Source organism: Cottoperca gobio, chromosome 15, assembly GCF_900634415.1.
Source record: "Cottoperca gobio chromosome 15, fCotGob3.1, whole genome shotgun sequence".
Lineage (NCBI taxonomy): Eukaryota > Metazoa > Chordata > Actinopteri > Perciformes > Bovichtidae > Cottoperca > Cottoperca gobio.
The window spans coordinates 11,181,837-11,253,925 of NC_041369.1; the positions used below are offsets into that span (position 1 = coordinate 11,181,837).

At 39.0% G+C, this 72,089-nt stretch overlaps 2 protein-coding genes and 1 pseudogene across 5 annotated transcripts; all 3 read left to right on the forward strand.

Annotated features, from left to right (window-relative positions):
• Nucleotides 1-822: 822 nt before the first annotated feature.
• wdr27 (WD repeat domain 27) lies at nt 823-39,291 on the forward strand. Of its 4 annotated transcripts, none has more exons than XM_029449933.1 (24): nt 823-960; nt 1,413-1,554; nt 1,871-1,995; nt 2,253-2,366; nt 2,495-2,546; nt 2,892-2,962; nt 3,078-3,192; nt 3,366-3,459; nt 5,290-5,381; nt 5,581-5,645; nt 6,176-6,288; nt 6,977-7,050; nt 11,203-11,272; nt 11,497-11,565; nt 11,666-11,769; nt 12,245-12,334; nt 13,168-13,289; nt 15,098-15,231; nt 16,314-16,411; nt 17,212-17,333; nt 19,861-19,958; nt 24,551-24,653; nt 26,520-26,618; nt 36,716-39,291. In XM_029449933.1, the coding sequence occupies exons 1-24, from the start codon at nt 823-825 to the stop codon at nt 36,827-36,829; spliced, it is 2,418 nt and encodes an 805-aa protein (XP_029305793.1). In that variant the 3' UTR covers nt 36,830-39,291. The 4 variants fall into 4 exon arrangements, with proteins under 4 accessions (XP_029305793.1, XP_029305795.1, XP_029305796.1 ...); XM_029449935.1 differs by lacking the exon at nt 36,716-39,291 and adding an exon at nt 33,808-34,020 and having other exon boundaries at nt 834-960; XM_029449936.1 differs by lacking the exon at nt 36,716-39,291 and adding an exon at nt 33,023-33,190 and having other exon boundaries at nt 834-960.
• Nucleotides 39,292-53,172: 13,881 nt separating this feature from the next.
• On the forward strand, nt 53,173-69,833 carry LOC115020165 (thrombospondin-2-like). Its single transcript, XM_029450105.1, has 23 exons — nt 53,173-53,359; nt 53,711-53,782; nt 54,082-54,635; nt 55,097-55,181; nt 57,341-57,540; nt 58,933-59,073; nt 59,159-59,252; nt 59,643-59,813; nt 60,614-60,790; nt 61,142-61,315; nt 61,956-62,083; nt 62,179-62,331; nt 63,543-63,761; nt 63,856-63,963; nt 64,052-64,211; nt 64,310-64,428; nt 64,508-64,742; nt 66,140-66,367; nt 66,493-66,764; nt 66,843-66,940; nt 67,171-67,310; nt 67,837-67,867; nt 68,202-69,833. Exons 2-23 carry the CDS (start codon nt 53,716-53,718, stop codon nt 68,203-68,205), a joined length of 3,558 nt encoding a protein of 1,185 aa, XP_029305965.1. The 5' UTR covers nt 53,173-53,359; nt 53,711-53,715; the 3' UTR covers nt 68,206-69,833.
• Nucleotides 69,834-70,851: 1,018 nt separating this feature from the next.
• The window catches only part of LOC115020259 (thrombospondin-2-like), a 15,792-nt pseudogene continuing 14,554 nt past the window's right edge, over nt 70,852-72,089 (forward strand).

Here is a 72,089-nt window from a genome sequence, read left to right on the forward strand (position 1 = left end):
ACGCACACAAGCAAAAAGGTCAATACATATATAAAAATGTAAATCATTCAAACACATTTATCATAACTTAATTATAATGATAATAGTAATAATACACTTCCCAGAGTCTGTCATCACATAGTTTTTACTAAACTAAAATGTGTTTTACAGGATATATTCTTTTTAATTATTATTTTATTCATTCAGTCTTTCATTTTGGAGTATGGATTTAATCAATATGTATTATTTTTTTGAAGAAAAAAAATGTTTTAGTCATTATTGTAGACTAGTCATCTGGATGGAAACCAAAGACTTTAAAATAGGTAGCATGTCCATGATCAGGTCTTCACTGGTACTACAGGTGAGCAGTGATCGCCATCTTGTGGTTAAACGCAGTTGGTACAAGAAGCAAGAACACAGTTTACTCAAAAACAATTAAATGTACCGCTTACGCCCAGAAAAGTGTAGTGTTCAGATATTTTAATAACGAAAGCGTTGACATTGCTTACTTAGCGTATAAAGGAGACCAATTGAGAGGCAGTGCATATTTAGCTTCTCAAGGTAAGGAGACGTTTTACTTGTGTGTGAAACGTCTCTTTGTTATAGACAATATGTTGTCCTGGTAACGGAAGTTGATGTCGTCGTGTCGGTGTCCTAGCAACCTGCAACATACAAAACTCCGTTTCCTCCGTTTCCTCCGTTTCCTCCTTACCGTTAACCAAAAATAACTCAAATTTAGTGTAACTGTCTAAGAAACAAAAGTACTGAAGTACAGCATAGATTACGTTTAGCGGGAAATAATTAGCGCTGGCGGAAACGCACTACACAGGCAGGTGTTTTGAGATGGTGATTGAAAAGCTCAGTTTTACTTGTGATAGACTTCTGTCACACCGACAGTTAGCATGTTGTCACTCTTATTGTGGTATACCACTGAATGGCAAGAACATCCTGATTTACAGTAACATGGACATAGAGCAGAAGGTTTGTTAACAAAGTTGTGTTGCTTGTGTGCTCAAAACACCTTGCAATTGTTTTATTAAGAATGTCATTAGCTAGCTAGCTAACGTAACGTGTGCAAAACACAATGTAGCTAGGTTAAGTATTAGTCCTCATGTGTGTTTTGTATCTGCACATGTCATTAAAAAAACATGATATAGCCTATTTGTTTTGTATATGTCATATAAAACATTTTAATTTAAAATATTAAATAAAAGTAAATAAAACGTACCTAAGGTGTGCACATATTGGCCACAATCCGGTAAGACAAAATAACATATTACATGGTAATACCATTTATATCAATATACATATATAATATTAAAGACAAGATTGATCGGCCAATTACTTAATGAGTTAATCTATCATCAAAGAGCCACAGATGAATTGTTATACTATATTGTATATTTTACTAGAGGCTAAATGTGTGTCCACAGCCCCTGCTGCTCACTGGCCACCATGGTGAGATCAGGGCCATGACCTTTGGAAAACGAAGCGGATCTGTACTTCTCTGCTCTGCCTCTGCTGACTATATCATTGTCTGGGATATTAAACTGTGCCAGAGGAGAACACAGGAGTGTGAGGGAATAGTTCAAGTAATATATCTGTGTGTGCCGTGTATCATGTTTATTTTGTTTTGAACTCTACAACTCTATTTTCTTCATAACCCCTCATTGTTATATATATATATATATATATATATATATATATATATATATATATATATATATATATGCTGTGAGTATGATCATTGTCCTGAGTGAAAATCTTAACAAGCCTGCCATCTAGTGAAATATTCTAGTGAAATATTACCAGATAGGTAACTCATAGTCACTACTATGGTCATGAACGTAATTTGCTTTGAGTATAAACAGACTAATTAATTTGTTTGCAGGTAAAGTTGCAGCTGGAACAGTTATTGGGACTTTACTGGGGGAAGTCGTCCATCTTTCTTTCTGTTTTTCTGATGAACGAGTGGCAGCATGCTCGGGAGCAACTGTATATATTCTCAGCTCAAAGGTACAAGTTGATGCACATTTTCACAGTTTCCCTTGGCGCACATAAACACTCACTGAATACATTTGGCCTCATGAATTGGCTCAGTATATTACTTTCTATTGCTCACATGGATAACAAATATGTACCTAAATACTGTACTTTGTTGTACATCACAGCATATCTCTATTAAAATATGTGTAATATTGTCTATTTGCGATGGTTTAGTAGCCATCACAGGTCATCACTTTATCTTATCCAATTTTTGTTTTCCACATCAGAGACATGAAGTGATCTCTACCTTGACCAACCACCTCGGACCGTTAACATCAGCAGAGTTCTGTCCCTGGAATAAAGACATTCTCGTCACCACATCAGAGGACCGCACTTTTAAGGTACTGAATTAATATTCACAAAATGTAATGTAAAAAATTATCACTGTTTTTGATTTATACCAAATATTGCACAAGCACTGTTATTGAGTTTGAATAACTAGAAACTACTTTTCCGTGTCTCTTTTCAGGTGTGGGATTTAAAAACTGTAGCCGTTTTCTACCAGTCTTTTGTGCTTTCAGGTATGATATTACAATTAAAATTCTTGTTGGAGTGAATTAATTTCCCTGTCCACAACATCAGTCATTCATTTGGCATTCATGCAACTACAGGCCCAAGTCTTTCCATTAATGGTGTACAGTAGAAAGTGGTAGAATCACATGTATTAGTGGGATATATTTAAAATCAGGATCGTTAGTATACAAATGATAAAGTATCCAAACATAGGTATCAAGGCTTATCTTTTTTTTTTTTTAAATGGCCCACTTTGTATAGTGGTGGCTGAAGAGGAGTCAGGGACTTGCAAAATGATTGAAAATATCATATTCTCTGCCAACGTACCTAAAGCAAATTCTTCAATTCTTTAGCCTCTCCACTGCTCAGTGTGTTCTTCTTGGAGGAGAACAGGCACCTTATCACTGGCTCAACTGATGGACAGGTTAGTGACTGAGGCACACAGCCTATAACAGCTCATAATCACATTCAGACACAGTCTATGCTATCGGAGGATGCAATTCCACAAGCTGTGTAACACACCTGTACCTTTTGTTTAGCTGTGGTGCTTTTCTCTCCACGATGACCACAAGTGTCACCTTGTGACCAAAATGGACCTTCAGAAGATGGAAAAAAGACATCAAGTGCATCAAGGCACTGTGAACGATCAAGCAGGTGAAGTTCTATCAAACAAACAATGAAGGAGAATATCTAACACCGCCTTTGTGGATGGTTTCTATCAAAAAATGTATTTTCATAAATCCTATCCCTCTTTCCAGATACATGACTGATAGAGAAAACCAATTAAAATTACTTTTACGCTACTATTTTAATATATTTTCTCCCAGGTGTTGAAGCTGTAGATAAAGTGGAGACTTCAAAGCCTGTCCTCAGAATGGCTTCATGTAGCTTATTCATTGGAACCAGTAATGAGGATAAAAAGTAAGTAAATCATCTCAATAGCATTAATAAACAGTGTGAAATGTTTATAGGAGGTATATCATTTCTGGGCCTGGTTATCATAGGAGGCTCCTGACTCAGTGCTGAGCTGATGGCATACCAGATAGGCCATGTTTACCTGCTAGTGATAATACGTTGTTAATGTTGGTAGACCTAGATAAGCAGTTACAGGATGAATGGATGCATATCACAAAGTCCAAGTCCTTCAGTATAGAAACCAGTCTCACTCTCAAGTGCTCAACAATGATTAATAGAGTTTATAATGTGACATTACCACAAGGAAGAGCTGTTTTACTTAATGTGTGACAAGGAATCTTAATGTTGAAACAAGACGTGATACTGTCAACACTGTGGCCATTCTCAAGGGCTCAATTTTGTTCTCATTTCCACAAGGTAGAAATTGTATTTGATCCAGGAAAATATTACACAAGAAATTCAAACACAGTTGTCGTGAAAAAAGCAACAATAAATAGCTGCATATTTGTGCCATTAACACTGCATGGATGTCATACTCTCACTAAAGCCTGGAAAACATTCCTGCACTAAACACCACATCTTTACGGGCTACTTGCGGCACGTGTCCACGCAGTCACAGAAGACGTCACAGGAAACTTCACACATCACAGGAAACTTTGCAGGCTCGTAGCATAAACTGCTTCAGGCTGTTAAAACATTTGATGTTATGACAGGAAGCAGGCACTTAAAAAAGCACAGGCATAACTCTCTGTGTATTTTGTGGACCACTGGAAATTAAATGGACGTTGATTCCTTATTTTTCTAAGCAAAGCATATGATCTCAGAGCAGTATCTACATAATCTTTACTCTGGACCATTTAACAGACGCTTTAGTGTAAACTCTCTTTCATCAAATGCATGATATCTGTCTGCAACCACTGTTTTACTGGCTTCCATTTGATGGGCTTTAACAAATTTAACAATTTTACTTGCGTGTATTATGGGTTAAATATGCAGCTGGAAGAGGTGCTGGCTTCACACGCCGCAGAAGATGCCTGTTTTTACTGCTTAACTGCAGTATAAGAGAGTATCAGTGCAAGATAGTTAATAAAAATGGTTCTGATGCTTCAAATGAGTCATTTTTTTTTTTAAAACAATCATTTCTTAGTTGATTTAAAACTACACTTCACTATCTAATAACCTGATATTTTCAGTCTATTTATGTGTGGGTCTAATCCATTCATTCATAGCACATATATCCAAAATACTAACAGGTCCATTAATTTCTGATGTTAGTACCTGAAAGCCACATTGTGTAGGATTTCAAATTTAGACTTTTGCGCTCCCCAGTGGTAGAAACAAAAACAAACAAACATGGTGGCTTACAGCAGTGAACGCTACTCTACAAACACCATGAACATGAAAAAAGAACAATTTGAACGGTGCAATTATCACATAAAGGTCCACACGCAATGGCTTTTAAATTGTCTCCATCCTGCAGCGAAGCACACGCTCAGCATAAAAATAATGGTGCACTAAAATGTCAAATTTGTCCAACAATATTATAGCCTCAGCATGTAGCTCAGTGCAGGAAGTGGATGAAAAGGATCCTTCAGACTCAGCTTCCTCTCCTTTCTACTCTGTGGCAGTAGTTTCCATCTCGCTGGGTGTACATAGTTTAGACTACATGAAGTCAATGGAAACTTGAATAAAACCTATGGTGTGCATGCCTTGCCACTCCATCACATCAGTATGTTTTTCTTTAGTATGTGGTTACATTGTCTTTCCCCAAATGATCTCAAAAAAAGGGAAATCCTGTAACAGTTTTTCCATACTTCTCTGTGTGGGCCCCTGCAGGGACCACAGCTGGTTATGTATTGGAAGCTCCGATGGCCTGTATGTGGTGGATCTGGCTACCTCGGAACTCCTAACAGCACTATATTTCAGGGGTAGGCTGCTGGTGGTGAGACTTCTCCGGTTGCCACTGTTCTTCTACTGTACTGCTGTAATATGTTTTAAGCATTTATGCACAACCAGTGGACCATTACTCTACTTTGGCAGACATTCTATAAGAGTATCTTTCTTTTTAAGAAACACTGATTGATAAAAAGAAAAAACTAAAGGAAATGTACTGACTCATTCTTCTAGATTACCCCAATTTGAGCATCACAATGGCTGGGTCGTGGTCCATCTCTCCAGGCTGGGATGACTCTGTGAGTACTTCCAATAATATCTTGATAAACCACATTAAGACATTGCGCTATAACATCCTAGGGACTAATGGATGCTTGTAGTATTTATCCATAATCAGATTTCTCATTGGGTCAGACCACTTGCTGAAGATCATGCAGGCCTGGCTCTTTTGTCATTCCTGCTAAATCTTGTTAGTTTATGATGATAAAAGTCACATACAAATTACTACAAGTTTAACTACTGAATGTGTAAAAATAAATCCTTTTCATAATAATATGAACCACTGAAATCAATCTCTATTAGGTATCTGGATCCATGTGGAATTCTTCAGTTAGTTTCCAACACTCATTTTGAATGTCCCTGTAATCAGCACTTAAACTTTGTTTCCACAATCCACTCTAGGATTATGTGGTATGTACATATTTACAATATTTGACTGTGGTTTGCCTCCTCAAGGAAAGTGATATTTTCAATTTCTCTTTTTTGAAACACGTATGGGGTGATGCAAATGTCTTAACATGTATTCATTCCTGAATCCCTTGTCACACAGATAGTGTTTTTAGTGAGCTCTTTGTTCACCCCATGTGTGGCCCTGTTGGAATTACGTCTGTGTGACCTACGGAGCACCTTGGCTTGTGGTGAAGGCTTTTCAGTGTTCCCGAGGTAAACCTAGAAAATATCTGGTGACTGATGCTTGTATACAAAAGTCAAAAGCAAGAGAAAACAACTGCTTTTCTTTAGCTCAGCTAATAGTTTGGTTATAGTCTGGAACTGCTCTGCTTTTTTATATGTAAGCTTTTAAATCTGCATGGGTTTTCATAAAACTGCTTCAATCCAGAAAATCATACTCATTACTCCCACAATAACATCGCTTTATAAATGCCAATAATGTCAAAATTGTCCTCCGGGGAAGGAATGAAATTCATCTAGGTATTACCTGTACCTCCATAAATGATTATTTAGCCAGCAGCACCAATAAATGCTAATAATTTCCTTATTGTTATGTTTTTTCATGCTTTAACACATTTGCAATTTATGAGCCGAAGCACAATTTGCGAAAACTGTGCAGTTGTAGACTTTTGTTGCTTTCTCTCAGTCACTGGTCGCAGCAAGAGGACATATAAGTGTGGTCTGTTTTTCAGTTGGTCTCCTGCCTGTAACTCCTTCTGACTCTGACATTTCCATATTAACTTGGCAAATTATAACCATTCTTGCCATCTGGTTTTTCATGAGTCAACAATATCATGGTACTAAGAATTAGAAGGACTAATAATCCTCAACGCTGGAAAATGCTATGCTCCTTCATTTCCAGTATTTCTTTCCCCCCATTTCCCCCCTCCCTTGTTTTCAGTTGTACTCTGCTGCTTGAATCTCCTCTGAATGCCGAGTTAAAGAAGAAGGAGCCCGAGCATCCTAAAAGGAAAGGTCAGCATCTGAACACCCACTCTCCTCTCATTTATGCTCATGCACATCAAATAAAAAGGGAGCTACTGCTGTTTGATGACTGGGTTTTAAAAGTATGACCCAATTTATAGTTCACTCCATGTCTGGCTCGTTGTCTGTTTTGCTTGGACACAGACAATTCACTTAAATTGTACTTATTGTAGGTTTATCAAAAGTCTGTTTGGCTATTACAAGAGCTAATGAGAACCTCCTCATTCTCTGTAGATATAGAGGATGGAATATATGCCACGCTTTGCATTGTGGCGGGTGTTGATGTGGCATCCATAATTAAACTCCCATCACTTTTCATTTGCCACACAGGCAGGTACTTCAAATTAAGCAACAGTGAGAGTACAACACATTTAGACACATACGTTCTCATTAATTAGCTCTTGTATGTTTGCTTCTTGCAGTTGTGGATTCTGAAGTAAACTGAGCATGTTTGTGGTTCTTTGCTGTATCATTATGATCTGGCTGCTTGAAACTATTCTGCTGGAGACCTACAGTACAGTATACTGTGGTTTACATGTTGCTTTTACAGAGGGTTACTGCTGAGAAAGCCAGTATTAGCAGGGCTCCCCACAGCTGGAGTGAAGTGAGCTGACAGTGCCAGACTATGTAGGGGATCTTCAGGGGAGTCCATAGGTGCTGCGTGACTGCAGTGTCAGACCAAAAACCCACAAGCATTTACAGACCAGTGCAAGCCACCATGCTGCCCCCATGTATCTCTATATTCTTAAGGATATCTGCAGAATTGTATACAAATGACACCGTAAACCTCTCAGACTCCTGGAAAGGAAAATGTTTTTCCATTGTGAGTCTGGTGCAGCTTTTATAAAAGAACTGTGAGTTCACATTAGATATCACATCACACCACCACGTTACATAAGCATGAAGGGAACCAGGACTCTTGGCTTTTATGAGATGATGATGATAATCAGCTGCTATTGCTTTTAGCATGATGTCACCTGTCTGAAGTCTTTTTGCCTGGATTAAGTTGTTTTGAAGTTAGGGTTATCAGGGGACTACTAAAGCAGCTGTTGGCGTTTAATGGCCTCGACTGCATGATCAGAACTCACTTTGAATGTATCTTAGTTTTCAGTAGAAAGTGGTCAAATCAGTAATAAAGTAAAACATAAAAAGATGAAATTGATACACTGGCAATTCAATGTTTTCATATGTGAGGAACATCTCACTTTATAGAAAAAGGTTGCTTTCATTTGTCCTTAGACTAACATTTTAAAGGAGAGACAGGCTTAAATGTATGTAAATCATACTGGTTCTCATCTACAATATGTGAATGACATCCGCCTACTGTGACATGGCATAGAACAATAAGCATCCAGAGCTCCTTTGCTAGTAGTGGGTAGAGTGATATGGGAAAAACATTCAGTGACACACAGGGAACTGTGAGGCTTTGACTAGTCCGGTTTTCATGTAAGAGGATAGTGTTTCATGCTCCTGGCGTTTTGGGCCATTTGTCACTACTGTACAGAGCACCTCATTCTTTAGTGAATCTAGTTCACATCCAGCTCTCTATTAAAGTTTGATATTGTGGTTAGTATTTTATTCACATAGCTACATGTAGTAGTAAATGCTTTGCCCTCTTTGTACATTTCCCTTCAGTATGCTCCACACATGTTGCACATGGCCAGCATATTCTTTAGGTGCTACATGATTTCTATTGCTGTGAGACCCTTATTTTGACACTATATTCGTAATTCCTGTCAGTCTTCAGTTACCGCGCCTCTGATACCTTTTTACTTCTACTCTCGCTCCTCTCTCCTTCTGTGTGACTCACTTTTCACAGGTCAGTAAGGCAATAACTCATACCAGAGACTCTGGTTACAGTCAAAATAATATAGAGACGTATATACCGGCTATGGTTTATACATTTTTAGAAACTTTCCTTGGGCCACATTCAACAGCTAACTCAGCGGGAGGTCTGAGTTTTCCCATCTCCTGTTCTCTGCCTGAGAACAAGAGTTAGTGGTTTATTTTAGAATAAACTCTGGGGCTGGCCTGAACCTTGTCCCTTCTTATGCAGACAACCCAAACTGTAAAACAACTAGTTGTCACTTCTTAAAGTCACAGAAGCCAAAGAAGTGATGTATTTAAAGTCTTTGTAATCCTAACAACTACTTATGGTTTTTAGTCCTAGGCACAGACCTGAATACAGCAGATATAACCTTATTGTAACATTACTCATGTGTTGCTCCTTTAGCTGTTGCATCAAAAGCAAAACATCCTAAATATTTAAGCTAGAATGATGAATTTAAATATTATGAAAGTTTTTTTCTGCTGTAATGGTTAAAGACAAGCTTGGCTAAGTGTTACACAATGACTGCTGTAAAAGGAGCACACAGCCAACCCCTGTGATTTTACGCAGATACGACTCGACTTGGAAATTTGTCTGAAACTCTCACTTTGCATCATATAGCGTCGAGTGTAAAGTCAGCGTAAATTCTGAGAATTTTACTGCCCCACTAAACTTAATGGCCATTATATATCAACAGGGGGTTAATAGGGCTGTTCAGCAATGCCAAGGGATTGTGTTGCCAGGTAATTAGATTTCTGGACAAAGATTTCCTGCATGTAATCTGTTCTGGAGGAAAAGCTACTTCCAGTGCCCCACCTCAACACACAACTTTCTCAGCAATGGCAAATTTGTCATATTTCCTTATACTGTCTTTGCTGATTGATACCATATAAATCCAATTTGACCTAAGTTAAATACCAGGACCACGAAAGCTTTCACCTTTGCTTTATAAACACCTGGTACAAAGAAGGCCTCTTCATGGAAAAACACGACTTACGCTTTCACAGAAGCTTTCACAGAAGCAACACCGCATGAAAAGTATCAACACGTTACAGATAAAGGAACAACATGTACCTAGACAAACTCACATTTTCACAAAGTCTGAGATAAAGGGGGAACAGGGTGGTTGTTTAGAGGTTGTCAAGTGTACTTTACTGAAAATATCCTTTAATCCAAAACTGGAGTGAACATTGGCACTGCTGATCAAAGATGAAACCTTCCAGATGTGCTTCTTTTTGCATTTTTGACTGGTTGGTTTAACTTGTATTAAATGTATTATTGTTTTTTTGGAACGTGCCTACAATGAGCCTAAGAGGGACAACAGATAGAACCGAGCCTGCTTAGCTGTTCAGAGTTTGTCATTTTAAGGATTTACTAGAAAACTAAAACTACTGACATGTGGTATGTCTATTTCTAACTTGATATAAAGTTAGTAACCATAGGTTTGCTTCTGGATATTGACAGTTTGAAGTTCAAATGTTCAATCTATCATTTTGACATAAAGAAAATAAGCTTCTGCTGTAAACACATCTGTGTGACCAGATAGGACGACAGCACCAATCAATCTGTGTTTTTCAAGTTCATGTTTAATAACAATATGTCAATAAACTGCAGCACCTTAAAATAATTTAAAATAGCTGTCTAAAATATATACGTAAAGAAATTCAAGAACACTCAGTCTCCTTATCCAGGTTACTTGTAGTTTGTGGTCAATTAATTGTATTAGTTGATCCTTTAACGTTATATAAATTCTCGGGATATTTCTGCTTTCTGGTGATAATCTAGAGTTTGAATCGAAGTCAACGCTGTAAGACAAATCAGTATATGTTTTTTCTGATGAAACCTAAATCCTAAATTGCCGCTGAGAAATGATGTGACTTTTTCTTGCATTGCCTGTATTTGACAGGAGAAGCGTTTTTGGAAAGCCTCACACATTTTAATGGTTGTGGAAAAAGTGAGCTCATTGTAATATAGTAAAGGCACTGACAGCGAACAGGGAGCAGGAATGAACCATCCCACAGTTTGTGGCTAATGCACTTAATGCTCAGAGCACGCAGTGGTCACCCAAGGATATTGTATCTAGTCCCAGTGTAATCCATGAAAAGCCCGTACAGTATAATGAGCGGTTATATCCTAATTATGGATATAATTCCTTTTAACTCATGTGTAACATCCACTGATTTCTAAAAGGACTATTTCTTTGTAATATATTTGATCTTTATTTTAGGAATCTGGAGACGGAGGTCATTTATATCCTGAATGTTGTTTTTTTTTCAGTCTGTGTCTAAATGACTGTCCTTATCTTTTTTACAAAGGAGGAATAAAGGAGCAGCCTTTGATTTTCCACTCGAAAGTGAAGTCATCTGGATACAGCAGTGCCCCAAGGTAGGTTCACACAGTAACTTTTTGTCTAATAGAAAATCAAATTACAGTTTATCACAGTCCGATAATTGGATCAGGGTCAAGAGCAACTTTAGGAAGGATTGGAAAGGAAAAATAAAGTTCAATGCAGCAAAATGCAAATAAATCGGTATGCAATGATGTTTGATTAATCAAATAAATTGATACATGAAAAGGAAAATGTTTTTTTTGTTTTGTTTGCTCTTCAGAAGTATTATGTTTTCACCTAAAACAAATATCCAGAAGAATCCTTCCTCTAAAAAGGCTAACAAAAACACGTAAGCAGTCCCATCATTTAAAATGCAATGTTGACAACATTTTCAAAGGTTATTGTTGATATAAATACTAACCTTCTTTTCTTTTTTTTTTATCATTCAGAGGTTTACTCCTCAGAGATTATCCCGCAGACAGTTCAGCACCTGCTATTCCATACATTCATCTAAACCTTGTCAACAAGCCAGTCCACTGCCTTCAGTATTCAGGTGAGACGATGTTCCTACTGCGATACTGACCATTGTATGCAAAACATTATATAATAATATATTGAAATGAGTCCAAGATCCTGATGTCTGTCTGAAGGCTGAACTACTTTAAATTCAAAGGTCATGTGTCAGTACCGTAGGATGAAGAATGAAGGCCTTCTACATGTATTGGATTACAAAGGAGCCTGAATTTGTCATATTTGAACAGCAGTAATAGAGTTTAAAGCATTGCTTAGCAAACAGAAAATAGTTATATACTGAATCCAGTTTTGTCCATCCATCCTTTTGGAGGGTAAACAATCATTTTAGAAGTATGACTGACAGATTAGAATAGATTAAGACCAATTCATTGTTGTTAGATTATTACATTATATTTTGGGATACATTTTCCTGTTTCAGACAAAACGCATGACTTTTATTACCCCTATTTTGACTGAGAAATCCTAATGATTCTGTGTTTCCTTGTCTCTCCCAGGTGATGGCAAACACATCCTGTGTGGTCTTGGCGACAGCTCAGTGTTATTGTACAAGTCCTCCCTTACTGGCAATCCAACTGTCTACACAGGTGCATGAAGTGGTCATGAGTATACATACCTTTAAAACTTTTGCCCTCACTCACCTCACACTCAGCAGTTTGTGTTTCTTTCATGAAAAGAATAATTCATGTGATGCATTATTCATGAAATCGTTTAGAATAGGGCTTTCTTAATTGACCCCTTACAAATGATGTTCACATTTTAGAGCAATCCTTTCCCAGGTTAAGATCTTACCCCCTGAAGACAAGAAGAATGACGGTACTAAAAGGTTCATCCTCAGTTTGGATTTAGGTCAGCCTTATTTGGGATATTGTGCATGGATCCTTGGCTTAAGATGAAAGACTACAGGAATATCCAAATATTCACTTACTCAGCTCATCACTGTCAAAGTTGTGGATAAAGAAGGGTTTTTTTTACCAGAAAAGGCATGGTTTGGTTGTATTCCAACGCAAGAATTTGGTACATACCGTCTTAAAACCTCGGTGTTGATAGATGAAAAGGTCACATTGAGAGACCAAATTCCTCACTATATTTTACACAGTATTGAAAATGTAATAACTGAGAGCAGTCAATTCTGTCTGCCACCCAGCGATCCTAGGCAGTAAAGTAGACACTGACAGGCGAAGCAAGGACATCTACCCATGTCAAGCATCTGTTTTGCACTTGATGGCTCAAGTGCAGCGGGAACAACGTCTCCACAAGGGGGCAGCAGAGATAAGATGACAGTAGTTGGGGTGACCAGTCAGTCACCGTGTGCCTCTTCTATTCACTCTGCCTGACTCTCAGATCAGCACCATACAAGTATATGTCGCTGCCACACGCTGTTTCCAGGTTCATTTCAAACCTCTGTGTTTATAAGCAGGGCATGACAAGCCAGTGGGCAGTGTGAGCTGGAGCCTCAACAGACAGTGGTGGTTGAGTGCGTCAGAGGACCAGTCACTACGAATCTGGACCCACGGGAACCCAGAGCCTGCCATCATCATGGTAAATGTCCTATGCATTCACTAACAAACACTTGTACCTATGCATTTGTTTTCCTCTTTTATGGATTTCATTTAGTCCCTATCAAACCTTATCTTCACTACAAATCCTAACCCTTATCAAACCTCCTCTCAGCCTAACCATAAAAAACACCCAGTGAAATTAGGACCAGTCAGAGTGATCTCATATCGCAAAAATGTCCTCACTCTGAAAGTCTTAAACTCAAATTGGTTTAGAAGTATAACACAATAACTACAGACTCGTGCCGTGCACATTTTTGTCTTCTAAGACGGCTATGATGGCTGGGAGGGTTTTGCCGCTAATTGCAGTGTTGTAAATGAGGCAACAATGCCACACTTGAATGACAGTAAAAAAAAGGTAGTTGCTACTGTATCCACAATGTTTTCATTTGTTGTTCTCAGGACATGCAATTAAAGTATAACGTCTCAGGTTTGGATTTTGTGATTACATTTAATTATGGTAATATGAGATGCGTAGTGTATTAAGGGGGATGAAAGGGTGCACTATATTATATAGTGGTTAATGCGGGCAAGAGATGCTAGGATGAACATTCTCTAATTTGTTTTGTCTGTTACGCATTAGAAGCTGGCGCACCTTTGTAACAAAGCTTCTGCAGGGGGATTTCTGTGTAATGTTCAAAGTCTATCTTTGACATATTGATATAAAACTTGCGTAATTCACTTTTTCCTTTTCTAATAACAATATCCTCCTGGAATTAAAAAAGAGAAAACAAAATTAATTGGGATGATGACATGGTGGTTTTCTTGGCTCAAAGATAGTGACTTTGTCATGCAAAGCATCTGCTGGACTCAGAGTGTCCAAAACTCTGATCATACGCAGACCCTCCTTACTTCATTGGGTATCACATTTAACGGGACAGTCAGAAGTGTGTCTACTTCCCTATGCCAAGTGCAAACTAAATCTGGGGTCTCCCCAAAGCTGATGATAACCATCCCTGCTTTGCTCTACTCCATGACATTGTTTTGAGCTTGGCTGGTTCTGAAGCCTTTGACTGCTTGTTGTTCTTGTGAAGGAACTTGGCAACAAATGCAGGGACAAGAGTTCTGTCGGGGTGAGCCAGAATAACAAATAGCTTTGTACAGTTATACTTGAGTTATACTTGAACTCTGGAAAGAAATAACTGCAAATGACCACATAGTATTTAAAAAATGTATCTATAAACCTCAATAGGTAAAATAATCTGACAGGACAGCCCCTCTGTTAGCGCCTTTTACCTTGATAGACTCTAACCTTGCAGTTTGGGGTTTAAGCCCCTATTGGATGTTTTATCTGAGATCGCCCGCTCCAATTGTGGAACAGATTTTCCCTTTTTTCCACAGGGTGTGAAAAACTTCTGACTTTGAGAGTTTCGTGTGTTCTGGGGAAAGGCCTGGAGATAACAGACACTATGTGAAGATTATCTCCCAGTATGTCGCATGTATCATTTTGAGCAATTAAAAAGCTATAGTGGTGCACAGCACTTACTTTTACAGCTTTTTATTGCTTTAAGAATTCAGCCGTGTCTGTCTTTTAAATCAGCCTCAGGCAACATGGAGTACGAAGTTAGACGAAAGTGTTTAGACTTTTCTTTCAAGGTCTCTGTCTTTTTTTTTGTTTTTGCATCAATGACGTTCCCAATAAGAAAAAAGAAAAAAGACAATTACGAGAGACATTGATCAAATGTATTATTTTTATTTATAATTTTAGTTTAGTAATATATTTTCTGGCATCGTAAATGTAATTCCAAAAGATTAGATTGATTTTTTTGTCTCCTTTCTTTCCTCCTTCAGGGCAACAGTATGTTCTCCAAACCCATTAGAAGTGCTCAGTTTTATTACCTCGACAAATTTCTGCTTCTGGCATCTGGGCCCTCTGTATACCTGTACCTGTATAATGTGGACATCACACGTGACAACATCAAAAGGTAATTACAAGGCTTATTATACAAATCAGCAGCGTGTGTACTTGATAGTGATGCCTAAACTAGCTATGGGTTTTGAATTGGTTTATCCTATGCATGTCATTTATCTTAATGTCTAATATAAAAATGCATTGTACTGTTCAATGTAAAGTATAGGCAAAGATTTCTCTTTCTCTTTTGGTGTCAAGGCTGGATCTCAGTTTTTCACTAGAACAAGAAATATTCAATTTATATATATATATATATATATATATATATGGCTTGTATTCTAGTATTTAATAATCCATCTTCCCTGGAAACCATTGATAAAATACAGCTGAAAGAAAGGTTACTGGGGCATGGTACTGGTCTGTTCAAGAAGCATCATTAATAGTGTTGCACAATCAGAGTGGCTTACATTCAAACCTCAAAGCTGCACATTAAGATCACACTCTTATTGGCCTCTAAATAGTAACACTGACACATTGGGGGTTAAGTGCCTTTCTCAAGAGAACATTAACAACACTTACAGGCTAGAGAGAGCATTTATCACAGATTTAAACCAATCATTTGCTACTTTTCACCTCCAGCTATTATAATAATGACGACTACATACATTGTTACAACATTGCAATGCAGGTGAAAAGAGAAATATCCTGTAGATCAAAGGATTGATCTTTTGTGAGACTTATGTCATCTACTTTGTTGCTTGAGCCAGCCTTTTACTGATTTGATGAGTGTCTGGCTATGTTTAGCTGCTACCACACACTGACACTCATTACCACCCAAACTGCTTGACTGTGTACTGTTAACTGTCAGCTTATTTTGGAGGCTAGGGAACTTACAATTAAGGGTCTCCGTACCCTCTTTGAGCAGCGCATGTTGCTTGTTCATCTTTTTCCACTTTAGGTAGTTATTTGTGTGATGCGTCTTGTGAATGGAAACACTTAAACTGAAAGTCGTAAAGGGTAGTGACTTTTCTCCTTCAGCCGTATAACTCACACAGAGATGTAGAATTATAGGAGTGCAGAGTGATTATGTTACAATTGTGATCATACAGTATAGTCACCTTTATTGGTTTAGAAAGTTCTTCTTTTTCTTATTAGGTATCAGCAAAGGAGTGTCGTCAAATTGGCAAGCTGCATTACGACGACATCAGCAACAGACATCACTGCCTTGTCTGCCATCAATGATTTCTTCTCTTGTATCCTTTTTTTCTTGGTAGAATTGTTTTCGCAGCAGAACGTGCTATAGTTCAGACTGCGCTGATGCTGTGGAGGGCAAAGGGGACATGTGTTGCCTCAGGGCAACCGCTGCCGACTGTACCCGTAAATCATTTAGGTGTCTTTCATTTTTCAGGAATGTCTGCATTCCAGCCCCTTGTTAGGTTTTTACTATGCATTTACAATAAATCCCCCGAGGTGAGCTGCGTCGGGATGAGTGAGATCCTTTCAGGAGATATTTCGCACCATTGTGCTTGGAAGTAGAAAATGGGTAGACAGTGATTACAGTAAAGATAAATTATATTACTCATTTGTGTATCATTAAAACCCCATTGAGATTTCTTTAGAGGAATAAACGGAGAGAAAAAGCAAAAGGAGACTCTCACTTAAATCCACATGCATTTAACATGGCATTAAACTGAATAAATATTACTTTATGAAAATAAAAAGTGTTATTTAAAAAGAAAATCAAGATTTTATTGTATCCTTGCTTTTAAAATATCTGTTTATCATATGGAGTCAGATGTTGTGTAAAACCTGAGCATAAAAGAGCATAAAAATGGCGAAACTCAACAAAATCACTAAACTACGCTCATTTGAAAGCAAATGTACTTTTGCTTTACAGCATGGAATGATATGAACTGATGTATTCATCTATTTACTATTTACGGAAATGGTTTTCTTTGTCTTAAACACTTCGATATCACGCATCTTGTCTACAGCAGGCCTAAAGTTTGTAAATAATAATTGTTTTTTTGACTTTTCTTAAAAGCTGTCTCAGACATGGTTCTGGTGTGTGGCTCAGATCGGTCCATTCAAGTATTTGACATGAACAAGGGTGTTGTTGTTTCAGCGCTGCCTGATGCCCACAGCAGAGCCGTCCACTGCATTACACAGAACAAGGTGAGTCCATTAAATGTTCCTGTCAAAAAACTGAAAAGGTTCCATCTTCTTTATATTATGTTATCTTCATTGTATATTGTTGTAATGTCAATAATAATAAAAAAAAACATGTGTAAAAATGTCATACCACACTTCTATGCACTTCTATTTCATGAGGCAGGTGCGTAGACGAGAGAGAGACAAGTGGATCAAAGGTTGTGGGAGTTTCTTTGCAGCATATATGAAGTGACACACAGCACAATTAATGTGTTCCATATGTGCTCTCTATGCATAGATTCTTCAGAGATAAGAAATTGTTAAGTATAGTGTAAAGTAAACTGGAAACCATTGAGCAAGCTTTACCCCTATTACGACTGATGTGAACAATAACCAGTTAAAATTCAAAATGTGTGCATTCTAACTAAAATAGTGACTATTAACTTTAAATTAGTTTTTTTTTAACACAATCTGCAGCTTCAACTCTTCCCTTTTTAAATCTATAAGCCATTTTAGTCAGTGTGGTCCTTAAAATGCCAAAAATGTTACACTACTGTTTCCTCATTTTTATCTTAGAAAGTTTGCCTTAAACCATGGACATTAGTATACTGTCAGAAATATAAGATTATTATGCTTCTTATCAAGTCTACTTCACAGACTTTGTTTCTTATTTGTAGTTTGCACTAAAACTTATGATACCCTCTGACCTTTGTGAAAGGATAGAGTCAAAGACATCACTTCCCTCCACACACAGGCTGATTGACGTTCAGACCCTCACAGCTAAGATTTAGCTCGGCTTGACCTCAAATGATAGTATGATCCTCGTCTTCCATCTTACTGTTGAAGGGTCTACAATTTGGCAGATGTTGTAGTCTTACATAAAACTTCTAAGAGTGTTGCGAGAGTTACATAAGGCACAAATCATCTTTGAGTAATTAATAGTGTTTGTGGTGTGAAGGAAGAAGGTCATGGTTAAAAAAAAAAGAGTTTCCATGACAGACAGACAGGACATGCCATCATCAGTATCATTCATCTTGCTGAATGTTTGAATGTAAATCCCTGGTGTATCAGGATTAAGAGAGATTCATGGTGGATGGTGGCCTTGGAGTAATGCTGTTCCATGATGCAGTTTGGGTTTTTGTGGCCTTACTCCCACATCACTGTCTTGGACCAATGTGGGCCCAATTTGCTGGTCTCTAACAAGTAGACAGCTTAGGCCTGTATCCACATCCATTATAGTGCTATGAAGAATGTAAAACTGCATCATCACTCAAAATGAAACTATAAATATCCGTAATAAATTCATGCATCCGGGTCTAGGTTTTTCTGCATGTTATTTACATTTCTGCCCAGCTATCATATTACATTTTTCAGTGAAATTAATGTAGTGATTTCTCTCCATATATGGTCATATTAATGTTTGCCAGCTTTTGTAATAGCAACAAAGCCATTCATTGTGATCATAGTAAATATGGAAATCATTTAATTGCTTATATAACTTATTGGAATACGGAAAAGTGTGTATTTGTGCGTTAGAGAGAGGCCTGTACCCATTGACCCTTTTGTATAGACTTTCTGCATGTTGACCTGTGCATACTTGACACTCAAGGCCAGCCTGGATTAGCTGGACACACTGCAGCTAGTGGCATGGATTAAATGCATTAACCCATTCAACTGCACACACAGCTGACTATACTCCTTCAACCCAGAGGTGCCTGTTCTTTGTCACGCCAGCTATTGTGTGCCATACACTGTGGAAAGCCTGCAGTGTGTTGTTTCAGCTTGGCTATTGCGTCAACGTAGGGTCTTCCACCCGGGTGCCCGAGGGCCTGTAGGGTTAAGACCTGAGGATCAGAGGGATTGCCCATGCCTGGAGACTGCACACATAACATCACTCTTCCCTCCTCTCTCGCTTTGACGACCCGAGGTGGACCAAACATCAGGAACTATGGCATGTGAAGCAGCTTTTCCCACTTCAAATTTCCATCGCCTCTTCTGCAAAACTCACCTGGAACTCATCAGAGCAGAGGACTTCTCGGAAAATGGAAATGGAAATGCCCTCTCAGACTCCCGTTCTCACACTCTTAATGGAAATCTAAACAAAAAACACCCTCACCACTGCTCTCTCTCTCGCTCTCTCTCTCTCGCTCTCTCTCTCTCTCTCTCTCTCTCTCTCTCTCTCTCTCTCTCTCACACACACACACTCCACTGTATCATCTGATAACTTAGTGTGAAAGTCATATATGGAATTTATGTGTAGATGTGCAATGGAAAGTCTATATATTTATAGCTGAAGCGCATCTCAGTGTGGTGCTGAAAGATGGAAAATGACACACTAAAGCAACTTAACATCAATTTTGCTTAAAGTCACCTACTTTTGGGTAGTAATAATGTTACCTCGAATAATCATGTGAAAACCTGTTTGCCAATACAGGATATACAGCAAAAAAACGTTTCTAGGACTGGACAATAAGAGAAGCTGATTTACAACATATTTCAGTCAAGCATGTGCTGACTAGTCATTTTGGTTTTATTTGTGTATATTTCACAGGGCTCCATGTTCAGCACACAAGCAGCTGATTCATACAACCTCTTCCTCACAAGTGCAGTCACTGATGGTGTGAAGATTTGGGACCTCCGTACACTGAGGTTGGTTTTAATATATGTAATCAACGGACCTTTATTGTGAAAATCAAGAAAAGTGCAATTAAACAGCGATGTCTGTATATTTATGTTTAGTAAATACTCCTGTAGGCTTTTCAGAAGGAAAGTTATGTTGGAAACCCATAGTGCTATCCAGGACGTCTGGCGTAAAAGTGTGAAATTACTCCCTCACCTATAACAGGTTAGCATCATGGTATTTATGTACTGTATGTATTTCTGTTTCTGACAGAAAGACCAACCTATTACATTTACTGTGATGAGTGACTTTATTGATAGTGCTCACGCCGGTTTAAGGTCATGAGATCTGAGGAGATGAATAATATAATAATAAATGTTCAGGCACATTAAGGAAGAAACCAATGGTTTTCACTTTGCTATTCCTGGAAGAGCAGACTTACCTTATATTCCAATTACATCAAAAACAATTCTTACACAAACATTCCTCAGTTGATGATTGAATCTGCAATTGTCCAATTTCCAAAGTACGTAGCTGAGAATATTTGTCTTTGGCCCTTAGTAGCAGATCCATATAAGGCGGATAATTCAAGAAGGCTCTCTTGGATTTCAAAATGTTCCTTTTGGCCCGGTAGAAGGCATTTTTGAATATTTCATTATTTCATGACAGAGACTGCTTTCAAGTTTAACTCCTCATCCCGAACTCAAATCCAAACCTTATTTGAACTGATAAATATTTGTGCCTGGTTTCCAGGTCAACTTCTGGTTCTTAGAGCTGTCATCAAGCATCCCTCAGCAGATGTAGTTCCTCTGAGTTGAAACATATGGATGTATGAAAACAATTTGTAAAAGCATTTTCTTTTCATTTTGTAAGCCCTGTTAATTTTATTTCCCTCTTTGCTAAACGTTATGTGTCTGTTTTTGTATCTAGTACTAACCACAAAAAGATGTACAGCTCACCTAAATTAGTTTATATTTATGTGAGGCCTGCTGCTCATGGGAATAATTAAATCAGTTCTTGGTTTTATGTTCATCAGGATCTTCTTGAAATATAATAAGGCAATATAAAAAGTCTTGGAAATAATGAGTTGTATGAGTAAAGCTTACATAAGGTGCTCATGTGACTGCTCTTCAGGATAATTAGATTGTATCGAGTGTAGCTTTTTTATTTAAATGGAACAATGCTTTACCATTTCATATATTGTTTGTTCAGAACAAGTTTCAAGTTGTGAAAAACTAATGTTGATAGAGTTTTAGTCAATACATTAATACAACATTTAAGTAACTACAGTTTAATAACATCATCATTGTTGTGTAGTATGCTGAATCTAATGAGAATACTTGAAGTTGAATTTGTGATCATTTCAATGAAATCTGTTAACAGCAAAATCTCTGAATCAGCAGAAGTTACCGCTCGAAACACATGTTGCCATCATTTGTTAATGTTATTTGGATTTTTTAAGAATCACAAAGAAAGTTCAGTTTTGTTCATTGTGTTGAACTGGTGGCAGAATCTTTTGCAGAAATTATTTCTCAACCTCAGCATGAAACAAAGCTATTTAAAAGGCTAAATATCCTTAGAGGTAATAGAGGAAATATGTGTTTGGTGGTTTTGCCTTTAAGCTGTTAGTTAACCTTTGCTGGAACTTAACAGTTTTTCATCTGTCTAAATTAAACATAAGTGTATTTGTCTGGCAGGCTTTGTGAGACTCGACATTCTCTCACAACGCTGATTAAAAAAGCATTCATCTTTAGTTTGACGTCCGCAATTTTATAGGGTCGTTGCTATTTTATCAAGAAAAATGTGTAAATTGTTTTGTAATCGGAGTCATTAACAGAGTTATTTTATGACTGTATCTTGCTAGTCCATAAACATGGCTGATGAATGACTGTCTGGGTAAAAAAAATATTTTTACCCATGGCCATACTGTATATGGTCATGGCCATTTTGCAGCACAGTTAATGGAATAGTTTTCGTATTAGAGATAGAAATGTTCACAGTAGGTTGGGACAAAATTGAAGGGTTAGTCCTGTATTCCGTCTTCAATCACACTACAGAATTTCCAGGAAAACCATAATGGGAAATGTACATTTCACTCAGTGGAATGAGTGGAACTTCTGAAACCCATTTTATTTTTGCTCTGTCTCATGAGAATCTCCAGCACTTTGTGCTCCTTCCTCTTCAGACAGAAGCACAAACATGCATGATACCCATATGTATCCATCAAAGAATGAATGACATTAATGTTTTATGAAAGTTTGCAATACTTGGAAAGATTTTAATAAGCAATGTGAGCCACTGGATTGGTTACAGTTTATTTTTTATAGCCTTCACTCACCCGTTGTATTTCCTAATGATGCGTTTAAGTGTGCACTGCAGTATTTAGCATAGCTAAAAATCAGCCCTACTCGATTCTAAAGATGGAGATAACAGATGTTTGTCTTTTGTCCAGAGATGTATTCCCCTTAAATCTGGTGGGATTATCCATATTCTGATAAATGAGTGCTGTGACAAAAATATATCCATAATACATTTATATTAAACAATATGAAATAGTACAAGAAAAAGCTTTCACCTGATTTGTCTGACTGCAAATAAAGAGCTATGATTAGCCTGCTGATTACCTTGAACACTGACACTGAATGGATTCAGTAACCGTATAGGCTCCCACTCAAGAGGATCAGACCCTCCAGTGCAGTCTGTGTTAGTCATCAGGCGAATGCCGGATAGTCATCACTCACACAACACAGTGTGTGTGTGTGTGTCTGTGTATGTCTCTATGTATGTGTGTGTGTGTGTGTGTGTGTGTGTCCGGGGATCTAATGTTCAGGCTAAACATTAGATCCACATTCTGACCTAGAAAACCAGATGAGTGTTTATTCTAACTTGTTATACTGCTTCTTATCAGTGTGATAGTGACAGGTCGTGCAGACGCTGCAGACTCCAATGTCCAGATGTACTGATGGGGGATTTAGAAACACATACTTCTCATCCATCTTGCTATGCATCAAAATAATATGAGGTTTTCATTACCTGAGTAGCTCTCACACAGGAGATAATATACTATTTTATATTCATTTTACAATATTCTTTCTTTTCTTAAATTCAAGTATTTCTACATTGTTTATAACATTAAGAAATATATATTTTTTCAGTATCTATCTTATCTTCTGTCATTTCCACATTCAAGGTTGTCTAGCCTTCAACCCCCTCCAGGAATGTTTCTTTTTTCTTTTCACTCAGGTGGCCCTTTATGCAGCATTGTCAAGACACGCTAGGTCTTTGACTGAACCAACTCAGTCTCATGAGGTGTTCAGTTGCATCCATTGAGACTTTGTGACTTACTCTTTGAGAGCTGTATGTGCAGACAGCGTAGTCAGCTGAAAGTGTCAATATACTGGAAAAATAAGAGGAACATCTTACAAAATACAGTAATACCAGTGAATACAACATCACAAAAACAATCAACATTATAAGCTTCATAAAGTTTGTTTTTATTCCTTGCTTTTATTCAACTTGCTCACTGTACTGCATGTATCGAATGTCTTCATGATCACCAGTGAATATCACCTAACTTTTAGTCCAGTTTAATGACATTAGCATGTGAATATCAAGAGACATGCTCTCACCATATCCTGTCAAAGCCCTGCCAACATGCCAGCCCATACAGGGACCCTCGCTCAGCGAACCTTTAGTGGCATTGTAAAGACATTACATGCTGTTGCAAACCAAAAGACACAGCGCAGAATTTGCACGAGGGGACCATTCGTCATCTTTTCTCTTTCCTGTGTTTTACTTGAGTCATGCTCAACTTCTTGTCTTCAGTTCAGATGTTTGTAAAACGTAAAGTCTGCAGGGTGGCATTCTGCAGCCCAACTGTGAAATAAGCTCCCTGAATACCTGAGGTCTGCTGAAACTGTCTGCTCATTTAAATCAGGCATTAAATATATTGTTCACGTCGGCTTTCAAATTGATTAGATGCATAATTAATTTTTTTATCTGAAAAATATTTCTTGTTTTTTATTGTTTTTAAAAATACAATTTATTTCTAATCTTCAAGCTAAATTGCTTGTTCTTGGTTTTTTTGTTTTTTTTTATTGTATTTTGAATAATATTGTAATGTTTTCCCAACATCTTATGTTTAATATTAACATATTTCTATGTCCCTATAAAGCATTTTGAATTGCTTTGTGTCTGAATGGTGCTCTATAAACGGCTTTGCCTTGGTTATTCCTGCCAGAGTTCATTATACTATATAGACTAATCATTTTTATCACATCACAGCAAAACAGATCACACATAAAATTGCTTCCATACCAAAGATATCTCAATTCCAAGCATTGTTATTTAGATTATAATAGTGTTTTTATTTCGGATGTCCCCTTCAATCTCACTCTTTCTTGGCACACAATATGTCTAATAATCATTTTATTTTATAAACAGTATACGCATGTGCTCTTAAAATGACCTTTGCAATAAGACAAGCCAGCAATTATATGTATTGATTTAATCGCACAGGGACTCAGTAAGCTTATAATATGACCACCTTTCCTTCGCGTCAGGTCGGTTTGAGTTTGTTAACCTCATTAATATCTCACCACTGTGTGCATCTCCTCCTCAGGTGTGTCCGGCGCTATGACAACCATCTTAATCGCTGCCATCCGTGCTCTTCATCCGTCTCCCCGTGCGGCCGGTTCATTGCCTCTGGCTCTGAGGATAACTGTGTAAGTTATACTCTGCCTTTCCTTTATATACACTTCTCAGGTCAGGTTTTCTTAAAGCATCATTTGACAATTTGCTATGATGATCAGTATTTTTATTTATTTTTCTGTACAATTGAATGGGGTGATAAAGTAAATAAGGGGTCTGCCCATCAAATCACCTGAAAACTGTGTTTCCTATTATGAGTTGCAGTGATCGTCACAAAGTTGCAAAAGGTTATTGTATACCAACTTTCAATCAACAATACCATAATGCACAGGGGCAGATAGAAAGAACTTTGTTTTTTTAATCTGTTGCCATGTGTGTTAGGTTCACCAGAGGAATAAGCGGCAACGTTATCCGACGTACTACAATAGATTCTTTCAGATACACTTTCTATTGTGCATATCTTACTTGACCTTGTAAAGCAGAATGACAGCAGGAAGACAACAGCACATCTTTATCAGTTTCACCTCCATTTAAGGTGAAGACTGTTGCTTGACTCAGAGATTTTTATTTGGACTCGAGCCTTTTTTCCATAGACCTCAAATTCAACATTCATGTTGAAGCAGAACTGTTTAATTGCTTTTCCAGACTGTGCCTTATTGCTTTCAAGACGTTTTCAGAAGACTGCCTCCCTTTTCCTTATCCATCTCTCTCCGTACTTCTGGTCTACGTGCTTTTTGAAAGAAGTGGAATAATATATACATGCCGCTGGTTATTATTAATTGTGGGGACTCAGCACAGCAAGGACATTTGAGAGCATCTCTGTCGAGATCGGACATTTCCAACGCTTCTTGGAAATCGGGAGAGTGTACGGTAGTGAGCTACACCGTATTTATTTGTGGCTGTCTTGAGACTTTCGTACGCCAGACACATTTGTACTTGTCTTAATATATCAAAAAGTAATCATGGAAAAAAAGAGCCTCGATACTTTAAAAAGACTCCCTAGATCATATTACACAGTTTCCAAAAAACACAAGGCCAAAAACAATCTAAGTGGAATATGATTTCAGTGTGGTCAATATTAACCTGTTGTGTGATCAGCATTGCCCCTGCACTGAGCTTCAGTTACAGTTGATATAAACCGATACATCTGGGGATCCATGTGATATTTAAGCATTCCTGAAATAATTCCTTTCTTCCAAGTATCTGATGCCCTGTTAGGCACCACACACGTCATATGCTTTAGACAGGAGACACTCTACCCAAAGACCGTTTGACAGAGCTCATTTGAAGCGTTTTTTCAGGGAAACATAATACAAAACATCTGCAGGAATCTGATGAGTCGTCGTCTGGTAACAAACATCCCCACATCTGTTTTTATCTCAACTCATGTCACTGAAGCCAACGATGGCTCTTAAAACTCACTGATTGTATTTAGGGGGGAAAAAAACTGTGCTAACAAGCTAATAATACATTCAATAACTATTCTTAACATTTCAATTGTTCAGTGTTGATTCTAAGACGTCTACACAAGCGGTCTGCAAATGTCGTATTGTGCACTGACCCTAAGACCTAGTTTTAAAATCACATCCACAAGTAAAACGATGATAAGTGAGACTTTTACTACCTCATTTCATTAGGAGTGTTAATCTGAAACTCTTTTGTGCATCGGTGCTTAATATTGCCTTAAAGCTTTTCAAGCACTTAGATCAGGGAACTAGGAAACAATATTCTGTCAGCAAATAAAAATGAAACAACACTCAGAATCAAGCAAAGTATTTGATGCCCTAAACTCTGAATGATTGCATAACTTAAATAGAAACTTACATTTTCTTTCCATTGACTTTGTATGTAGTTGTACCACATTTACTACAGCGGTACATCACTGCAGTGTGAAAGTTCATCCCTGCTTGCGTTCATTGAGTCCATCTTATTCATTTTAGGCCTACGTGTATGACATCCGCAGCAGCAGCTACCTCCACAAACTTCAAAGACACTCCGACACGGTGCTCAGTGTGACTTTCAACCCTGCCACTCCAGAGGTAAGAACCTGTCTTTGCCTTTTCTATTTGGGGTTCTGTTAATTATTTGTACTCCTCTGCCTTTAATGCCTCATCTCTCAGAACTGAAATATAATCATTGGATATGATTTTTATTTTTTTTATCACATTGCATGGTTTGAAAGTCATATACACATAAATGTCATTAATATTTCATAGAGTCAGACGGTTACACAGGTCTGCACCATCTCTACTCGCTCTCAGAGTTCATAATGAAGGAATGATATCTTCAGGCTGAGGTCCCATAGCATGGCTTATTTAGACCATCCCAAAGTGTAGGGTTGTTGGACATCTATGTTAGTGACCTCACATCATTTCTACTTGTAGCTGGAAAAAAAATGTAATATAATGATGACGCTTGAAATAATAAGTATTGCCATATGTGTGGGATGGGTAAATTGTGTATGTGTGTTTCAGTGTGTGGGTGCATACATACCCCTTAAAGTTGTTGACAAAAAACCAGAACATTTCAATTTATATAAACCCAAACTAAAAATGCTGTTGGCATCTACAAACATTAATGAGACAACAAACGTTTTTCCTAAATGTTTGCCTCCTGGACCGATACCATTTTCATTTAAAGTGAATATCCCCCAAATCGCTCTATGGGTTTAAACCAGCGGTGGCAAGTTTATAGTCCAATCAGATAATGACTACCACTCTATTGTGCCATAACGCTGTGGGATCTAGTGACTGGCTTTGTGCACTGTGCTGATCCACATCTATGACTGGCTGCCTGCAGGGTAGTTCCAGCCTGCGATGTACAGTATACAGGGCTGTGCTTCAGTTCAGGAGCTGCTTTCCAACTTTGGTGACTGTTTATACAATTTCTTACTGGATCCATTGTAGTTTAATGTCAATTTAGTTGCACCCTAAAGGGATGTGGCAGAGACTAGATTCAATATTAATGGCACTGTGTGAGTGCCAAATATAGAAATGTTTTGAATGCTTCAGTTTGTGAACTCTTTGTCTCAGGTTGTCCCCACAATTAATTTAAAGCCTACTGTCAATGTAATAGAATTTCATGGCCTGTTTTTTGGAATGGAAAGCATACAAATAAAGCTTAGTACAGGACAAAGGCATTTGCCTATCTTGAATTGCCATTACAGGAAAATAAGAAATAAAAGTTTATAGTTCTACTTTATACCCGCATCCTTTCAAAGTCTCCAGAGCATTTCTTACAAAGCAACCTCCCCTTTACAAATGTTTTATTGTCCCCTTAATGATTTTCCTTTGGAACCGTTCAGAGCAAGTGGATTTGCAAAAGAAGCCTTTTAAAATATAATATCACAACCTCTGCTGGACGTCTCATGAGACTTCTTGTTGCCTGTCTTTTGGACTTGAGGCACATGTTTCAAATCTGCATTTCCATCTGTCTAACTCCATTCAGTTAAACTTCACAGCACAGGGATACATTGAGATTCCCAGGTTTGAAAGTGGAAAGCCATATACTGGCTGAATGACAGTTATCTGCAGAGTTTGAGGACACACATCATCAGTCAGAGCATGCTCGATCAGCAGAACTTCAGCACATTGGGTTTTGTTTGATATGCACTCAAAGCAGAAACTAAACCAAGAAATGTTGGCACTATTGACTGAACCACAGGTGTCAGGTGATAGATTAAGATAATGCTTTAATCTATCAAACTGAACATTTTTAGGATCATTTAGTACACAACTGTGAACACTTACTGGTTGCTTACTAGTTGCAGTAACAAATTATTGCCACATGAAAATCTGCCCATATTTATTTCAAAATGTTCAAATGTGTGCAAATAATCAAAACCTCCTCTGTTCAGTGTATCACATTGTATCAATCAGATCTCTTATTGGCCATCACTATTTTTCTATTCTCAGATTTGTTTCACTCATAATACATGAACCTGCCAAGATTTGACCAGATTGAAGTCGTAAAAGATTCACAAATAAAACGTAGTAAGTTACAATACCTGGGCCTTGTGTGTGAGCAGGATTTTAGTGGACCTCGTGCTTTCAATATAATTTTACTTTATGTTGACTTTGGTACTGCACTTGCCTGTCTTATTCTAATTTTACATTTTAAGCACAGAAATAGTTGCTTATGAAATAAACTTCATACTAACCAATAACCAGTAATGCTGTCCTTTATTGAATTAACTGTCTGCCCCAGTGTTTGTCATGCATTTTTCTGAATTTAATTAGCACACAGCTGCACAGTCATGTGCATTCAACACTGCACAGCTACTTTTTTTGTCTGTCCACCAGAAGGGAAAGGGCTTCTCTTGATCGGTGACTGAAATCAACGTTCGCTGTGGCATATTTAATCTCTCAGGACCTCTTAAAGGGAGCAACATCTTTGCAAACTGAGATAAAACTCTATGAAATTGAAAGATTTACATTCGACCGAAGTTTGTCAAATTAATTTCAGGGTGGTTTGACAAAACAATCCCAACCTGAGGTCTGCTTTCAACCAAATCTTCATTAGTTAAGGGAGTTTGCTCAGTTGACATGGAGATGGATCTGTTGACATGGGAGCTCAGTAAATGTTAGCTTAAAGTTAAGAGTGGAAGTTCATCCTTCACTCTTCAGCTTTGTCTTTATATTGGAAATAGTAGTCTAACAAAACAATCCCAACTCAAGGTCCACTTACTAACATTTTCCTGAATAGTTGTTCTCCCTTTTCTCACTTGCAGATGGATGTTTAACTGGCACATTTCATAGATGACAGAAATATCTCCTTGTGACCCAGTATATCTATACTGAGTCCTTCTCCCTACATTTACATGGTTATATTGTATTACAATTGGTAGCTTCAATGACTCAATTGGTCAAGATGCATGATTATACTACGAATTACAAACATTTTCCACACTAGATCAGCAGAGCAGGATACATTGTGTAGCTTTCAGGAATTGCCATTTGGTTTACATGTTTTAGAAAAATGTGAATAATACAGTTAATAACTCGGAAAAAGTTACTGATGCGTAAAATGCTGGAGATTTATGTTGCTGCTAAAGATGGTACGGTCTTGTTATACAGCTTCCAGATGAAGCACACTGATTGCTCATAGATACTGTACATACATAGTTACAGAAAGCTCTCCTGATCTTCTGCTGATATATTGAGTATCTGGCTCAGCTTTGTGAGACTGCTTCTAGTTAAACTTCATCCAGTTGATCTTAAGTCTGACTGGAATGGACACACACATATCTATCTTTATTTTTCATCTGTTTGTGGCCAGAAAAAGAGTGAGAGTGTGAATAAAAAAAGAATTTGAATTCCTGGGAAATGGCTGGTTGGTCTTACAGTTAACTGAGACTAAGGCCATGTGATATCATCATGGTAACATTGCTGTATTATATAACACAATAATATAATATAATATATAAAAGTGTCCCCAACCTGTGTTCACCTTGCTTTTTAGCCACATTTGAGGGCCAGATGTTCTCCATATTTATAGATGTGAGAACCCTCCGATGCAAGACACAGATAATGCTATGCATATTTTCATGCTTTCAACCTGAATACTTAAAAGACCATCAAGCAGGCAGATCTACCTCCGGGGTTCATTCCCTCAGGTTTATTCCTGTACTTTAGTCTGTAATGAAATATCCCAACTTTTACTGTCTCTTCACTTTGTTGTCTTGTAAAATCTTGTGGGATTTCACATGGCATACCTCTGTGAAGTTTTGCAAGCTCCCCTGTGTTGGACCTACCATTAAAGTAGACTTGCAAAGTATTTTCACACTTGTAACACAAGTTCAACGACTAAGGATGCTTTCTTTATTCATTTATTTTAAGATTAGATTTTGGGAGGCAAACTAGGCTGTGTTTAATTTGGAAGTAAGGCACTGGTTATACTGTATCTGAAGCTACTTTCTCCGATGATTTAAGGAATTAAAAAGCTTCACGATCATAAAGGAAAATGCTGTAGCCAGAGAAACAGGTTACTAGGTCAGACTAGAGAAATATACTTCATGGGGCTGTGCTCTATTTGGGTTTCTGTACCATCTCATCCCAGCTGTCGATAGCTCCAATTACATTGTTTCACATCAGCAGTGGAAAGTCTTTGTAGTATTAGCCAAAGGTCAGTTTATTAGTGGAGTAGATTACATTTTTTCAATATTGGATAAGAAAAAAAAAAATGGATTTAGAAATGAGAAGAAAAGGTTTCTGAAACCTTGGATTATTATTTTACTTTTTTTGTCTTTCTTGCTTGTTCGTGCTACTTCTGTGTCCGCAAATGAGACGATGCCCGTGTTCTTTGGATGCTGAATCTCACTGAGCACTGAGATTGCTCACAAATCTAAACCCGTTCTCTGTATGTCTGTATGAAGTTTTTAGCACCTCGCATGTGTAAGAAGATATTTGTAATCTTAAGAGATGTAGACTAGGAGACCATGAGGAATGATTCTTTACAACTTTGAAACAAGTGAATATCAATGAAAAACAACAAAGGCGGAGAGGATTAAGTTACAACAGATTCAAGAGAAAAGAGAGAAAATAAATCCTTACATTGTTGTTAAACCGTCCATGTGTTGTGTTCTTTATTAGATGTGACTCATACTATACGAATTGGAACATTTGTCATAACTTTGAGCTGTGGGGGACTGGCTGGATGTGGACAGGATGGTGCAGTAAGAGAAATTTACAAGCTAGAGCATCATAGGAAAACAAGGGTTTTGCTTTGAGTAATCCTAAACCAGGTGTGCTTGTTTCAGACAGACTTTTAAACATGCTTGAGTTCCAATGTTAGCTGAGTGAGCGAGAGGTCAAGTATTTTCCATAGTTCATCTTTTTTATTGTATAATTTACGTTTACTGGCTGAAATGACAAAGAATGTTTTATTTTTTTTGTTTTGTAGATAATTGGAGAATTGATGAAGCTGTTGTGTTTCAAAGTGTTCTCAGATCACAATGGAAACTAGAGATTGGCTTGAACACTACCAAACAAAAATATATGTTAGTAATCTGACCAAGAAATGTGCATTTGTGGTTGAAAACATGTAAACTTAAATCATGGTGAGTGAGGTTTAACAAGTGTGTTTTGCTTCTGTGAAAATACCCTCGAGCAAAAACCCCCCTCTGTCCCAGAAGCACCACTGCACTCTGACATATCTGGTCCGTTTTAAATGCATTCATGTGTGTGTTTGTGTGTTTTTAGTATTTTTTGTAGTTCAACAATAGGATCAGAATGTGAGAAGTTTCTTACCAAATACTCAGACCTCATTTGCACTTCATGTGTTGATTACTGACACAAGCAGCTGTCTCTTAAAGGTCCCATGTTCTGTCATCCCAACTAGGAAGATGAACAATGAGTGAATCATCTCACTGGCTTTCTAGCTCAGTGCTACTCTTGTCTTTATATGTCAGCATGTATTATCTTTACTCTTTGCAGGCAGGCAAAAAGTGCAGCTGGCTTCCCACTAGACCCTTTTACTGTTTCTTTTCAATTGTGGCCATTTGGCATTTGAAAAGATATCCACACTCTTTAGTCCTTTTTTTTTTTATATTTAATCTCTTCGTTTCCTCTTTGCCTGACCCCAGAGAGCAAAACGCTCTCTTCTTACTGTAGTGGCCAGACAGCAAATACAGAGCTGGACTCTGCTATTTGCTCCAGAATGTCACATTAGAGTGAGATACAGACTTAGCTGAGACAGACTCTCTGAAAGTGGCCTGTGTTCAGCACAGCTGGAAGGCAATGTACAGGAAGTGAGGTTATAAAGAGTTTGGGTCCAGTTACAAACTCGGAGTCTTTTTTAAGTATCAAAACCGTTCACATGTAGAAGACAGCATTTTCTCAGTTGGCCATGGTTAGTTGGTTATTTGGTGTTAGTTTATAGTGTTGTAATTTCTTTGCCTGAATATCCTATGTATGAAGGACACTGTGTAAATTGGAATGACGTATATCATTGTGCAGCTTTAGCGCATTAAGGTATCTCAGACATGCAAACTTACAGTTGGCATGAACACAGCATTATTACATTTCTCATAGCAGTCTCTATAAACCTGGGGGTTTATAATTGAACTCTTCAAATGCACAGAGATCAAATTGACATCTATCCTCTCATCTAACTCTGTGATAGACGGCAAACAAGAATGCTGTATTTCCCAAAATGTTTAGAGTGATTCTTTAAAAACTACATAGGCTTTCGACTGAAACAAAGGAGATGTATTGTGTTAATTGATAAGCTTTTGGTACCTTTGACAGAATAGTTTCCCCCTGTGTCTAGTCTTAATGCTAAGCTAAGATAAGCTCAGCTAACCAGCTGCTGGCTCCAGTTTGTGATTGTACTTATCGTACAGACATGAGTGGTTTGAATCTACTCTTTTAACTCTTCATCATACAGACACAGATTCATGTTGAAACAAACAGATACACAAATACAGAATCTTTATTGTTGCCAGGCATGTTTTTTCCAACTTGAAGCCACCAGAAGAGGATTTTAAGGTGAACACCTGGGATCAAGAGACTAACCAGTCAGTTTTGATATACAGTGATTCACATTTACTCATTACATTACTCAAGACAATAAACTTGCTTTTAAAATGGCTGAGATATTGACAGGGCTAACGCTCCCACACTGTCACAATGAAATAATAATGTGTTCTGTGATTGTGTCAGCTTTAATAAACATTCACTGTTCTTTGTGTTTTTTTGTGTTTCCTACATTTTTCTTTGAGAAGGAAATTCCACATGCAGCTTCTGGAGCACACGGAATGTTTTGAGTCGGATTGTATCTGTGTTTCTGTTCTGTAACATTGTCCAGAGCCTTATAAATGATAAGACCTTGACTGTCAGAGACCGATGGATGAACAGACACAGTCTGACTGGACAGATATAAATGAACTGTTACTTCCATTATTTGGATCGTTTTAATTGACATCAAAACGGAGGTTAGATTAAAGGTTCAATGTGTAATTCAACCACCTACTCCAAAGAAATAGGGGGGCAGTATTTAACTATACAATCTCTAATGGTTATATTTTAGCTGCCGTTGTTTGTTGTACTTTTCACATTCTGTTGATAAAATATAAATAATAAAATGTAGCTGGAACGCAAGTTTGCATAGAACTTTATTAATACTACTTATACATTAAGACTAATTAAAGGTTAAAACAATCTCCATGGGATCATATAGCACTAACACTATCATCAGTGGCAACAGACTTTACATTTCTTTCCCTCACAGGTGACCCTGGTGACCGTCTGCTCCCTTTCCCGTCTCTCATTTGGATCTTCCTTCCCCTCTTGGCTTATACAGTACAGAACATCCTGGTATGATGGCATTTGAGAAGTCTGCACACAATTGATAAATGATATCCTTTGGGAGGGAAAACACATCACTGCTCATATCTTCAAAGGCTCAGCTATTGTTCATACCAGTATCTGCAGACGGACACTTTCTCTTGTCCAGAATGCCAGTATTTGACACACAGTGGAGATCCAACCCACATTGCATTCTTAATCATGATTTTTATTCCTGCTTTGAACTATTGATTTGTGGGGGTTTTTTCCGTGGTATCAAGCCAGCACGCCTTACAATAACTTAGATTATGTAACATGCCTGACACGCCATGCAAATGTCTGATTTACGATCCCTGAGTTCCCAAAAAGTTTTGAATGAGTCTTTAATATACTTAACAGAAAAACAAATAAACATAAAAGACGATGCAGTCTACATTGTCAACATTGTCTCTCATCCATGATCTATGTCTGTGAGTCAAATGCTTTTTTTTTTTAAAGTGAAGACATTTGCTTGTAAAAGACATGAAAATCTATATATCAATTGTGACAGGATTGCATAAGGACGTCTGTCATTGCAAATAAATCTTCAAACAGAAACCTAAAAAAACTGTGTTTCCTAGAAGTGAGATGTTGAGGAAAGACAAATAACTCGTCTCAGCATGACCCCATGCTGCATACAGTGAATCAGCTTGCAAGAAATTGTGTCTTCTGACCCCAAAGGTCGCTCAAAACCCTGACTCCTCATCAGCGTGGCTCGCTTCAGCCTCACTGAACAAAGGTTGAAGGTTGTAGAGATGGAATGTGTCGGATTGCAGAGGTTTGCTGCAAGACTACTATGTTAAAATTGCATTAACGTTGTTATCACCTTTTTAGAAAATCTGTGATTTAGCTTCCAACATTACGTTTCATGTTTACACGGAGAAGTGCAATGCCTAGGCGATTACACAGTCGTATGGTTTGGGATGGGAGTTGATGAAGAGAGTTGTAGTTTGCTGGTGGAGCTGCTCTCTGACCCTCTTAAGTTTTAAGTAGCTATTTTAGCAGCCCCTGGGCAGGGGCAGGACCCAGACCGGCTTGCTATTGTTGATTAAGGTCATTGAGCAGGAGGTCATAGAGAAAGATGACTTGTTGAAAATAGAAGAGCTGGTGAAATGAGCTGTTAAACTGTTTGTTTTGTGGGAGAGCCTCAAACATTTTTTATACGCTAAAGAAACACTAGTACAACACATGGTTACGTAGGTGCGACGGGTTTGTGATTACTTGGCTGCCTTTTTGCAGAAATCCTCTTGTCTTTTGAATCTACACACACACCTGCAAATCCTATGTGTGTCTATAGGACTGTCAAAATAAGATTAAATCCAAGCCAGTTTAGTCTTTTGTATGTTTGAGTCATCCTCAGACCTCATTATGACTCCCTTTCCCAGCACAGGCATCTGGCTTGCTGATAAAAAAAAAAAAGATTTCTCCTGCATAAAACAGCTTTAGTACATGGGAAAAAATGTTGGACTATTGTTGTATCAAATGTGTTTTTTATCACTGCTTGGCACATCGTTGTTTTCCAAGATTCCCGCTGTTAGTATACTTTAAAAATATTCTATGTCTTTACAACCACCTAAAAATCTCTGAGATCACCATGAATGACATTGATGCTCCACAGCGGACCTGGAAATTCACCCAAGCACACTCATTTAGGATTTGTGAAGTCCTTTAAGATTTTAAGTGGAATTAAGGGCAGTACAAATAACCCTGGTTTGAAGTAATATGAAATAGATTTGAAATGGTTTGTCACTCGCCCTGGTCTTACACTCCATGCTGTTACAACTAGGATGAAGAGGTGGACCCAAATGCAGAACGCCAGATGAGGTTAAACAAAAAGAGAGCTTTATTTCTAAAAACTAATCAAATACAAACAAGTACGAGTAACACAAGGCAACATGGGCGTAACAAGAATGAAGAACCGACAAAGAACACTGGGACAGACAGGGATATATACACACAAACACTAAACGAGGGAACGAGACACAGCTGGGGAAGAAAGGCAAAACCACAAGGACAGGAAGTAAAACAAGACATGACACAAGGGGAGTGAACAAAATAAAACAGGAAACACAAAGCCAGAGGCGTGACACATGCTTAAAAATAAAGGGAAAATGGAGCCACTTGTGAACAACTATCTTGAAATAGGATTCTTCTATCATATCATATTCTCTTATACTTTGAGCAGCTCCAGATATAAATATGTATCTTGAGCATCATTCCCAAGCTATTGCTGCTGATTGGCTGTCAGAGTGTTGAGGTAATGCTCCCTCATGCTCATCTGCTCTACTGGCTGATAGAAACAGATGAGACAATCCTCCCTTCTTGTTGAGAAATATAATGAAGAAGTGATTGTGTACATGTGTGCTTGTCTGTGTACCACATCCAAATGTTGGTTGGCGTGTGATGTGTGTGTGTGTGTTTAAATCGGTGTGCAGGGTGTGTGTTGATATTACTTAATTCATCTGTGGGTGCCTTATTAATGTGTAAACAGTTGACTCATAATGACTAGCACAGACACGAACCTCAAGCCCCACTTTTGAATAAAAACAAAGTTATATAACAAAGATTAGGCCACGATGCTGCATCTATTGATATTGTGATATATGGCCGATATGGAACATCACGAATTTCTACGAGACACACGGATCTTGACATCTGTGGATGCTAGTTTTATTTAAGGAAGAAGGTGTGCTGTTATGCAACTTGGTCCTCTAAATGGAGAGTCGTAAAAAAAAAAAGTATGACACAGTTCCTGGGAAATATCCACAAGAGTAAAAGCTGAATGTGATTTTTTTTCTCTCTGTTTGTCTTAGCTGCTAACTGGGACCCTGGATGGAAAGCTGAGACTGTTTCAGTCGAGCAGCGGGGCCCGTCTGTCTCATGACACCAGTGCTGCTGTGCATAGCGTCCCCAACATGACTGCGTAATTACAGCAGGCTGCTGCAAAGACCATGCAGGTTTCATTAAAGCAGTTCCAACCCCCTGGCTAGGATTTCACTGGGAATGGAGAAAGTAAGGGTTTTATTTATTGGTTAAATGAAGATCATAAATAGATACAAGTTTAAAGAGCTTTTCTTTTTCCTGTTGTATGTGCCTGTTGTGTTCTTCTACTTCTGTGCCTCCCATTTCAGCTCATCTTTTTTAAATTTCCAGTATGTTCATCATTAGACCACTTTTTTTTCTTTCTGAGATTCAAAGAGATATCAATTGTTTTATTAAATATCTTTCATCAGAATCATTTAACCACATGCTTGTGATTATAAGATGTAATATGTTCTCTATTACAGATAATTACAGCTAAACTTGCCAAAAACAATTTGATCAGCAGTTATTCCCATCTATTCGTCCACATTATGGCTGGTCAAGTATCAGATTGACTTTGTTCAGTATGTGGAACAGATGTCCTTCTATATCTCTGGCTGTGACCAGCAGATCAGCACACAGAGCTATGACATCAACTGGGTGCAGCCTCTCTGGCTGCCAGACACAGATGCTACTACTGTTCATACTGACACACCCGTCCGCATTGTTTAAGCTGTACATTTACTCTTCACACCCACAGTTGCAATAATAAAATGGCAGCTACAACTATTCAACTTTTATAGAGCAGAATAAAAAAGTAGGGCGCTGACACTGTGAAATTGAAGATTAGAAAAAAGGTTACATTATTGGTGATATGTATTGTCCAGTACAAATAAATTATTACATCATAGTTACAAGTTTGTGGAAATGATTATATATATTATTATAGTCGTCTGCTTTCTACACGGTATGCGTGCTGTGTTACTGCATGTCCATTTGTTTTAGGAATATGTAAGGCATGCCTCAATGTTCTACTTTAGGACAACTTCTGTTTTCTAGACAGGGCGTATGTCCACATAGTGTCTTTCTTTGGGTTTTGTTTCTATGACAACATATCAGCACTCTTACTGCACTCCTACTGTATGATGGACTAGCATCACCTCTTCTCTATTTATTTTCTATTGGGGCTACTATTTATTTGTTTGACACTGTTTTTTCACCATGAGTACCAATCAGAGCATTGCCTGAGAAGTAACGAGAACCTAGAACTAGAACCTCAACTCCAAATCCGAGTCTGGTTTTGGTTTATACCAACGTTACATCTCCCAGAACGTTGATAAAATGGATTTATGGATTGACTCTGGACCTACTTTTAAAGTTGGTCATGTTATAAAAAAGTTTATTTTGTTATTGTATGGCTCTGTATCGTTCCAGCCATGCTTTTGACTTTAATGTCAGAAATAAACTTGCTTCAGAACTTACATTAACAAAACTGGACTTTTCTGATGTTGACCATCAATCTTCTTCCTCTCAATGTCTTCTATAATGTATGTGGTGTTGTTTTGTGTAATACAATGAATTGACAATTGCATTGATGTTTTTTTGGGGGGTATCGCGTCTACAAAACAAAAAAAGGTTTATATGCAATACAAAAGTAACTACTGGTGACTACATCATGTATGCTTTCAGGTTTGATATAAAGCTTTTACCTTCTCCATTTCAAGTACAATCCCTCAGCTAATAACTAATTAATATATCCTGAAGACATTTCACTGGCAACCACTTTGTTTTCTTTAACGTTTAGAGATCGGCAACGACTTTTCACTTTTTCATGCCCAGAAAAAAACTCCTACTATTTCCTACTATGCTGCCATTATTGCTGCCGACATGTTCTAATCCACAGCTGTCTTAAGAGAGGCTGAAGGAAAACTACCTATCTGCAATGGAATGAAATTTCAAGCGTCACTCATCCCCCCGTCCATTAGGAAAAGATCTTGTATTTGACGCATTATCTGACGCTGAGGATAGAAAGATAAATCCACTGATAAGCCACCTTGTTTTAGGGTGAGTATTTAGAAATGCTCATCTCTGCCTTGTCCCCAGTCCAATATTCTGTGTTTGATTTACTTTTTGGACTGTTTGCTTTAATTGATACCAAGGCAGAGTGCGTGTGAAGATTATTCTCCGTGAACCATCAGCCTCAGTTAGGCAGATTGAATATAGTTTTGAAGTTGCACAGTTTGCCAGGTTTCCTATCACAAAAAACTGATGTTATACTTTAAAAAAAAAAAAACAGGGCTGAGGCTGCATTGGATTTATGGGGTGGTACCTATCTTTGGTCATACACCACATTATGCATGTGTGCATGTTTTAGTTTTTTTTATGCCACAAAGAAAGGTATGTACTGGCAAGGTTGAGTCTGCCCTGTCATGGTGAGCTTTAGTGTTCCTGAAAGCAGAATAGACTTTCTACTGGAAAAAAACACAATAAATTGAGTAAATTTATGTAGCCATGTTCTTTCTCCATTTTAATGTGCTGGAATGTTTGTCTGTCTGTGTGTGTATGCTTGCGCATGTGTGTCAGTGCGTGTCCGTGTTATGAAGTCAGTATCTTCTCTTGAATGAATTAACCTGCTACACTAAGATTCAGTGAGCACACGTTCACAAACAAAAGTGATATATCAGTGTATGTGCACATTCCTTGTCTGTGTGAGGTCGATTTGAGTGCACTCCCTGCATTGATCTCACCACTAAAGAATGACGTGTTTATACTTGCAAATAAAAAGATTTCAAGGACAGCCACGCCCGTACATCACGACACATTCTGGCCCAAAGTTTGATCTCTCACAATACTTTGTCATTCAATTTGACAGAGAGAAGAACTTAGTCTGCGTCCAACTTTGTAGAGTACTAGAACACTGTGTGACACTGTGTGACACTGTGACAGCCCTGAACATAGCAGAGTGTCACGTTGGGTGAAGATACAGGGCAGAACTCACAATCGAGTTCTCCTTTTTATGCATCTCATTATCATCTACAACTGAAATATAGTTTGTGCATGCCTGCCATATTGGCTGTAAAGTGTTTTGGTAGTTCACTGGCCCTCTGGTCTGTGGCCTGAGCTCTGAATGCTTCACTTTCCCTCTTGAGTAACTAATACTGAATAAAGAAAACCAAGATATACATGTGCATTTTAATGATCCCCAAAGATCTTTATGGATCTCGGCTGTTTTTTTTTTTCATGAACTCAGTGCAACTTGTAGCCAAGGGAGGGGAAAATTCGTTCACATGTCATAAACTGCTGTCATATAGCTGTGACTCATTCAACTGTTCTGAATATCATATTATTCTCATTCTATGTTTTTTTTTAAAGAAGCAGACTAATGGAAAGTGATCATCTGTATATGTTTGTTTAGCTGCTTGGCTTTATTGATCACTGGTAGAACATAACAGTCATTCAGATTATAGGCAGCCTACTTGATGAACGCTTTCACATGCTGCCCTAAACACCTGGTGTAAACTGATGCAAGGGACGCAGCTACATGACATCAGCAACGGGTGCAACAATTGCATTTTATCCCATGTTGTGTGTTGTAGTAGAAGTCAACAAAGACAGCATCTGGGACACCTCACAACGTCCCAACAGTCCCAAAAATGAGCGTGGGACTGTTTTTTGCTTTCTCTTTTGACAACTTTGACGTATTTTGTGTTGCTGACCCATCGGAACACAAATCACTACTGCACGCAAAACTGTCAACATCAGACCTCGGCATTGTACGGTCCGCGGGCCACATCCGGCCCTTTGGCCGGCCCTGTCCGGCCCGCGTGAGGACAATCGTAAATTATAACATATATGAAAAAGTATATATATATGTTTAAACAGCACCCTTTTCAAAATAAAAGCAACACCATTGTATTGAAATAACTTTCTAACTGTGTTGCTATTATTTTGAAAAGGGTGCTGTTTTTCTTTATTTATGAACAGCTACAAGTGATGCTGGCCCTCAAAATGTCCGCTCACGCCAAAATAAGAAAGATTGATACAGAATGCCGCGTTTTCAAGAAGACATGGACTTCTAAGTATGTATTTACAGAAGTCAAAGGTAAAGCCGTGTGCTTAGTTTGTGGTGCGCAGGTCGCTGTGTTCAAGGATTACAATTTGAGTCGCCGCTCAAGAACTTGTCTGATGAAGAGCGGGAAAAGGAGTCGGGCGCTTTGCTAGCTGCAAAACCAACAAGGACTTTTTACAAAACATTGCACATCCAGAGATGCAGCTGTCAACACAAGTTATGTCTTATCCCACAAAAGCGCTAGAAAAAGTAAACCGTTTTCTGACGGAGAGTTTATCAAGGAGTGTTTGGTGGATTCTGCAGCACTCATATGTCCGGAGAAAAAGGAGGCATTTGAGAAGCCATGCAGTCAATGAGAGGGACAACAACAGGGAGTGATGTGTTCACGGAGGTAAATGCATGTGTGGACAAGTTGGGACTGAAATGGGACAAGCTGGCAGGCGAGACAACGAATGGTTGTCCAAATCTGACGGGAAAAATGTTGGACTTTTGAAGAGAATGTGACAGAAATTAACCCTGAACAGAAATTGGTATTTTTGCATTGTATTATACATCAGGAAGTGTTGTGTAAGTCAGTTCTAACAATTAACCATGTTGTTGATGTTGTAACTTCATCAGGGCAAGAGCTTGTTTGATGTCAAGCACTGTGACAGACAGTTTGTTGCACTTTTGGAGGAAAATGAGACTGAACATCGTGACAAAGGCTACCACGCCGCTGTCAGGTGGCTCAGCCTGGACAAAGAGTGTCTGAGAGAAGAGAGTCAAGACTTCTGTGTGAAGAAAGGAAAAGTCGTCCCACAGCTTTCAGATGCAGACTGGATGGCAGACCTTGGTTTTGCTGTAGATGTGACTGCACTAATGAATGAACTAAATGTCAAACTGCAATGCAAGGGCCTTTTTGTGCATGAAATGTACAGCGCAGTGAAGGCTTTCATGAGAAGGTTGCAGCTTCTCTCAAGCCAAATGGAGGACAACATTCTCACCCACTTGCCAACACTGAAGGAAGCCACACCATCAGCTGATCACCTCCACAGGTACTCATCCATGTTAGAAGCACTGCATGGTGAGTTTTGGAGGCGATTTCAAGACTTTAAAACAGTTGAGAATGAAATGCACATGATGTTTCCCCATTTACATGCAATGTGGATGATGCACCCAGTGATGTTCAGCTCATTGACCTGCAGTCTGACACACTTCTGTCAGAGCACTTTAGGTCAGTCTCACTGCCTGAGTTTTACTCTTCCCTGAAAGAGGAGAACTTTCCACAGATGAGGAGACATGCTCAGAAGATTCTGGTCCTCTTTGGATCTACCTACATATGTGAACAGACATTCTCAGTGATTAAGTTCAACAAATCCAGATACAGATCCTCCATCACTGATGATCACCTGTCAGCTGTCCTGCACATATCCACCTCAGACATTCAACCAGATGTCAGTGCACTTGTTCAAGCCCAAGACAGACTGGATGTTTCTCACTGAACAAGTAAAGTGAACTGAAAAACATCAAAAGCACTTATTGCTTTTTGTATGAAGTTGATTACTTGCTTATCTTTACATACTGTAAAACACATTTTCAGTATTGGTTTGTGAAGAATACTGATGTAATGATTGTTTTTACTGTTTATTACTTCTCTAGGAGTATTTTCCTATTTGACCCACTCCAAAATTTCATATATTTATTGGAAGAGAATATCCTTATTCTTTTGATTACCTAGTCGCAGCTAATCAAAATATATAATGTACTGCTTTTTACAATGGGAGAAAATGAATATTGAGCAGAATTAAGTTCAATTTATTGTTGATTCGGCCCTCCAACACAGCTCGGGTTTCTCATGTGGCCCCTTGTAAAAATTAATTGCCCACCCCTGTTGAGTCAACATGATGAAGCAAAAGAGGAATGTAGTCTGTCGGGATGAACAGTAATGTTGGTGGCTGGCTCTTCCTTTCTGATCATCTACATTACAAATTGTGGAATACGAAAAGCTACGATTGGTCAGGGTCTAACTTGTAGTCTAATGTATGACTCTTAGATCAACTAATCTGACATGACTGTCTTGAGAAGGAAAATAAAATCATGTGGTCTGATCCCTGCATACATGTTATGCAGTGGTGGAATGTAGTAACATTTACTGCGGGCCTACCTACAGTACATACAGCACAATGTTTAGGTACTTATACTTTATTTGAGTAATTAAAGAGGACATATTATGAAAAAAATTACTTTTTCAGTGCTTGTGCACATACATTTGGGTATCTGTAGAGCCTACCAACCCACACACTGTGAAATAAGACAACCCAGTCAGTTTTGAGAGGGCTGTGTAGGTCAGGAAACAAGGGATTCAACAAGCCTCTCAGATTTGGGTCCCCTTCCTATGTCACATGCAGAGACAATAATATAATTTACAATGAACACTAAAGTTTGTAAATATGTTCTAGTAGAAGTATGACCCCTGTATTTTCTCTACTACTGCCAGTACTGTATGCACTTTTATTTAAGATCTTAAGAGACCAGTAGTTGTATTGGAAACCAGTAGTTTGGGGTGTTAGCATGAGCAGCAATAGCCACTAAAGCTAAACAAAGAAAGTAATGTCACCTGCAGAAAATCAAACTACAAATAAAAAGCTATAGGCTACTGTGTTGTCACTGTAGCACCCAAAAGATAGTTTTGAATAGAAATAGCTTTGCTAAAACACCATGGCAGTGAGCAATGCATAGCAGTGATGTCACCAACATTTGGTTTTAGCATATAGTTGCACCCACAAGTGTATTCTGTAGGCCTACGTCAATTTACATTACATTACATTTACCACTGAATATGAAAACAGCCTCCTTACATGTCTGCATGTGGAACATTTCCCCTCTTACCATATACATGTTCGTGTTACTATTCACATACATTTCTTTGTGAATATGTTTTCATGTCTTGAAGAAACGGCTCAAGTATTAGCCGGCCTGTGTTTCTCCTTATGTGGTCAACGAATTACACAGAGTCATATTTTTGACTTAAATGATACAGCACATGTCCCAGTGTTCAGTAACTCTTACAGTAAGTCCTTCTGACTACAGTATACAAGGTAGCTGTATGAACATAGATGGTAGAGTGACTAGTAAATACTGGTGAAATATCCAGATGAAGCCACACAGGAAGAGCCAGACAGGGGATTCAGTGTCTTTCTACTTGACTCTGTTCTGAGCTGCTGTGTGCAGACAACAACGGAAATATAGATTAGTAGCAGATGGTGTCATCCAGGGTACAAGGCATAAACATTTGAATGCTTAACACTTAGATAAATCAACACAAGACCCTCCTGGAGTTAGCAGGGATAAATGGGGAAACCAGGAGCGCGTAGTACACGGTGCCAGAACGTGACTGGGGGCCAGTAACCCCGTTGAGTTTTTGAAATCCACTCAAATAGTAACTGAATAAAAATCTTGATCTTTGAATGTTGAATACTGATCAGTTTGCTGCATTAATTCCTGACTCTCTTTTAGTCCTCTTCAGCAAATACCCGTTCAAGTCATATTTCAAACATGATGAGATTTGTACTGCAGAAAAGGATATTCCAAGTTTTCATTTGAGTCAAAGAACTACTTTGCTAAGTGTCTTTCTCCAGGGTCTTCATAAGGTTAAGACAGTTCGTCGGCTCCATTAAGCCAAGGTGCAAGTGTGAGATGAGATGATAGTTTGGCATCTGAGTATAAACCATCAAGTCGCTGCACATTTCTCAGGTTCATTAACTCGCCCCGTCAACCTAAACTCCAACCTCTCACTGACACAAAGATAGCATTTCGACATTAGCCTCTGCCATTAACAAATTCCTTTGTTTTTATGACTGAATTTATTTCCTCAAAGAGGCAATTTTGTGTTTTCCTCTCTAATCATGTTTAACCATGCTGGAGAATTAACAGCACATGTGGTTAAGCTTCACTTCACTGTATGGATGTGATTGCTACGCATGTCTTTGTGTGTTAATGTTTCTGCTATCAATTTGTGATATTAGTTGTTATGGAAAACTCTTAATTTTTTACTTCTGCAATAAAATGTACAAACAAAGCTTTGAAGAGAATGATGTGATCAGAGTTCCTCCTCAGGTTTAAAGGGCTTGCAGCATTTAAAAATGTATCAAAGTGAGCTATAAAAGCCCAAATTTATTATCTGTCACTCTGTACTTGAACTTAGTTTTCAGGTTGTGTGGTTGCCAACCAACCATGGTTATCACCCGCCTTACTTACTTAAATGTGAGGAATAGCTTCACATTGTGACATTACTCTATTTCATATTATGCCATGTTTTCATACCCTCGAATGAACTCCATTTCAGCAGCAAGGAAAATGTCTAAAACGCACTGGTTGTTGCGGGGACGTAGATAAATGTTATTTCTGCACCATGGCTGCATCACACTCATTTACCCTGAGTGCTTAAAACTCTCGGTGTACAGACTGATGCAGGATGCCAGCTACAAAACCTGGAGTTAATAATGAGCAGGAAATTCTCCTCTGGAACATTTGGTATGCTTCAACATATCATTCCTGCTAACTGCAGTTGTGTTTTCAATAATTGTCCTCTTGTCAAAAGTCAAAAGTACATTTTCTTCTCAACTTGACAATATGTACAACCCAGGTGCTTCATTTGTATAACTGCCAGTTCTGCCTCTAAAGGATAAGTCTGGTGATAGTCCATCTTTTTCTTCTTGACAACAAACTCGAATGAAAAGACAAAAACAACAATGAATTGATCGTACTAAAATGCAGCCAGATATCATTCATCTGATTCCTCTGTGCCATAGAGGCCCATTGTTGTCCAAAAAGTAAGTATTAACATATCAATGAGCCAAGCCACTTTATGAGATTCCCACGTGCACTGTCCCACTGCCACTGATAGCACACACTTGAATACCAAATGTTCATTTGTTTTAAACCTTTATTTATACAGAAATGACAAAGTAACAAATACAAAAACCAGACAATATACAATGTGCAGGCTCATTGAACGCAGTCACAAGCAGGTAGAGTAAGGTTAATGAGAATGTTGAAGGTCTTTTGTCACGGGGGTTCCTGGAGCATCGACCAATCACTGGAGCGTGTTAAGTAGGGGCCATAGTGCCAGAGCAGCAAAGATAATATATAGGATGGACATTTTCCGATGTAGATGAATAAGTACTAATGGTTATTATGTCTCTCAAACAGGAAAGTTAAAGCAACTTTATCACATAGAAGGCAGTGTTGAGTGTTAAAAGTAAAGAAATAGAAAAGTAATATACCTGAGGGCAGAATGGTGAACGTTATCTAGTGGCCTCAGAGTGCAGGCAGCAGCATGTTGATATATGGCTTCCACATAATGCAAAACTGAGAGGATGTCTGCTTCAACAATCCTCTTTATACATCTCGGGGGAAACTGTGTTACTGCACAAAAAGCCAAGCTTATGTCATAGTTTACTAACATATGTGATTTCTAAATGTGATTTTCCAATCGAGCTAGATGCCAAGATATGTGTATTCTGTGACCCTCTCAATATTTAAACCAGTGTGGACACTCCGAGTCTCAGCGAGGACTCCAGCAGCAGCTGTCTAATCGATTTTTTTGAGAGACTTGTAAAGACAGCATTAGAGTAGCCTGCTGAAAATAAATCCATGGAAAGGTTTCTCTAAATCCTTCTGAGACATACATCATCTAATTCTTGGGATATTCTGAAGGTTATAGTCGGTTGACTTTGAAATTGTTTGCGGCCATTGATCAGTCCATCACCGGTTTCTGGCTTGCTTTGTGGGTCTTGAAGCTGAGCACTGACTTTTTCTTCTTTGGCCTCAAAAAACAATTGCTTCAGTTTTATCTTTATTTAATTTAAGAAAATCGTTGGCACATTTAATCACTGATTGGTTCAATGCACATTCTCAGTGCTTGTATGGGACCTTAGTCAGTTATATCGTTATGTAAATCTGATAGCTAGTTGCTGGCTTTAAGGTGGCTCTGTTAAAGGTTTCTGTCGTGTTGTGTTATGTCTTGTCTTTGTTTTGATTCCTTTTGTCTCTTGTCCTGTGCCGTGAGACCAAATGGGTGAGGCAGGAGGTAAAATAGTGTAGAGGTGAACAACTTCACTCCAGACATGGTAAGAAAAATTCCACCAGCCTCAGAAATATGTCTGCGGTTGACATTTTGCTGAATAGAGGGCACAGTATAAAGCCAGGTGTTCAGAGCCAACAATGCTCAATCTTTCAACTCCTCTTGTGACTGGTGGTAGACGGCCACTGATAAACACAACTGTATTCAAGGAGCTGGGTGTGTTCAATAGATAAAGTCTTCAGTACTTATGATAATTGCTTTACAATGTCCACAACCAGAGGTTATGGCCCAGTTCTTAGCCTTCCCTGTAGTAGTTACCTGTACTCTCGGGCCTTACACTGCTGTGTGTGGATGAGAAGTTGTTCAGGTCATCTGATGGAGATAAAAGGGTCCTGTAGCAGTGTTTTCAAGTACACTTGGTTATTGGGGAGGTTTGCTGCTAGTTCTCCCTTTTACAGCTGTCCACGGCTATTTCCTACCAAGGAAAGACATTGAGCATGGATGGTAGCACAGGCCAGCCAGTAGCATTGCAAAACTCAGGGCACATGGCTCTGCTATCACTCGTCCTCCCATTTCCCAGGTAAATAATTGAGTACTAAGCTTCACTCCAAGAGTGTTCCAGAGAGGACTACTACTTGCAGAATTATTACCTGGCAGGCAGCCATCTTGATTCTTAGTAGTCTTGTTAGTGCTTATTAGCTGTGTGTTAGCAGTGTCTTGTTTGAGTCCATGGTAAAGGGGTATCATTCCCACACAGTCCATTCACTCCCACATTCACTTCTAACTGGTGGATTTGGTTTCAAGCATTGCGATTTTCTGTTGAAGTTTGTGGACGTGGAGAGGGGGTGCATCTCCAGCTCACTAGCAACAAGTATCATCTGTGTAACTAAAGACAGGTGCACACAGGTAAAGAAATAAAGCTGTGATGTGGAGGAAGGGTGCCTGCAGATGTCAAACAAATCAGCTGCAGAAAAGTTTATATTGAAAGTTAAGCAGATCTCATTTTGACTTATATCCGGACTACAAGACCCAACTTTCATTGCTTGATTAGTTAGCAGCTTTAGCCTACAGTGCTGTTAAGTATTTGCAGCAAAAAAGTATCAAAAGTACAAGTAGCCAACTGATTGTACAGGCAGAGTGATCCTTGTGTTATATTAGTATACACTGTATTATATTATTGGATTATTTTAACTGATACATGTGTAAGCAGCATTTTAAAGGCTAGTCGAAGTGACGTTTATTTGAATCGCAGTTTTTGTCATATGTGTTCTTTCTTTATTTACTGTATAAACATGCATTGTTACACAGTAACGTGAAACTATAACTGTCAAATAAATGTAGTGGAGTAAAAAGTATAATATGTACCTCTGAAATGTAGGGATGTACAAGTATAAATATACCTTGCTATTTTCCACGAGTGGTGCAGGGAGCTTTGGTTGGAAATGGCTGTGGTACTTTAACATAGTTATTAACTTGAGCATAAACTTGTTTAGTTCAGAGTTTGTATATGCAGTGGAGCTTCAGCTACGCTGCAGCACCTTCTGTGCCCAGGGACCCAAGGCCAGAGCTCCTCCTCCTCCTGCTCTCCGCTACACTGAAGAGATCTCCCTCTCACTTTGTTCTCCCTCTCACACAACTATGTTCATGGTGATTTCTTTCACTGTCCATATACACATCAATCTCTCTCTAGGTCCTGCATTGTTTGTAGTTCCCTCTGGATTTCTTAGTCATACTTGCACATGTTTTTTGTAAAACAAGCCCAGAATTCTCCAAGTTCTTAAACGCTTATAAATTTGCTCAATATATCTTCCTGCTCCTCCATAACTCTACGCATCTTATCAGTATTGGGAAGAAAATGCGAATCTGGAAGAAATTACTAAATGGTTGCAATTTCGAAATGAAAATTAAACTGTGAGAAAAGAGGATGGACGTGAAATGGTGATTGTTCTTATGTAATCCTCCACCTATTAACCTAAATGTAATTAAGTATGAGTCAAAGTACATTTAAGGAAACACTATTACTGCTAATTATTTTCATTTTATACAGCATCTCAGTTCAGAACTCCAACTTTGTATTTCAGACAGTTAATTTGGGAATATTTTTGCTTGTGTTCAAGATCAAATACACATCTGGGGATAAGTCTGAGCCAACTGGATTGACTGGAGAACTGATTGCATCACTATGACTAGTAACGCTGCATAAAGCTAGCCGTGTTTGAACCTCGCTAAACATGAGCAACCAGCAGGCATTTAATGGGGTTCTCACAGCTTGCCATCCTCCAACAGTCCTGCAGGCCACAAAGGTAGTAAACAATAGTCCCCCTGTTCACCCTTCCGCTTAGGATATAAGCTACGCACACAAACAAAGCTTTGGCAGGTCGATGTTTTTAGCAGAATCATCTGACTTTGTACTTGTGGTGACAATAACATCCAAGTGTTCCCCTGATGCTGTTATGATCCCAAGCATAATATCACCCAGGAAATATTCTGCTGTGTTGAATTTACAAATCATGTATCAACAAATCCCACTCACATAGGTCACACATAAACCTTTGAGATGAGAACAAGTCAAACACTGGTTATCTCACTTTGATATAATGCCTGGTCTTAGCCAAGGTATGTGAGCCATTTTTATATGAAAACTGGAATTAGATGATTTGAAAGCAAATACGTGGTTCCCTGGAAACAATGACTCTTTGCAAGTTCTACTACATACTTCTCTAGACAATACATGTTATCACGTAATACCTACGATTTAGTTCTTGTACTGTTATGTTGCACACGTTGCTGGTGTTGGTGTCACCGTAAAATCATTGACGACAGTAAAAGTTACCTTCTCATATAAATCCCAGTTTGTTGAAAGCGTAGGATGACTAGTGGATAGCATCAGGCTGTTGAAAGACAGTTAGAACTTCCTTCGAAGCCAGAAGGTCAAACTGGATGTCCTGCATAGTTGCGATTTTAAAGATTAATGGTGTGTACAGATCATCCTGAATGTTTTCCACAGTGTTCTTGCTCCCGTGTCGACTTCTCAATTGGCTCACAAAACCTATATTCACGGAGCTCTGTTCCGTAAAATGAAGCCCGTCGAGTGACTCAAATTTTGTAAATTACGACCTGTAACAATTCATCTCAGCAGGAGAGGAAACGCGCCGCAGGAAGCCTAGGAATATTATATCATCATGGTGTCATTTTATGCATAAATGCAAGAACATAGGAGGCTGAAGTGTACAAAAATTACATCACACACAATCGTATTTTGCTAGTGAACGGTTAGATCTATTTCTGCACAACAACTGTCTTAGTTTTCCATATCTTACAGCACAGAGGCTTTGATTGATGGTTGGTCTGATGTGGCTCCATACATCAGCTACTGTATAAACAAAACACTGTGTCATCAGGTCAAATGAACATTCATTGCAGGAAGATACATTTTGTCTAACGTTTGCAGAGAGAAAATAAGCTAACAAGTGTTTAAATTGAGGGGAAAGACAAAAATAAATGAAGTCAGTGACTGTGAAATTTAAGTGACCGGTGTTTGGCGAAGGAAACACTATAATATTTTGACAGTGAAAATTGCTATTGTGAGATCTCTTGAAGAAAACGTCTGAAACTCCAGTCTTTCTTTTTTTAGGCAGCCGTGCCATGCAAGCGGCTCTGTATGGCTGTACTTAAAGCACAGTGGTGCTTTTATCTAAGTACAAATGTCAGCATGTTCACAATGACAATGCTAGCATGCTGGTGTTAAGCAGTTGTAATGTTTACAATGTTCACCTTCTTAGTTTAGTGTTTTAGCGTGCTAAAATGTGCTTATTAGCACGAAACACAAAGTGCAGCTGAGGTTAATCAAAAAATACAAAAACAAACTGGAGACTACCAATGATAAATCCACTTCCAGAGTAGGCTGTAGCTAAACGGGGAAGGGACCGGTCACATTGGTTTTAGAGGAACAAAGATTCATTTGATGCCATTGCCAGCAAACTTACTTGTGGTTTGGAGCAACTATAATATAGTAAGTGATGAGCACAGTGAATGAGTAATGAGGGCAGTAACATCCAAAGAAAATGCGGCTTCCCTCCAGGTATTTAAATGCATACTGTACATTATGTTGCAATTGTGATGCAAACAGAACCGTCATTCCATTTGGGACATTATACAATGATATTTTACAATGCCAGTTATTCTGTCCAAATGTGTTTCATTGGAATTACTCAACTTCTGGCATTATCAAATGGACTATTTGAAGTAAATCTTAACTAAAAAGGCAATTTCTACATAACCTCTTAATTTTAGTAATTCCCAGAACTATTGTATTTTACAGAGGACGTGACATGTAACATGTGTCACTCTCTCCAGTTCTCAGTACTTTAAACATTTCAGGTGCCAGATTTTCTTTTTGGACTGTGCTCCTGAGTCACACTGAACCCATTTTTTAAGTTAAAAACACATAAACCTCCTTGGTGACGTCACAGCTTGGAGAAGAGAGATGGAAACTATAGTTGTTTATCAACCTAACTGACATCCATCACCTTCATTTTATGAGTCCTCCAGATCTCTGGTGTTTGTAGCATTTAAAGAGGAGTCCACGTTTATGTGTGGATCTCTGCTGCCCACTAGGTAAGCATTGGTTCATGCTGTGGTCCAAAATTACCCAGAAAGTCTTCAAAAATATATTGTTTGTACTGTGTTTTTCAGAACGATATTACAGCAGTGTGTTCTTGACTCTCTTTTGGTTTGGTGTAAACAAGTCTGACATGGATTTGTTTCCACCGTTTATTCTTTTCTTCACATTTATAAGTATTACATGACTTTGAATGGATAAAAATACATTCAAATTTCAGTTCACTGGCTACATTTGCTATGCTGTTGCGCTGTATTTATTGGTGATGCTGAAGTTGACTTTTTATCTGAACTCCTCTTGTAAAGCCTCATTACTCAGTACTTGTCATATAGGTAAAAGTAAGTGAGGTAATGCAGATTTAAAAAATGAAAGTTATCACTGTGATGATAGTAAATCATTGTATTAAAAAAAGTCTAGCTTACTTTAAAAGCTATAAAATCTAAAAGCTTATTCTAGCCTTATACTAAAACAGCCATTGACTATTTTTTCCTTCCATAACTGACATTATTACTTTGATGATTAATGTTTTAAAAGGAAAATATTTAAACTGATTAAAACCCATCTTGAGAAAGTACAACTGGCAGCTGCACACTACCACTTTTAATGAGCGGAAGACTGTGGAAGATTTCAACTTTTTCCACCCCTGACAGTTTTAATCTGATGTTCTCTGGTCACTGCAGAATGCTTTTATCATCAATAAGCATTGTCATATTCTTGTATGTCTGACTAACCCTTCACTACTGTTTCTCATTTCTGTCAGGTTATGAATCCATGTTGTTGAAAGGCAATCGCAGTGGGAAGAAACTGTCTGTTCTTCAGCCACTTCTTTCCTCTAAATGGAATGCACGTTTCCAATTGACGCAAACCATCCCTGAGACATATCCTATTGGTACACAAAGGCTTACCCACATCCAGAGCTATGATCCATCCACAGGGCTCCAGGAATGAGACATTGTATCAGCTTTTCTTTCCCTGACACCATAAAGGGAAGCCTTGGCAAAAACCTGACTATCTCCAGGCACAAGACACTGCTTGCCAGCAAAGTGGAAGTATCCAAAGTATCTATTGTATTACGCGTCATTTTCTTGTTCTTTTTTTGTCTCACATTGCAGACATAACTGGGATTCTCACTTTGAGTTATTGATGTTTTTCAAGTTGTGAATTATAACACTGTTTGTTTTAGTCAAAATGCTGACAAAATGCCACATATTCGAAATATTTACTTTATGCTTGAATTATTTCCTTTAAAAAGATAACCTATAAGATTCAGGAAAGTAGGGGTCAAAGCTTTGTTTTATACCTTACAAATCTCTGATGTATTATAATTATTTTGTTAGTAGTAAGTGCACCTAATGCTGATACAGCTATTGAAAATATCTTTGGTATCTTTCTCGCTGTAACATTGTCCCTCCAGTGTAAATCAGCCCACTTCCCGCAATATGTCTTCCCCAGTGAAAGTGAATGAGGTTTAATAGGCTGGGGATGGTGGGCATCACGGTGAGAGAGGAGGGGAGGGGTCACGAACCCCCCATACCAGCCTCTGTAAGCGAGCGCGGATAACAAAATTACGCCATCGGAAGATAATTATGTAACTCTGTCTTTTAACAACCGGCCGCAAAAGGTTCATTCCCAAAATAGTTTGATTGACAGGCTCTCTGCGAACCTCTATATAAGAGGAAGGAGGTGGATGCCTCAGTCACTGTTGTGCCTTAAGTCCTACAGACTGTGGATGTAGTGAACCAAAGAGGACTTTACGCTTTTTACGCACGAGGTTTACAGGAGCTACCACTTCGCATTCATTTAATCATCGGCTTGTTTTGTTTGTTGCCCGATTCCTCCTTTTTATTTTCTTGTTTGTCGGATATCTGACTGAATTTGAAATTAAAGAGTGCATTCGTCAGGTAAGTTGCATGAACGGCACGAAATCGTATTTATTGTTGAACTTGTCTGTGAAGGTAGATAAAGTACGAGACATTTAACAGCAAGTAATTCATTTGGCTACTTGTTGACTGAAAACATAGAATTAAGGGATTTTCCTCAACAGGCTTCAGAGTCTGCATGTGATGCTGTAAACTGTAAAGTGTAGTTGAATATTTGTCTCTTTTTATTCTTCTGTTGTAGCGTTATCTCTCTTTATCTTTCGAATTATTCATTGAGAGGCTCAAGGGCAAATTCAACATTTGAGATGGACCAAAAAAGAAAAGAGGGACATAAAAACCTTTAATAAATAACTTTTCTGTTGTTTTTTGAAGGAGATATGATACTCAGGAGAAGTCTCTTCTTGCTGTTCTTATCATTTCATTTCCTCCACGCATTACTTCAAGGTAAGTGGAACACTTGTAAACGACTGTAATGCTGAGTAATAATTATAATAATACAAGTTATTTATACGATTGTTATTAAACTATTGAAACTAACTCAATGCTAGGAGCCCCACTAACTTGAGGTGCAACAATCCATTCCAGTGAAGTTATTATTATTAATATTATTTTTATTTTTATTTCTTAACATTTTGCAATTTCTTTGCCATTTGCCATTGTTCCTTTGTCTTAAAAGGGCTTATGAACTCTTATTTCCCCCCAAAGAAACTGTCCATTTGCATTTCCTCTGGTCTGATTTGTAGATGGTGAGCAGGAGGACGAGACATCCTTCGACTTGTTTGAAATCACCCAAATCACTCGCAAGACTCTGGGGGCCAAACAGTTCAGGGGCCAAGACTTGGATGCTCCTGCTTTCCGCTTCATCCGCTTCGACCACCTGCCCCCAGTGAGCCCCCCCATACTTAAACAAATACTACGTCAGATCCAAAACAATGAGGGCTTTGTGTTTGTGGCAAGTATACGCCAGGACCGCGCCTCCAGGGGCACCCTGATTGGTTTGGAGAGCCCTGATGGCCGGCGGCAGTTTGAGATTGTGTCCAATGGACGTGCCAACACTCTGGACCTGGTTTACTGGGTGGACGGCTCCCAGAACGTGGTTTCATTCGAGGATGTGGACCTGTCTGACTCACAGTGGAAGAATATCACACTTCATGTTCATGGGGAAAATGCAAACCTGTTTGTGGGCTGCAGCCTGATCGACAGCTTCCTCCTGGATGAGCCTTTCTACGAGCACCTGCAGGCTGAGGGAAGCCGCATGTATGTTGCAAAGGGATCCACTCGGGAGAACCACTTCAGGGTAAGACAGAGACGTCGGCTTATGTGTAGCTAGACAAGGATTTCCCAGGATCTGGAAACGTTTTCTACTTCAGTCCTTTTGTGACTTTTTTAGCTGTGCTGGGCGAGTTTAATGACCCTACAATATTTTGTCACCTCTCATAAATTACTACATTTGTAATAAAAGCTCATTTTAAACAACAGTTTTTCTGAAGTAGAGACAAGCATACTCCCTCTTCAAAGTGTGGCGGAGTGGCTCAGTGTTGCCCTGGTCTTCCTGTGTGGAAAGGACTCCACATTTAGACTCTAAATTGCCCCTTGTGTGTAAAATTGAGTGTGACGAGGTCAAGAGTGAAGGTGTTTGTCTGTTAGACTGTTTCCCAATGCATTACTCCTTGAAAAGGAGTAAAAGGGTATAGAAAAAAGAAATATGCCAAAGTAGCCAAAATATGAAATAGAGACACATATTTTCTTTCCAAACAGGGCCTTCTGCAGAATGTGCGTTTCATCTTTGACACCGCAGTGGAAGACATCCTGCTGAGCAAAGACTGCGAGGTCACTAAACAAGGTGAGAGTGGATTTCTCTTTATGGTTTTCCACAAGGTTTTTAAACCAACATTCACCCAAAGGTTTCTGCCATTCTCGAGCAGTGGGAACCATTTCTATTTGTGTGATTTTCATAATCCAAATGATGAGTCATAATAATTATATTTGCTAACTGTTTGAAGCCCGATACCTTGCAGATGTGATTGGGAAACACATTCACATGCAATCCTCCAAACCACTGTATCTGTGTTTTGTTAAGTATAAATCACAGCAACTTGCCAGACAAAACAGTTTAGCCAACTCAGTTGACTCCCTTTGTATGAATTTGTCTTTTTTTTTTTTTTAGTGGGTCAAGAAACTTTCGGATTTCATATCTGATCTCCCATCATTACTTCATGTTTACGGAAACAGCAGTGTCGATGCAGTGGCTTGAGGTCGAGCAGTGTGCGTGGTGAACAAAAGGAGATACAGATGCTTACATTTATTTCCATTGGCAGTGGACTCGGGATAATGCCCTGGGAAAGAAAAGAGAAAAGAGAAAGTGAATGCTATACTGCAAAGCAGGGAGCTTCCACTTCCAGCTGCACACACACACACACACACACACACACACACGCACACACACACGCACGCACACACACACACACACACACACACACACACACACACACACACACACACACACAAACACACACAATGAAGTCATGAATTGGCTCTTTGGGTTGCTTTTCTCAGCTGAAGCTTTGCTCGCATAAGGGATAGTACCTTGTGATCTTCAGCTCACACAAAGAGAGGCTGCAACTAAACAGATAGTTAATCATCATTTACAACAAAACTGAAAGGTCACCGGATCTGGAAAAGGTCTCTTTGGTCCACTGTGACAAAGCAAATCCATATGCGGTGTGCATGTTTGTGCGTGACAGAGCAGTTGTTGCATTTCTGATGCCACAAGCAGTGTTGAATTCCAGCTGAGTGAGTTTATTTGTGTAACAAATGTCACCAAGGCCTGGAAGTTTTCTGCATGCCTGCTGGTACCAGTCAGGGTTCTGCCCTGGTAGCCAAAAGTCACTCATAAACCCGCTCAGCCCACACTCATAAAACCTGTCATGTTGGACATTAATGAGCAGTATTAAAACTACCCATGCTTTTTGGTCTTTTTTAAATTCCTTCCTCTATCTGCTTTGAGGAAAATGAGAGAATATCTATCAGGGATTGAAGTATGTGTAAATGCTTTCACAGACGACTTTGTGCGCGTTCACACGCACACACAGCATGAAGCCCTCCTGAGATCTGAATGAATCCAGCAGACTGAAAGGGAAAGAAAACATAGCACCGGCTACAGTGGGACATCATTGAGCAATTTGGACTACTTGATTTAGAGTCCCCGGTCTGCTATTAATCTTCACCAATTTACATTGCAAGATCCAAACCAGTTGCAGATATGTGCTGTGCTTTGGCTTCCACAGAGCTTTGATATGTGTCTTGTGTGTTTGTTTTTGCCATCACACAGCCATAAAGCTCCTCATGATATCACTGAAGTTCAGTAGTTTGAGATACAAGTCAGGGATATAAATTGAGGTAGTGTAAAAGACAGATTCTCATAATTTCATATGGTTTAATGCAAACTCCACCACAAGGGATTTTCACACACTTGAAAAGAGAGGATATCTCTAGTGCCTGTGCTTCGGATCAGCTGTAAGGACGAGACCATGAGCTTTCCAGGCTCCTCGTGAACCCATCTGTTAAGTTCATACTGGACTGGATACTCCACTTTTCTAAAAGGCTGTGAAGGTTTATGAAAACGGCGTGGTTTCTTATCACTCCAGGAACACCCAGATTTCTGCCATCCCCTCCCGTCCTGCCACAGCCAACCCTTTCTGTCATCTCTGGTGGACACATTTACCGTCACCATTTCAAACAGATGCATTTGTCAAATCAAACCCACGCTGACCGAACATCTGTTTTGGGGAACACAATAAACATTGTAATCACTGCATTGTTGTGATCTTTTTGCCGTCTACAGGAAGACGGGAAATTGCTCCGTTCCCTAAACAGAGTCCTTGTGTTTCAATCATCATATCTCATCATCAACTATGTTTTCCATCACCCATGTTGCTCCTTAATTTGCTGTCTGGCTGTTGTTGCTTTTTGTCTTGATGTCTCTTTTTTTGCCACCTCCAGATGTTGCCAATATTGTGAGCGAGAGCACAGAAATTGTGGATGTGAGTCCCTCCATCACGACAAACATTATCGGCCAGAAGACAGACGATGTGGTGACAGATATGTGCGAGCGCTCTTGCGAGGAACTTAGCACCATGTTCCAGGAACTCAAAGGCCTGCGTTTTGTCGTCAGCAACCTAATTGATGGCTTGCAAAAAGTGGTAAGTATTAAAAGTGACATAGTGTAAATCATTGTGTTTGTGTTAGACAAGCTACTGCCCTTTCACTGTGCTTTACATGCCAATTTCAGTGATGAATGGGAAATTGGCAAAATCTGTTTCTGTGCGAGGGAAGAAAAACTTCAGAGAAAATTGACATTTTAGGAAAACAAATTATACAATCCTCAGTGTGGTAGCCAGGAGGTAAGAGGTTTGAATTAGGTTACTAGGTAACCTACATTGGTTTGAAAGAGTCTGGACAGTAACAGTAAGTAGCTGCAGGACTGTTTATAGAGTCGCCTGTGATAGCTGAACCCGTTTGACTCCTGCTATCTGTGGCAGCGTGAGTCAGACAGATTTTATGACATGTTACATGTGGATATAGGAAGTGTTCCCCTGGCAGCGATGGGGTCCAGTCTAATGTCTGGCTGTGTTTAAACAGCCCATGTGTTTCCTCTGGGAGCCTCCCAGCAATAAGAGAGTCTGGGCATAAACCTTGGGAGAAAAAAATCCCGGCTGGGATGAGAAGGGTCCCTGAGGCTCTTCCAGACCAAGTGGTGTCTGAGATTCTAGTGCTGCACGCTGCTGCCTCCCTTTTCAATGGGAGGATGCACACGCACACACACACACACACACACACACACACACACACACACACACACACACACACACACACACACACACACAAGCACACACGCACGCACACACACACTTTTGGCAGTAGTTTATCATTTGACAGCTCCCAAGTGTTCAGGACTCCAGCCAGAGATCCCCTGGTCTCCAATTAGGTTAGAGATTACAATGTGCATAGCTAAGCAACACTTTTCAATGGGATTTCTTGAAACATTAGAGATATAAAGACATGCTGTTTGCAACTTTGAGTAATAAAAAGCACATTTTTAAATGAATATTTTCTTGTTGATACAATGGCGTAGCATTTTTGTGTAGATGTGCTTTTTTGAGTTAAGTTTTCTCTAAGTCTCTTTTCCCTCATGAGGCGAGTCTGAAAGATGTTTCATAATGATATGAAGGTGTCCACCTCAAATTATGAACTAGAGAGGGACAGATAGGGTCATTTGGCCGGTAATTATTATAATATGGGTAGTTGTGTTTCTCAGAGAGTAATGTTTGTGCTTTAACTTGACTGGTTTTCAACAAAAGTAATCTTACTTAAGTGAGAAACAGTACTTCTACTGGAACATGATGCACTATTCCTCTTTCCACCTGGTGAAAAGTAACCACACATGTGCTCTCCTAATAGAATCAGCGTGTCAGCAGGTGGAGGCGATACGTTCACATGCTTTATGGAATGTACACCTTTATCATGAGTGTGCCCTAATCGTTTCTGACTGATCTCCTTTCTGACTGCAAATCTGTCTGTCGTTGTATGTTAAGACAGAGGAGAACACGGTCATGAAGGAGGCCCTTGGGAAGATGAAGAAGGAGAAAGAGAAAAACATGTGCTGGCAGGATGGGCGCCTCTTCGAAGATAAGGAAGACTGGGTTGTAGACAGCTGCACCAAGTGTTCCTGCCAGGTAGTGCCAAGTCATATGGAAATATGGACAGATTTACTGTGAATATCAATGACCCTAATACATCTGTATAATTCATTGATGGCAGGAGTCCAAGATCGTGTGTCACCAAATTACATGCCCCCCAGTGGCTTGTGCCAGCCCATCATTTATCGACGGCGAGTGCTGCCCCGTGTGTTTGCGTAAGTAGTCGGAACCTCCTATTAGCCGTTGCGCCCAGCATATAAACACAATTATAAGCACATGAAGTTGCAATAGCAAGCAGGGTATTTTAGGTTATTGGTTCAATATGCCGTAAAAACAACATTCCACACGTATTAAAGTTTAATACCACAGGACTCTGTCTGTCTCTGTGAGCGACCCACATATTTATAGGTCAAAATATAAGACACTCAGAGTGGCTACTGTGGGTTTTTCAGATGAGCTCATGTGATAAACAGGCATACAAAATTAAAACAGTGCAGTCATGATCCTTTGCTAGTACTTTTATTATTCTGTTTTAACATTCAGGAGAGTGTTTGTGCAAAATTTAAGGAATATATACATTGACTTTATGCTTTTACTTCTTCCAGCTCAAACCAGCGATGATGGCTGGTCCCTCTGGTCAGAGTGGACAGAGTGCACAGTCACCTGCGGGACAGGAACTCAACAGAGGGGTCGGTCATGTGATGCAACAAGCAACCCCTGCACCGGAGCTTCTATTCAGACCCGCAAGTGCAGCCTGAGCAGATGTGACAGCCGTGGTGAGGATGTTTTTTAAACTCTCCTGTCACTCAGTTTTCATTCAAATAAATGGCATCCAGTAGTAACCCCCTTAGTGCTGTGATATTATCTTGATCAAAGTATGCATCTGCCATTGCCACAACTACATAATAATCTAAAAGAAATAGCAGTAAGACTTGTGGGAGGGAGGAACGTGATGGAACTGGGGAAAAACTGAGTTAAATATGAGATCCCCAAAAGTGCAAAAAGACAGAGTTAACGCCTCCATAAATGTGTTGAAATTGGATGCAGTGAATCCCAGTGAAGAGCTGGATTGCATGGTCGGGTTGCAGGGTGTGGCCAGTCAAAGTTAATTCCAAATAAATCACTGGCTGAGAGGGTGCTCCACAGTGCAATGACTCACTACCGCCTGCCATGCCAAAAAATATTGAATTTGAATGAATTTGATCATTAGATGTCCACGACTATATAGAGGTGGATGCCAAAGCTGAAAAAGAGTGTGTTTGGTCAATTGTGGGATTAGCTTGTGTTATTACTTGCAGCTAACATTACACTGCATCTGTGTGAGTGACTGAATCAGTCTAACCACTGGAGGATAGTTTACCCACAAAGACATAAATAATGGAGCAAGCATCTCAGAACATTTTTGAAAGTCAGCCATCGTCGCCAGAATCACATAATGTTTACTTGTAGAAAATGTGCTGGCCATTTTGCTTTGCTTTTGCAAATTATACACGTCTGTAACTATTTGACTGAGTGGAAATCTAGAGGATAATACGTGACATGTGTCTGATTGATATGTTTGATGTTTGATACCCAGTTCGCCAGGACGGAGGGTGGAGTTTGTGGTCGCCGTGGTCGTCCTGCTCAGTGACCTGTGGAGAAGGACAGATAACCAGGATACGACACTGCAACGCTCCTGTTCCACAACTGGGGGGTACAGACTGCGAGGGAAATGGGAGAGAGACTCAGCGTTGCACTGCCAAGCCCTGTCCAAGTGAGTATTTCAGCCTGTTGACTCAAAAGCAGCATCTCTATTACAGCAGCATCCGTGTGGAAGAACCAGACTTTCTTGAGCCTCATGGCTCCCCAAGGCAACATTCCCCATGTGCTGTGGACTGGCTTCCTTTCTGTCATTCAGGAAACGTTGAGTCAAATCAGCGCAATATGTTTTCTCTTGTAGTATTAAGTTCCAGGTGTCTGACTCTCTGGCTGCTTTGTCAAATTTGCAGACTTTAAATTTTGACTTACTTTTATTTAGAAAGAAAGAGTTTTGTGGATATTTGTGGAAATAAATGCTTTACTTTGAAAAATTCACTCCTTAACATCTATCTCCAAATCTTTTTAGTTGATGGTGGTTGGGGTCCTTGGTCTCCATGGGCAACCTGTTCAGCAACATGCAATGGGGGAGTCAAAAGTCGGACGCGTGTGTGCAACAGCCCTCAACCTCAGTACAGCGGCAAGAACTGTATCGGGGAGGCTAACGACAGTGACAGCTGTAACAAAAAACACTGTCCTATTGGTGAGCACCAGTCACTCTACATTAGCCATGCAAACTACAAGCTCTAGGGATGGCAATGTCTGTCAGTCCACAACTTCGGTCCAGACAGAAATATCTCAACAGCTATTGGATAGATTGCATTTGTCCAGACATTTAGGCTTCCCAGAGGATGTATCCTTCTGACTTTTACTCTAGTGACATTTGTAGTTTTGAGTGCAAAAGGAATGGCATTGCCATAGGCTTCGGCTGTTCTTTGTGTTTAGCATGCTAACACAGTAAACTAACATGCTGTAAATGGTAATCATTATACCTGCTAAACACCAACATGTTAGCTATTGTACATTTATTAGCATGCTAACATTAGCTTTAAGCCCAAAGCACCGCTGCGCCTAAGTAGCTAGCTAGTATGTCTGAAGACTGTTGGCCTTGTTACTTGAAGAAGAATGCATCCTCTTTAAAAAATAATAATAATAATAAAAAACATTCTCACTTACTCCCCGAAGAGAAAGTAGCGGCTGCACTGCTTTTGGAAAGAGATATTGAATATTTCATGTAACATCAAAAACCAGCACAAATAAAAGTTGAAGCATTTGGAGAGACACCATACAGATATGTTTTAAATCAATATACCTTGTTTGTGCCCATTCTTGTCGTCTTGCAGATGGCTGTCTGTCTAATCCCTGCTTTGGGGGAGTAGATTGCAACAGCTCTCCAGATGGATCCTGGGAGTGCGGCCCATGCCCTGCTGGTTTCCGTGGAAATGGTACCCACTGTGAAGACATCAATGAGGTAAAACTTCCTCTTTTTCTCATGTGCATGAAGCAGACTTCATTCATGTAATTATTTCTCTTCATTTTGCTAATACTTTTCATTCCCTTTGCCAGTGTGACATGGTGTCTGACGTTTGCTACAAAGTGAGTGGATTGCAGCGCTGCGTCAACACAGATCCAGGTTTCCACTGTCTGCCCTGTCCGATGCGTTACAAGGGCACCCAGCCTTTCGGTATGGGTGTGGAGGCTGCCAAGAAGAATAAACAGGTGCGTTGAAGTTGCTCTCATTCAATGCCAATAACAAATTATTGATTGGATGCAAACAGGAGTAGCATTTGAAGTGAGAACAAAAAGCAGTTAAGTACAATGTGGGCCTTATACTCCAGGCTAGGTTTTCAAAAGCAGCTGTGTGGATTGTTGTATGTCAGATCCAAATTTATGAATGATGGAAGCACCAGCTTGGCTGATTTATAAGCCTTATTCTTGCAGTGAGAGTGTTTATACAGCGTTAGAGGGGAGGCCACCTCACCTTGACCCAGTATCAGCAAGCAGAAGGAGAGGGAGGAGAGCTGGGCAACTCTTAACAACAAACATATGTTACACATCTCTGTTACTTTCATTAGAAGATCAGAGGCGGATTGAAACTGTATTTTTTACTGTATATGTTGAACAGATCAGTGCTATTATTCAGGCAAAATGATGTGAAGTTTTTTCTTGACTTTGGCTCTTCCTGCTAGATCTTTAAAACAGCTCAGTATTTCTACTCCTGTCATAACTGCTAAATTGTAGCTGTATCACAGGTAGTACTTGATTGGAACACACTTTTCTGTTCCCTTGTGATCATTGAATTCACAGATTCTCTGGAAAACTCCCTTGCATTATATCCCTTGTGGATATTTGGATACTCTTTGTCCTCTGCAGCTGCTTGTCTTTGATATGATGCCCCAATTTGACAAATGTATATGGTAAAAGGGGAATTGTCTCATAGCTTGCATTTCACAGTTTTGATCAAAGGCCTGTCCTTGCTGTCACTCTCTGCTCTATGAGCTCATGGAGTGGCATCCAGAGTGCAGTGATGTTCATCCTCTGGTAATGAGTGGCAGCTGTGAACAGCTTGTGCTGCAATAAAGGGGCAACAGTGGGTCTTAGTGGGATGTATGATGCATTAAGTGATATTTTATATAATCAACTGTGCCCAGAAGAGCCACGCACTTTGGCTTTGTCCAAAATCTCTTCCTTAATCCGTCACTTTGATTCGGAGTCGCCCTCACTTTTGAGTGGTCTTCCAAAGAGAAAGTTACAAGTAGTACTGGTACGATAAGTACTCTTGACTTGAACTTGTCAGCAAAAAAACATTTAAAAACACTGATCATCTTTCTTTCTTTTTTATGGAAGATCACATCCAGTGCCCTTGATGTTGGATAAGGTCTATGGTAAATCTCATAAAACAGTTCCACATCCCCTGTTTTCTTCTGTAGGTGTGTGAACCAGAGAACCCATGCAAGGACAAAACCCACAACTGTCACAAATATGCCGAATGCATCTACATCAGCCACTTCAGTGACCCTATGTACAAGTGTGAGTGCAGGACCGGTTACGCTGGAGATGGCTTCATTTGTGGAGAAGACTCGGACTTGGATGGCTGGCCCAATCAGAACCTTGTGTGTGGTGCCAACGCCACATATCACTGCAAGAAGGTATTTTATTGAACTCCATCACCTTATTTGATGAAGCCTTTACTGCAGTGATTATAAACTAAAGTATCTGTAAAATGTCCCACTATTATTTCAGGACAACTGCCCCAGCCTTCCCAACTCTGGGCAAGAAGACTTTGACAAAGACGGTCAAGGAGATGCTTGTGACAAGGATGACGACAATGATGGAATTATTGACGAGAGGGTATGAGAGTTTTTAACACATTTTATTTCTATGATCAGATTCATGATACTTAAAGAATTCCCTAACAGCTATGTACTATCCGCCACAGGACAACTGCCCCCTCCTTTACAATCCTCGTCAGTTTGACTTTGACAAGGATGAAGTTGGCGACCGCTGTGATAACTGTCCCTATGAACACAACCCTGCTCAAATAGACACCGACCACAACGGAGAAGGGGACGCCTGCGCCATAGACATTGATGGAGATGGTAAACAGATAAAATCAGTGCATCTAGGGAAGCTTATTGTTATATTTCTAACCTAAATAGAAAGAGGGAAAATGTCATCAACTTACCTTTTTCCTCAGAAATTCTGAATGAGGTTGACAACTGCCCCTATGTGTACAACACTGAGCAGAAGGACACTGACATGGATGGAGTTGGTGACCAGTGTGACAACTGTCCATTGTTGCACAACCCTGACCAGGTACATTATCACATTGCATACAATGACACTTTACAGTAGGTAGAGGAAGTGTTAACCTCTGTCTGCATTTATCCAACAGACTGACGTAGACAATGACCTGGTTGGAGATCAGTGTGACAATAACCAGGACATCGATGAAGACGGCCATCAGAACAACCTGGACAACTGTCCCTATGTGGCCAACTCCAACCAGGTTGACCATGACAAGGATGGCAAAGGAGACGCATGTGACTATGATGATGATGATGATGGTATACCTGACGACAGGGACAACTGCAGACTGACACCCAACACAGACCAGCTGGACTCTGATGGTGAGGATGTAACTTTTAAAGGGTTAAAAGGTTGCACCGTAGAGTGCATGCCATGTGATTTTGATTCCTGTGTGAATCCAGCTTTTGATGTTTTGCACTGATATATGTTTAATGCAGCAATGCAGAAGTGGCAGCACAAAGGGTTTTGAAATGTTCCTACTTAACTACAAATGAATTGTATTAACATTTGCCTTAGCCAATAACAGCTAACTTTAAAGGGACAGTTCAGCCCAAAATTGCCTGTAGTGCTTTTTATCAATCTACATTGTTTAGATGTGAGTAACCGAGAGTTGGAGAAATCGGGCGTAGAGATTTCTGCCTTCTTTCGAATATATTGGAACTTGCACTTGGCTTGTGGTGCCCAAAGAGATGGTGGTGCACTTGTTGTATATATACTGTACTTGCAAATACTTGCTGCAGGCTTGAAAAGGTTTGATGCAGCTATATTTTCTTATTTTATTTGTTACTTTCTTGCAAATATTACATAGTAAATGATGACATAAAGATACAGTATGACACATTGAGATTGAAAGTTGATTGACAAAATAACCTCACCACAAGGTCCACTCAGTAGCCGTTGGAGCTTTGGCTGCACTCAGACTTTGTACTCATTACTCAGTGATGTTCACATTTAGCTTCAGTATGCCTTCTACCAGATGTTTTCATAGTCAGCAATTAGCTCCACTGCAGCAGGTGTGAAATATGGTGACTGTGGAAAGAGTCAACGGCCCGGTTGGCACGATTGATGTCATTCTGCATGACTTCAGCCAGGCTGTGAAGTTTTTATTTCCTTCAGGCTTTGCTTGTGATTAATCCACAGTGGCCAATTTAAGCAGGGTTACCTGGAGTTTGTACAGCTGTCTGTAACTGGAAACAGACCTCGAAGGAGGAAGGCCCTGGACACTGGTGCTTTCACAGCTCATCAGATAGTGTTTATTTGATAGGATCGTTTTAGCCCCATTTGCAATAACACATCTGATGACAGAATCAGCTAGCTACTTCCACGCAGTGGCCTTCATTATCCACTGGTGTGTCCTTTCCACTGTAAGCTCCTGGCCTGTAATCTGGCTCCAATAGCCTTCAAGCTTCAGATGGTTACAAGTATCAGTGGAAGTTGTCACAGCATGAAAAGATGGCTGATTTGCCTTAGTAGACTTGGCAAATGTATTATAGCCAGTTTCCTGCGAGGAATTGCTTTTTTCCCCATTTAGTTTTAATATTAACTTGGAGGAGCTCCTCAGTACTCATAGCATTGGCATTTTTTGTTATGATACTCACATTAGCTGCCATAGAGATTTTCCCATCTGTGGAAAAATCGGAAAAAATGTAATATAAATCATGCATGTCTAATTTAAATTAGGTCAAACTAATTTATTTGATGTCTTTTTTTTGAGCAGGCGATGGAAGAGGGGATGTCTGCAAAGATGACTTTGACAACGACAATATTCCAGATATTATTGACGTGTGTCCGGAGAACAATGCCATCAGTTTCACAGACTTCAGGAAGTTCCAGATGGTCCACTTGGATCCTAAGGGAACCACTCAAATCGATCCCAACTGGGTGGTCAGACACCAGGGCAAAGAGCTGGTTCAGACTGCCAACTCTGACCCAGGCATTGCAGTTGGTGAGCGGCCCACATATGTTTACTCTCCAACAACCATTTCATGTGCTGCTCTTTAAAAGATTTGATACTCCATTTGACTGTACAGCTCAAAGATTGAGCTTCATGCTTCTGTCACACAATCACAGGTTTTGATGAGTTCAATGCTGTGGACTTCAGTGGAACAATGTACGTGAACACGGACAGAGATGATGACTATGCAGGCTTTGTGTTCGGCTACCAGTCGAGTGGCCGTTTTTATGTCGTGATGTGGAAGCAGATCACGCAGACTTACTGGGAGGACAAGCCCTCCAAGGCCTTCGGCATCTCTGGCGTTTCACTCAAAGTCGTCAACTCGACCACTGGCACTGGTGAAAACCTCAGGAATGCTTTGTGGCACACGGGCAACACTGCTGGACAGGTGGGCTGCAGTCTTGATGCTTTTTGGTCTGTTTTAAAGACTGAAGCAGTATTAAGTGTTGTTAACTGTTTTGCATAGGTGCGGACTCTGTGGCATGATCCCAAAAACATTGGTTGGAAGGATTACACAGCTTACAGGTGGCATCTCATCCACAGACCAAAGACTGGGTTTATAAGGTGAGAAAAAAAGTTTAACCAAAACAGGAACACCTATTGTTTTTCTGTCTCAATGATAGACAACTTTGATTGCAGTACACAACTGAACTATAGGATGTGTTTTAGTCTTTTTATTTAATCACTCTTATCCCTCTACTGCAGTTTATCTGTAGTTCATAGTATACCGTACATTGGTAATCATCATAATCTCAACACATTCACAAATGTATGTCTGTTCTGTATTTTTGCAGGGTTGTGGTCTATGAAGGTAAACAGATCATGGCTGACTCAGGACCAGTTTATGACAAGACGTTTGCCGGAGGAAGGTTAGGCTTGTTTGTCTTCTCACAAGAGCTGGTGTTCTTCTCCGACCTCAAGTATGAGTGCAGAGGTTAGTACAAACACTTTGATTATTTTGAAGTCCTAACCATACATTTTTTTATTTTCTTATAGAAATATTGACGTGTGTTTATGTGTGTGCATGAATTACATTAAATTTCAAAAACCAAAACTTTGAAAACCACCACATTCGACAGCTAAAACACTTGTCTACTAAATCTCACACACCTACGTTAATGCATTACCTTACCTTATACCAAACGTTTCACATACACTTGAAAATAGATATTTTTTAACCACAACCTTAGCAGACTGATAATAGCAATATGTAGAATTAGTTTTGATTTGTTTGTTTGCTGTTTTGAGCACAAAAAAATAAAGAATTCTAAATCATTTGTAATTAATTGCATTGAAGGATTCACACTGTAATATCCACATTTGTACATGTTTGGGAGCTTTTCACAACTCAATAATATGTCGATACATACAGTACAAAGATCAGAAAGTGGAGGAGAAAACCCTCTCCACCTTTGTATCATGTGGGTATTTAAATGTTCAACATCTTTTTCAAACCTCAGATAAGCCGGAGTTGCCAACAGTGTTCACAAGGTAATGAAAGGAGGGGTTATGTGTTGTGTGTTGGCTGAAGCAAAAATTGAATGGTCACGCTGTGTTTCTGCTTGTCAGCTTGCCTACGTACAATGCCCCAGATGCATTGTGAAAGACCTTGCGTGTTGGTCCAAGGATCTTCTGTTGGAAAATGAGCCTGCAGCCTTTTCACAATCACAGCCACAGTTATTTAAGACACGCTTCTTTTTTTCCCCACACAGTGCTCATGTTGTTTCTGCACTCTGGCACTTTGACTGTGTGAATCTCGTTATGTGTCCTAGTTTTGATTATAAATGTGGCGGTAATGGAAGCTATTTTCTCAATCTTTCCACAGATAACTGAATCAAGTCTGATAGAAAAAAACATCAGAAGGCAAAAAAGACAAGAATCTCTTAAAGTAAACATCACGTCATCGCTAAATCCAAATGAGACTTTCCATACTTCTCCATGATTTGCCTTAATCCATCCACTGGAGAGGAAACCATGGCCGATTTCAGTTGAAACAAATCAATTTATACATTTCTCAAGCTTGGAAAGAAGAACTGGTGAGATTGGACGAGTTTATTTGGGGGAAAAAGCAGATTATCTAATTATAACTAGTGTACCTATGTCTACATTTTAAAGGGTTCATTGTACAACCACCTACATGCTGTTTATGCTTTCCTACAGTTTCTTGTAACTTGTAAGTGACTTGGTCGGTATCTTTAATACAGTCTGTTTGGTATTAAGAGGCTCAGTCATGGCTAATCCTACAGTGTTTGACAAACATAAACTGTAACCAAAGCATAATCATTTAGCCGTCTCAACTACATTCCTATTTATCCTCATTCTTTTCATCCTGAATGTGTTTTCTATTTTATGGAGAATGATTTAAATAAGCCATTTTAGTAAATGCCAAAGATGTTTATACTAAGTCTGTATTATAATTCTTTTTTGTAAATTATTTATGCTCTGCTTGTTCTGTTTGTTTGCCTTTTTTTGCATTTGAGTTTGTAAATAATTATTTATTTGTTTACACTGACAAAACGCATAATTGAATATCACAAACGTCAAGATAACACCCTATAGTTTCGCAAGATTTGTAGTATTGCCATGCATTTCCTTTACTTGTTAGTTTTTCTAATATTTTACATAAACTGTAGCGTAAAGCTTTGGAGATGATAAACTTCAGCTGCTTTTCAGTAATCATCATACATAAACGCAGCATGTGTTTATGTATGTGACAGTTGCTGCCAGAGGAATTCTGGTAGTATGTGTATGTTACAAAAAGCTACTGTTTATTTTCTTGGCTGTCCAGACGGGGCCTCATTGTCCTCAAAGTGATATATCACGTTGGTACACTTGGAACATGTTTTAGTGCTCATACTCTATATCTATAGGAGCTTATAAATGACCATCACCAAACTTGGACTGAAAATTGGGCTACTGGCACTGTAGCAAGCCCCCTTTTCGTATTCGATATTGAAACACTGTAACACGTCTACAAAGAAAAGTAGATAAAGGTTTCAAAATCTGTTTTAAAGGTAGTGAGATTAATAGATGTGCCTGTTTCCTGGTAAATCTAATGTACCAAGCACCAAGTGATATATCACATCAACAACTGAGAGTCATGAAGATCAAATACAGTACAAATATTTTATACAAATTACTTTTTCATTCATATGTTAGTCACAAGTATCACTTATGGATGTTTTGAAGCTTTACAGTGTTGGTTGAAATGGAATCCAGATGAAGGTCTCTGAAAACAAAGTGTGACTGTGTGCCTGTATAGTGTGTACAACATTGTTGTCATGAGTCTGTATAGCAGCCGTGTTTTCCATGTTTGGTTTCCATCTTGTTCATTTTGTTGAGAGTTTGCAATGCACAAAATGTAAATGTTTTTTTTGTATTCTCGTGTTGTTAGATTTACATTTTCTACAAACAGTGTAAGATTGTTCTGTTTCATAAATAAATCTCTTGTACACCATTTTGTTGTTTTCATACATGAGGACAGTTATCCCATATTCGTACTATCGAAATAATGCTGTTTAACCAACATTACACAAAAACTATGAAAGACTAGCGAAATAAATGTTAAAGCATAAGGCTACAAAATTCATAAAAAGACTTTAAGAATTGTGTCTTGCATTACTTTCTGACTTCCCTATTTTGTCTCAGCACCAAACTAATTTGTTCCTACTGAAGATGTAAATCTTGTAGATTCATTCTTTTATTTTCAAAAAAATATATAATAATCTCAGTAAACAGCTGGGCACTGTTTAGCAAATGTTACATAAACAGAAGTACATTTGTTTGGGACTATTTTCAGCGGTAATACACATTTCGTCAACTGAGAGTTATCAAGGTCTATCTGCACTTTGACCAGTTTTGAGAAAAACGCATTTGAAAATTCAACAGTTCATAACGTGGACACTATAAAACCAATTCCAACCAATTTTGACACATCACATGCTACATAATAGGTAGTGAAAAAAACTGCTAAAACTCTAACTTCAATTCTAAGAAAGGTGTGATCAAACATGTAGTTCATTTAACTATTTATTTCATTATTTTCTAATGTGCCTCCATCTTGTCCTTTGAAATGTATATCAGCTCTGATCCATGTGTGGGATGAACTCTATCTAGAACATAATCATGCAACAATAGATGACAGAACAGTCCATTTCCTCTAAAAGTCAAGTAAAATTAAAATTGAACATTTGCTTTACCTCAACAGAGGTCTTTGTGATAATGTACCATTAGGTTTGCAGAATATTACGGTTAAGAGAGATACATTTGTCTGTGGCTTTTGCACCAGAACATCTGTCTCAAAGAGCGGAAACCAGAAAGTGAAGGGGTTAAGTAAATGATGGTGAGGCCAGGAAAGAAATGCTCTATTAGGGAAAATGGGGAAGTCAAAACCTTGCTCTCGTAGGTCTGTGGCAGAGATATTTGGGTTGAGGATCTAGGAATTGTCCACGTGGCACACACCAAAGACTGGCTATATGGGTCTGGCACTGGTGACTGTTTTCAAGCCCAGAGCACGTTCCAGGGTGGTTCATACAAGTTTGCCAGAGGATGACAGTGTGTGACACACTAAACCAGCATTTTCTGCTGATGCGAGTATTTTGCAATAAGCAAGCATTATGAAAGGATGAATAACCTCAAGCAAACTGGCTGCAATTAACTGAAAGGCGATCAAGAAAAGTTTAGGTTTTTAACAAAGGAAGTGTGCAAGGTGAGCGGTCTGGAACGAGTTCTTGGAGGTACGGATGTGGAGCTCTGCACCATGTTGTCAGTTTTCACCGCACAGAGACACACAGAAAACCGAGCTCAGATATGGAAGCTTCTTATTCAAATGCAGCTTAATAAGAGAACTGCTCTGGATGTTCTTCTTCAGTCACAGAGGCGTGAAAGACCAGCGTGTCCAATAGTGGGCTACTGTAACTATAGACACTATTCTACTCACTGACTTTCTGTACCAACTCCACTTCCTCCTCGCTCTTTCCTCTATGCCCGCTCATATCATCTGCTAATGTGAAAATAAATGAGCCCAGAGAAGTGGAGGAAGATAAAGTCAGAACCTGGTCGAAAACTATTATCTTTGTTAGAAAAGGAAAATAAGACATTCAGAAAACTTTTTTAAAGACATTGGGTTGATTGACCTTATGTTCTTACATTATAATGTTGATTTCTTCTTCTACAAATATTCTTGCCAAGAGTTATGTAGATGAGATTACAGATTCATACCACTTTCAAATATGTATGGTGTGAAGCTATGGCTCTAGTTTTGCCTATAGCTGAGCATAAATTGTAATCTTTGTATTTTTTGTAAGGATTAAAATAATCAGTGAGCTTCAGAGGTGCTGGTAGGTGGATTTTGTTACCTTTGTATTTGTAATATGAAAAATGTATGTAAATATAAACATTTGTTTCAAGTAAATTGAGATTATATAACTGCATACATGACATTTCTGAAATATTAAACAGTACTTTAATAATGCACTTCCATAAAGTTACCCCGCTAACATTGGCCACATTTTAAAAGAATGCTTAAAAGTGAAGCAGGTTTTTCTAGGCTTTAGACAGATCCCTCTTGAGCCACAGAAACATTATACAACTGTTTTCAAAGGCTTGATAATACTCTCTTTGAAATAGGTGGAGTGTCACTTTCAAAAAAGTACCACAACCATATGCTTAAACCACTGCTACCCAGTCTGGTGCATCAATGGAAACATGTTTG

Bases quoted from the DNA above. Each gene is read 5' to 3' on its own strand.
- wdr27 (XM_029449933.1), top strand. From the start codon at position 823: ATGGTGATTGAAAAGCTCAGTTTTACTTGTGATAGACTTCTGTCACAC. The intron at 5,646-6,175 runs GTGAGTACTTCC...CTTGTCACACAG, and splicing joins CTCCAGGCTGGGATGACTCT to ATAGTGTTTTTAGTGAGCTC. The intron at 16,412-17,211 runs GTATCCTTTTTT...AAGCTGTCTCAG, and splicing joins CATCAATGATTTCTTCTCTT to ACATGGTTCTGGTGTGTGGC.
- LOC115020165 (XM_029450105.1), top strand. From the start codon at position 53,716: ATGATACTCAGGAGAAGTCTCTTCTTGCTGTTCTTATCATTTCATTTC. The intron at 55,182-57,340 runs GTGAGAGTGGAT...TGCCACCTCCAG, and splicing joins CTGCGAGGTCACTAAACAAG to ATGTTGCCAATATTGTGAGC. The intron at 59,814-60,613 runs GTGAGGATGTTT...TTTGATACCCAG, and splicing joins GAGCAGATGTGACAGCCGTG to TTCGCCAGGACGGAGGGTGG.